The 72,089-nt window shown below is 40.4% G+C and overlaps 1 protein-coding gene across 2 annotated transcripts; it reads right to left on the reverse strand.

Moving 5' to 3' along the window:
* Nucleotides 1-22,920: 22,920 nt before the first annotated feature.
* LOC145985691 (ras-related and estrogen-regulated growth inhibitor-like protein) lies at nucleotides 22,921-50,060 on the reverse strand. 2 transcript variants are annotated; one of them, XM_083119760.1, is made up of 6 exons: nucleotides 49,920-50,060; nucleotides 43,288-43,389; nucleotides 42,616-42,672; nucleotides 30,236-30,312; nucleotides 27,271-27,459; nucleotides 22,921-25,577 (listed from the first exon to the last, which is right to left on the reverse strand). In XM_083119760.1, exons 2-6 carry the CDS (start codon nucleotides 43,364-43,366, stop codon nucleotides 25,275-25,277), a joined length of 705 nt encoding a protein of 234 aa, XP_082975886.1. In that variant the 5' UTR covers nucleotides 43,367-43,389; nucleotides 49,920-50,060; the 3' UTR covers nucleotides 22,921-25,274. The 2 variants fall into 2 exon arrangements, with proteins under 2 accessions (XP_082975886.1, XP_082975884.1); XM_083119758.1 differs by having other exon boundaries at nucleotides 27,271-27,462.
* Nucleotides 50,061-72,089: the final 22,029 nt, after the last annotated feature.

Genomic DNA, 72,089 nt, shown 5'->3' on the forward strand with positions numbered 1-72,089 from the left:
AACACCACATTAAAGGAAAAAGAAGACCCGGTGACTCGCATACGAAGTCTCGTCTCATTTCGAATTTACAGAGGATTGTCTCGATCTCGTCTCCAAAACTCTCTAAAGACTTGGTCTTATTCTCGACTACTTATAAGGACCCTCTGGTAGTCGTCTCGAGACGAAGAGGAAACTGACATTTTTCTTGTCTCGTCACCATCTCTATTTTCAACAGAATTAATTCCCTTCGTAGTTTTCAGAACACGTTTTGACAAAATTATGCAAAATATCGGCGAGATTTCTCACAAAAACGTCGGAAATAAGATGCTGAATACTAAATGTGACATATATCGATGCTAGTATTTCAAACCGTCCGTTATTTGTCCGGAGTTTCCATAAATTTGATCTACTTTTAACGAATTTAGAGTCGCCCTTAGTGACATGTCGTGGTAGAGTGGGGTACACAAGCATGAACAAGCATACTGTTCGTCAGAAAGCTTATTCCCTTTGTTTTGGCCTAAAAGGGATGATGAGAAAGTTACATAATTTAGAACTGCATAATTTCTATATCTCTCCACATGTAATTAGAATAATTAAATCAAGAAGACTTAGATAGGCAGGTCATGTGTCACAAATGGTGAATTTACAGGATTCTCGTTGGGAAACCTGATGGTGAGAGGCCTGTAGGAAGGCCAAGACGAAGATGGAGAGATAACGTTTAAGACGGTCCTGTAGGAAATCGATAGGGATGGAAAAGATTCGATTGATTTTGCCCAGGAGATGGACAGATGGAAGGCTTGTGTTGCTGCAGCCATAAACTAACGGTTAGTTAGTTTTACGCAATGGCAGTTTTAAGAAATAAAACAAAATGCAAAATCCGTTGTTAGTTCTAGGTAACATCTCATCATGAACGCCTACCCGTTTTTATTAACACGGCCCAAAGTCTTAAATACCGTCTACAAAAGATATTGAAACAATAGTACGAGGGTCACTATTTATATTTTGAGCCTAGCAATGAAAAACCAGGATTTTGGCATTGAAAACTGCTTTAATGTTTTTCGAAGTATTCTCCTTTATGGTCAATACACTTTTGCATTCGTTCGAACCATTTGTCAAAGCAGTTTTTCCAATCTTCTTGAGACACCTCCATAATATGGTTTTGGAACGCATCAACGGCGTCTTCCGCCGACAAAAATCATTGTCCACGCAATTTATTCTTGACATTCGGGTACAAGAAGAAGTCATTGGGTGCCAAATCAGGACTGTACGGCGGATGACCCATCATTTCGATTTTTTGACTGTTCATAAAGTCGGTTGTTAGACGAGATGTGTGACAGCTGGCATTGTCTTGATGAAGAATGATCCGACGGCGTTTCTTTGTTTTCCGTATTTGACCGAAGACCTCTGTCAAACAGATTGTTGTGTACCATTCAGAGTTGACCGTTCTACGTTCCTCTAAAGGCACAGTTGCCACATGACCAGTTTTCCTGAAAAAACAGGCGACCATTGTTTCGATGTGCTTCGAGCGCGAACAACTTTTGTTGGATTGGGTTCATCTTGAAACACCCATACAGTCGACTGCTGTTTACGTTCCGGCTCATATGCATATATCCATGATTCGTCACCTGTTACAATCTTATATACATCTTTTGAAGCACCACGATTGTATTTATTGAGCATTTGTTTGCACCAATTGACGTGAGCGTCTTTTTGAGTTTTTGTCAAATTGTGTGGGATCCAACGAGAACATACCTTTCTCACAGCTAAATGATCATGTAATATTTTATATATGCTGGTGGAACTAATGCCTATGGTTGCCTCAATCTCACAGTATGTCACATGACGATCTTGCAGTATTAGGTTTTGCACAGCATCAATGTTTTCTTGAACAACAACTGATTTTGGACGACCTTCGCGAATCTCGTCGGTGAGCGAATGGCGGCCACGATTAAATTTGTTATACCAGTGTTTCACAGTGGCAAAGGATGGGGCTTCATCGCCAAATGTGAAAGTAAGTTGATCGATGCACTCTTGTCTTGATAATCCACGTCGAAAATCGTAAAAAATCATCGCACGACAATGTTCATGAGTTAATTCCATTTTATTGTTGTCGCGCAATCTCCAAGGCAACATAAACAACACAAATGAAGCTATTGACAAAACATTTGAAGTACGTTATGGTCAATAATGCCATACAATTCCGTGCAAACGTCAAATCGCGCCTAACTTCAATCAGTGTTGCCAAGGCTCAAAATATAAATAGTGACCCTCGTAATTATTTCTTGTGTGTGAGAATGTTGAATAGAAGTGGGAATTCAAGTTAAGATGGAACTGTTCGGTGCGGCTGAGGGGAGGGAGATGATTTGAAAGAGGATCTTTATCAGAACTGGCGCTTGCCAAGCAAATACCTCTTGCTTCATAGAAACGCTTTCTTCGTTGTGCTGGGAAGAATCCAAAACAAAGAACACACCCAAGAGTATGTGGCGCACGGGACAAATATTTGGTAATAGGATATTGCGGCTCGTGTGGAGTCTTGCACTTTCTCCGTCTAATCCATTCTGACACCCACTGACTGTGTCCTCTGGAGAACTGAAGACATTGCCCCGAATAGCAGGCATACAAGCTTTAATTGGTTCTTACGTTACGGCACGTTGCGCTCTCGGAATTGTGACAAGGTCCCAGAGTATCAGACGCAGCGTCTGCTCACAGGGAACAGTGGCGGAGCGGGAATGGTGGTGAGTGTAATTGTGGATATGTACGCTACTGTGATTTCCAAGGAACTATTTTCAGATTTGAATAGAAATTGTTATTTATCAGCTTTTGCTGAACTTGGAAGGGGCAGAAATTTGCAAATAAGGCCGCCCGCATGATATATTTTCAGGGAGGGGGTAGCAGTGGTTAAAATGGGAGAAACGTAAAGTGATACTATCCCCCTATCAAAAAATTGTCATAAAACATCCCAAACTAGGACAATTTTCATAGATTTTCTCCATGTTGATCCATGCAAGCATCTCCTACCATTCCCCAAACTGTTTTATCCAGATACCTCAGGGAAGGGGCACATGGCCCCTTGGCCTCCTCTCTGGGTGCTCTTGGTGATATACAGGGTCCGGCAACTTAACCTGACAGTTTTAAATTACAAATAAATAAAAAAACTCTTTCATAGAACTAAGTCAATTTAATGCGTGTTGTACTACATCTCAAAGCAGTTTAGGAAAATAAAATGAGTGGCAGTTTCGTGTCAATCCATAGGATTATTCTTTATTTTATTTTAACTTTCTCCAGAAGCTTCAATTCACCAAAGTTCATTCACTTGTTTACTCTAGCTGTCCACTCCTCTCAGGTATTTGAATTATGCACAGTCGAGTGTTAAGCAGACTTCCACTTCCTGATATATTGAGGCTACAAGGTTTGCAACAGGTAAACAAGCAGTAAGCTGTTTACAATAATAGGAAAGTAAAAACTCACGTATCAGCGTATAGGAAGTCTCCAGAGACAGGGGTTGAGAGGAGCGGACAGACTGGCAGGGGACCCACTTTTGGATTTGATTAGAGACAGGCAAGAGTACTTTGGGAAGGAGAGCAGTCTGCCTGACTTAGGTGAACTACCTACCAAGCCTGGAGAAAGCATAGTTTAATTGTACTCTTCAATATAAACTTCATCATCATTCTTCTAAATCTAGACAGGTATTTATCCTAATCCTTACCATGTATCATTCGGGTTCGAATGTTCTAAAATCCAACGAGTGACTATTTGCTGTGGCGTCTCATCCCTTGGGGCTTCCGGGGCTTAGCTCCTAAAGAAAAACGGACGTATTGACGTAATTATCCATCACCATAACGCATAAGGCGATTTTTACCCAAGTAAATTCGTCGTCTGCTGCAATGGATACGACAGCGCTCCTAGCGACATTGATGTCAATTATCGCTTTCCGGGGCTCGTCGCAAAGGAAGGCGTGGCCTACACCCACCTACGCTACAGTGAAGGTCACATGCTAGCAGAGAGTGGAGGGGAGCGTGCAATGGATTTGAGTGCTGATTCGGGGCTACTTCCGTTGCGTCGCGTTCGATCTCCGTGTTGTTCTGTAGTGTTTTGGTGGCTTTAATTCGCTATGTTTGAGTGAGTTTGGCAGGGTTGATGTTCGAACACAAATTGATGAAGGACATAGGCTGTCAATTACAAGACACAATGAATTTGTCCGGAAAAATAGGCATATATTAAATAGAATTATCGATTGCTTAAAATTCTGTGGTCGACATGAACTTGCTCTACGAGGACATAATGAAAGAGAACAATCTTTAAACAGAGGCATCTTCCCAGATTTATTATCCCTTCATAGAAGAGGGAAAACTAAAGAGGGAACTTCGTGTTCTTTATTGTAGTGAAGAGTTGAAAAACATAAACTCTATCAGTAGATTGCATTCATTTTTTATTTAAAATTATTTAGAGGGTACCTTTTCAAAAACAGTAAAAATGACAAACATAGTTTTAATAACTCCAGTGGCAACAGCTGAATCTGAACGATGTTTCAGCACATTGAAGCGTATTAAAACCTGCTTAAGAAATGCAATGGGACAAGACAGACCAAATGCCTTGGCACTTGCTTACAATAGAGAAAGAATACCTTTCAAACATAGAGGGCTTCAACGAAAAAGTAATAACAAAATTTGCTGAGCAGAAGTACAGGAGTCAACGTTCGTAGAAAGGTATGTTTCACAACAATACCTGTTTCTTTTGTAATCATGTGAATTGTCATTATATTTTAAATTCTTTAAAAAAATAATTCCAGTTTTGTAGTTTAAAAGAAGATAAGTACCCTTTTTTTTGTAATTCATGTAATTTGTCATTACATTTTAAATTCTTTCAAAAAAGTAAGTCCAGTTTTATAGTCTAGAAGAAGAAATACCTATTTTTTGTAATTCATGTGAATTGTCATTATATTTTAAATTCTTTAAAAAATAAGCCCCGGCCAAATTTGAGGCCACGAGACGCCACTGCCTATTTGCCATTTCTAGTTGTTTAAGGTATTTTATTTCAGTTGTTCCTTTTGCTGCCAAGCATTTAACTTGCCGTTATGACAAGTGCTCTCATCATTTATGAGGATGAATGATGATTAGCTACATCAACCATTGGTAGTGGTAAGTTCGTTCCCATCAATCAGTAGAATGATACGGTTTCATGCACTTTCTTGACGAGGATAGTTCATTCTTTGAATGACTCCTCAAAACAGACCCCAACTCGTTCAATGTTCTCGGAATTTCGAACCATACGATGTTAACCGGTGTTCTTTTCATTGCAAATGCCTTCTTTTTGAAGTTCCTTAAGCACAGTAAAATGGTATTCCGAATGTAAACAGGGCCTCCCCGATGGCGCAGTGGTAGCGTCGTTGTCCCGGGTTCGATACCCGGTGGAGGCACATAGTGGTTCGGATCCCGATTAGCCTTACTGTGCACAAAGTGGACTTAAAACACCAAATCAGACCAAACCAAACCAAATGGGAACATGCAGATTACGGTGAATGTTAAAGTGCCGCGTTGCCACCACACATTCATTATGAAAAATGCGTCAACCACAAAAGTACTTTGTGGTGCCGACCACTGCTCCATGCTGACTGACGTGCTTTGAGATAACGAAGAGCTAAATGTCATTACTAGACCTCGGATTTTAGGTTTTTAACCTAATTTTTCCTTTGCAGTTATGTAAGACATAATGAGTTATGTCAGCGTTTCGTTAAAAAACGCAACACCTGATGAAGTTTTACAGTGCCTAAAATAACCTATTTTGCTTGTTAGAACCTACTTTAGGTTTATACACATAAATCAAGCCTTTTCTTAGGTTTTTATATATTTTAAAAGGTTTTACAGGATTTTTATGTCACACAGAGACATCTGCTTTGTTTGGTCACGAAAATATGCAATGACGAAGGTGTTTGGAACGTACTCTCTGCCAATTTCCCTACCTCCAAGTCCTTGGTGACTTTTCAAAGCTCTAAACAGAGCAAAATGTCTGGTGCCACTGTTACCTGTACAGATCAAAATTAAAACTTCTGTGCTCTTGCTAACTTTCTCGTCACTTCGGTACTTCGTGGCATTCACGTCTTGCAAACTAACATTTCAGCATTAAAGTTTGCACCACTGACTGTGTTTTGTTGAAATATTGTTTTCGTCATATAACATGATCCTCACAGACAAAATTGCGGAGTTTGACTGTGGATAACACGAAGAAAGATTGTTGCCTAACTATACGGCGAAGAGTGGATTCTAATACCAAATTTCCAAAGGTAAGTTCTGTCATTGCCGTAGGGTTAGGCAACACACATACCATTATGCAAGATAGTGCATATTTCAGGATATGTGTGTCCCATTATCATTGCCGGTGACTACACCTAATCAGCATTTTTCAGGAATTTTGAACTATTTTAAGTTCTTTCTACTTCAGGATTTTTCGAGCTTAACTTAAGATTTTTAGGACCTATGTTAGTATTTTGAGAACCTATTTTGGGATTTTTGGAACCTAGTTTAGGATTTTTAGAGGCTATTTTAGGAACCTAAAAGCACACTTTTTAGAACCTAAAAATCCAAGGTCTAATCATTACCTCGAGCAACTTACGTTCAGTGCTAATTTAATTCAGTTGGTGTTTGAGTTGAGTTGGTGATTTAAGTCCACTTTATGCACACTAAGGCTAATTGAGACTGGACCTACAGTTTAAAGTGGGATCCGAGCCACTAAGTGAATCCACCCAATATCGAATCCAGAACCCCTTGATTACAAGACGACAACGCTACCACTGCGCCACCGGAGAGGCCATTGGTGTTAACCCGCCAGATTCAGTTGTTGCCCCTCACAAGTGTCCTATTCAAAACATGAACTGTCCTTGTCAAGAAACTGCATGATACTGCCACACTCATGCTGTTTTCCTAAACTGCTTTGAGGTGTAGTAGGGGAGAGCGGGGCAAGTTGATACAATTTGAGAGTTTGATTTTTTTCCTTTTTTATGTTGCTAGCAAGAAAATAAAACATGTTACTACTCGATAGCTTAAATCTTTACCTTTATAAAAAGCACATAAAAATTTCACAGATATAATTTGTAAGCTGACGAGAACCTAATTAGTAACGTCTCAACTTGCCCCGTCGTGAGGCAAGTTGATACTGGTACGGGGCAAGTTGATACTAATTTGAAGTTAGTTGATAACGATGTGACATAGTTTGATTAAGTAAGACAAGAAAGGGGAAAGTAATTTTGAATTAAAGTTTAGTATTCAGGAAAAGCATACAAACGAACAAAATATCGTATCGTCGCGTTCAAGGCAGAAGGGCGTAACATTTTTTTTGGAAAATGACTTTTCTGCAGTTCCTTGTAGGTCTTGATGGCCTGCACCTGGTGGCAAAAGTTGGTACTCGCACAAATCATTTTGGGCGTTAATGTAAAATTAAACGTTTCGTTCAAGGCATAAAAGCCTAAGTGACACTTACGCCTTTCTGCCATGAATATTTTGCATTCCACAAGGTACTGCTTTGTATGATACGCCCTTACACATAGGTCGACGTCTTCTTTTGTTCTTTAAGTGTAAATGCCGTCAAAGGTTGTTCTGTTGAATGAACCTGTTTGTTATTGATTGTTGATATGATATTATAAGTAAAGAAACAAAGACAAGGGTTTGTTATCACCCTCTCCTTTTGCAAGGTTGCCTTTTTGCATTGTTGACTGCACAGTTGCCTACAGTGGAACTACACCATTCTTTAAGCATCAGAGCTTGATGCAAGTCCAGAAATGAGCAGGCGAAGCAAAATTGTCGCGAAAGAAGATATTAGGACGCTAGTTGCTGCATTGGATGATGATAGCTCGGATTACTTCCCTGAACTAGAAGATGATAGCGATAATGACCCTGACTATAATCCAGCAGCAGGTATAGTATTTTCAACCTATTATTTTTTCTACTTTTGTTATTAATTAACCCAGGAAGAGAAAAGATCAAATGAAAAACTTGCATTTCCAAAATGACTTTTCTCTTTTACGATTTTCGTCACATATCTATCAAAATTATGAATTCTGAAGTCGGTGCAAGTCTTAACACGCATCCGCACAGATGCAGTATTTATATTATTGTTAATAATGCCTATACCTATTTTTAATCAAATTTACAAGGTTCCAGTTAGTCTTGAAGATGAAGCACCTCTTTTAAATTGAAATAAATAAGATAAATTCTAACTTTTGCAATTTACTTTGCCCACTTGTGAATTCCTTACGATCCTTATGGTCATTTCCTTTTCTCCCACAGATGCAAATCCTGATCCTCTTATGCAGGAAGCAGTTGCAAGTACTTCAACACAGAAGGCTAGTTGCCATGGTGCTATTGAACATCAAGAGGCTTCTTCTGATAACATAGACAGCTGCAGTGTTTCCAGAAAAATACTTTGTAAAAGGCAGACAGCAAAGAAGAAACGTAAGCTAGGTGAGGAGTACATAACAACAACAGGTAAGGTGCATCCTGCTCGCAAAGTGAAGCCGGTGTCCTGTAAATGTACATATGACTGTTCTACTGTTATAAATGAAGATACGAGAGTGAGCATTAATAAGTCATATTGGAGCATAGGCTACCTTCAGATTTTATTTATAGTCACATAGAACGTACGCACAAATAAAGGGAAACACGGAAGTTACAATCTAGAAGACAGTACACGTTAAAATATTTTTTTTAACTGTAGCGGGAAATAAAGTGCGAGTTTGTAAGCTGTTTCTTCTTCGCACTTTGGATATTAGTGAAAAGGCTTGTGTTGCTCTGACAAAAGGTATTGAGACAGGAAATACAGGTTCAGATATGAGGGGTAAGCATGCTCCCAAAAATTCATTCTCACGAGAAGCAATAGAAGTAGCTAAATCTCATATACAGTCTATTCCGCGCGTTGAATCTTATTATTGTAGAGCGTCAACGTCAAGAATTTATTTCAAAGATACAGGACTTTCTCTTGAAAAACTTTATTCTCTCTACATAAGTTACTGTAAGGAAAAGGAAGTTGATGAAGGACGTGCCATTGGACGAACATCTTATTGGAAGCTGTTGAGGGAATTAAATGTTAAAATTCACAAACCAAAAAAGGACCAGTGCAATGTGTGTGTAAAATTTCAGAAGCTACCCCAAGATAAAAAAAAGAGCAAGAAAAGACAATTTATGACGAACATATTCGTAAGAAGGAGGAAGCCAGGGACGAAAAGCGATTAGACAAGGCCAATGCTCTGACGGATAGTAGTCAGAAAGTTATTTGCCTTGACTTACGACAAGTCCTAACAACTACATCATGTAAAACAGGAGTTCTCTATTATGTGAGAAAGCATAACGTATACAATCTTACTGTTTATGACCTTGCAACCCACGAAGGATACTGCTACATCTGGGACGAAACCAAACCAAAGAGGGAGCCAGACGAGATTGCATCATGTGTTCTCAGATACTTGCGCCAGTTACCATCAAATGTGCAACATGTTACTATGTATTATGACTGTTGAGGAGGGCAAAATTTGAACAAGAAATTTGCTGGAATGTGTCTTTATGCCGTGAACACTACCCACATACAAACCATTGACCACAAATTCTTGGAGCCTGGTCACACAGAAATGGAAGTTGACTCAATGCACAGTGCAATTGAACATTCAAAGCGTAGTGTGGATGTCTACTCTCCATCAGATTGGCTAATTGTGGCTAAACGTGCAAGAAGAAAACCATCAGGGTATTCTGTATACTCAATGGAAACAACTGATTTTTATGATTTCGATGAAGTCAGAAAAATATATCTCCCCCTGACGTCCAAAGATAATGAAGGAAAGGATGTTCCTTGGCAAAAACTTCGATGGTTAAAGTTTGATCAAGGCACTCACGACACTATTATGTTTAAAACAAAAATGAAGGGTGAATTTTCAGCGCTCCAAGTACGTAAAAGCCCACTTCGAAGTATCTTAGTACAACACCTGTCACAACGGTATTCATCATCTCTACCTATTTCAAGGCAAAAGAAAAAGGACTTGGTACATCTATGTAGCATAGGAGTGATCCCCAGAGACTATCATGCATATTTCAGTAATCTCAAAGTTGACGATACTGCTGATGACTTTGTTGATATTGACGTTTAAAAGTACTTAAATCTTTGATGTACTATAATGTACCACACAACAACATTAAGATGTAATAACACACAAAAGAGTGTCATTGTTTAAAATTGTAGTGTAGACTGTGTTGGAATTAAAATTCTTACAACATACGCCTCGAGTTTACATAGAACTCCTATTTGAAAGTTATTCACGACAGAAGGGCGTATGTGTATTTGCCTTCAATTTTCTCACAATTCAAAAATATTAGAAAAGTAAAAATCACATGAAATACAACAATTGACCTTTCCGAAAAAGAGTACAAAGAATTACCAAGCTACTTTTAATTATATAAAAGTTTAGTAACTTCAATCTTTCAAGCGAAACTTCTTTTGATTCTCCTGTAAAATTTATAAAATGTTAGATACGCCCTTCTACCTTGAAAGCGAAGGTATCATGATGGATAGCCTACATGCAGTCAGTCACTATCATTTTCTGTTATGCACATATCTGCATTTTAAGTGAGCCCATCTACTGCAGGAAATGCATTGTATCCATTTTTCACCAGGCTTAGAAGCTGAAAATGATTCGAGGCACATTAGACACAAGCTGTCTTCATCTTCTGACTCTGACTTATTATTCTTCAAATATTTCCTGTCTGGTATTTTCTTCTTTTGACCTTGAGTTTCTCTTTCGCTCGGTTCATTATTTATTTTTCTTACTACTATTATTTGCAGACTCCCTTTTTCCTTTTTTCAAAGAATGGCACACTCTTTTCTTAACTCTTTCTGATCTCAATAATTTATTGATAACTCTTGTTCGAGTTTCATTTCCTAATCTGTTCTTCACTGGTGTGTCTGTAAGAATTAAAGACTAACATTGGTAAACGCTGTAAGTGCCACAAGTATTCAAACACCGTTTTTCACGTTAAACTGTGAAATGTGCCATGCTTTATAATGTGGTAAACGTGAAATGTGGCTGGTAGCCCTCTAAGTAGTTCAAAGGGCGTGTAAAGAGGTCACTAGTGTGCACGTTCTTACGGGCTGATGTGCGGAACGATGCGATTTCCCAACACTTTCGCTTTTGGCATTTACAACGTTTACCACTTTTAGTCCTCAATTGACGATATCATTCGTTGTTTCCCTTTTCGATTTGCTTTTCGTTCTCCAGCCTTACTGTACGGACGTAACTCTTCTGGGTTACTGACACACGATGCAATTCTTGATTGTCACTGCTGGTGGAAGGGGTGGCTTCTAATCCCAAGACGTTGGTTTCAGAGATTCTACTTCCATCAGGTAAACGATCTTGTTTATTTTCTTCGGCCATTGGTCGATCTGTTACGGAACATGGTAAATAATCTTCTTCAGTAAAAATATCTGGATTGAATGGCATGAATCCCGTTGCTTGAAAGCCTGAAATAATATTTTTTGGTGTTAGAGCATTGCTTAGTGAACTACTAACGACTCTTGGTATGTCGTATATAGTAAAGGTCTTCCCTGGATTACTGGTCATCCAACTGTCATTTGCTGCAAAATAAAAATTCTTAAAAGGTCCATAAACCGATCTGTCCAGGGGTTGGAGTTTGTGGGAAGTTTGAGGCGGAAATGACAACATAATGATCCCGTTGACCTTGCAGAAATTCAACACTTCAATCGACAAATGAGAATCATAATTGTCCAGTATCAATAGACATGGGTGATCTTTACTTGCCTTCACGTGGCTCTGAAAATGTTTCATAAACAACAAAAATGAAGACGCTGTCATCCATCCTGTGGGATATAAGTTCCAATACAACCACGGGGTCCGCTCTGAATAAAGTGATCTTTAAAATAGACCCTTGGAAATATGAACATTGCGGGCACGGAGTTTCCAATCACATTTACGGCAGTGGCAAGTGTTACAATTGTGCCCCTTTCTGATGACGTTGCCTTGGCTACTTGACGTACACCCTTTTCTACAACGATTTTCCCAGGGCGCTGAACAGTGTGAATACCTGTTTCATCGGTGTTCCAAATATCTTTGCTCTCAAATTTGTACTTCTTCAGAACAGCTTTTAAGTTATTGAAAAATATGCCTACGTTGTGACGGCTTAGACTCGTGCCTTCAGGCTCTCTAAGAGATAGTCTAGGATGCCTTTTCATGTATGCAGTAAACCATTCTTTCGAGGCAATTTTATTATTTATCCAAGTGTCAGGAATTTTCACCTTGTTAGCTACTGCTAATTCATATGCGAACTCTCTGATGTTTTAGGCGTCAAACCATAGTAGATCCTTGAACAATGAATAATGTATTCCTTTAGTTGCAGTTCAAAATCTTCACTGAAGACCTGACGGTGTTTGGAGTAACCCACTCGTATTTTGGTATCCTCACTTCGGTTTACTTCTTTTTTCTTTTTATACCTCATAAGAGTTATTTTGTCGATCCCATATGTCATTGCGGCTTCTCTCAGTGACAAGGTATCATTCTTGACATCGGCGTAGGCTTTCTTAAATGTTTCAATTGGTATTTCTCCTCGACCGGTCTTTCTGACGTAATGCCGGACCATTTTCTGTAAACAAACAAACCAAAAAAATAATTAGAAGCAGCTGGGGTAAGTTGATACGCAGTATCAACCCGCCCCAATTCAGCCGTATCAACTTGCCCCAACCGGAACGTTTAACGAACTATAACGTACTACAGATAGCAGAAAAACAAACAACTATAACCGAGTTTTCTTACCTTTTAGTGTCACAACACACATCCATCAAGACAAAATAATTCACAGTTCATGTAAGCCCACCAAGAGACATCAAACAACATCCAAAAAAGTTACTTTACACCCTGAAAAATACACTTGGTAGGATAACTTCGCGCACAAAATTATTCGTTAGCCATGCAAACTTTCGGACAATAGGGATTGGTGAACCGCGTATTCTGTTTAACGTACATTACCCAGCGCATGCGCGTTCCCTCTTAAATGGCAATGTATCAACTTGCCCCGATCTACCCTACATGTAATAAATTGACTTCGTTGCATGAAAGAGTTTTGGTTGTATTTGTAATTTAAAACCGTTAGGTCTAGTTGCCGGACCCTGTGCTTGAGTCTGATAATTGCCCGCTAGCATCCTTCCAGCCTCGGCATTTTCGCCTTCACAAATACCATTTTCTGTGCTCGTTGAAACTCCACTTTTCTCCGCTAGAGGCGCTTAACCCGACCTTTACAGAGCGGACTTTGCATGTGCGTCTGTGTGCATTTACGCTGGTAGTGAGTACAGTCTTAGAAAAAAATACCTGGGCCACGGGACGTAGAATTTCGTAACGTCTTAAAGCCTGTTGTTTATGCAACCCAAATAACAAAATATTCGCTTAAGTTTGCCTGGTGATTCTGAGTTCTCGGGAAGGATTGAGCTTTGATAGCATGAGTCACATGACTCGTGCCCCAGCCACAACAAACAGCTGGGTGCTACGATGCCTCCAGAAGAAAATTTCAGGAACTGGTTTCTTGACAAGAGCTACTCGTAAGGAAATACTATTCTTTCAAGTGATATTAGAGTCATTGTCAAGAAGGTTCGCTGAAATGATGGTTCTCATCACAGACCACATGCCACACGTTAATTGTTTAAGTCCAGTTCATGCACTGGACCTACAGATTAAAATGGGATCCGAACCAAATGCCTCTCTATTTGGTATTGAATTCGGAAGCCTTTCATTACATGGCGAAGACGTTACCACTACGACATCAGAGAGGCAATGGAACCCCTTGAGAAAGAGATAAGCGAAAATTGCTACGTGACAAACCATATTTGCCCGTTAATTTTAAAAATAAGACAATATTTTGTACTGACAGTTTCGAACCGTGGGAGAGGCATATATTTTTTTGTACCATCGTCCATTTCACGAGTTTATAATTCTTCTTCACCGACACGAGTAACGCGAGTGGTAGAAGAAAAGCGAAGTAAAATAACTGAAACAGAAATAAAAGGAAAAAAGCGAAATAAATTTTATTCATAATATTCTGCAGTCACTTGAGTTGTATTCACGGGATGCTATCTTTAAAGAAATCCGTGGTCTCTTCCTTGTCTTTTTCGCTTTCTTTGTGCTCTTGCTTCCCCCGTCACGATTGGTCTAAAACTAATTAATGCGACGTTAATTAAACAATCCAAACAACGAAACAATGCACAATCAACTGCACAAAACAACATTCCAAATGTTTTCGAATCGGAAAACAATTGAGATGCTGTAAAATGACTTAAGATGCAGTAATAAAGTGGGAATTCGGTACCGTATAGAATTAAATCGGTAGAGATGTTCGATTTGATTGGATGTTTGTTATTTAGATTTGCTATTCTTTCACTTTTGGCAAATAGCGACGATGAAGATGAGTGATGCTATGATGAAATTGATGAAGGGACACTTACCAAGGACACCCACGCCCAAGTCGAGATTCTAACCAGGGACCCATGGCATCGTAGCGCGCTGTGCTAACCACTCCTCCATGGAGTGGACATTATACCATATTTTGTGTGCTCAATTGGGATCAATCAATGGAATGAATAGGCATATTATATGATTAATAAATTCATATCATAATACCACGTCATATTATTCGGCACGAAGTAACATCAGAGACATTCAATCTTGCATTTTTGCCTTTCAACTAATTCTTTGAATTCAGGTTAATCACAACAATAAGATAAATTATGAAGCAAATGATAGTGACTGTGGGATATTATTACGAATTACCTGACAGAAACAACATTAAGCAGGCTCGGTGGTCAAGCTCATTAAGTGATTGACATTCGATATCGTCGAAAAAGTTCCCGGGTTTGAGTACCGTCCTTGTCGGGGGTGTTTGACTATTTCGTCATCAATTTCATGTAATGGTCACTCGTCCTTATCGTCGCGATCATCGAACAGGGAATAAAAATTATAAAAATAAATACGATGGTTGTTGAGTTGGTGTTTTTTAAGTCCACTTTATGCACAGTAAGGCTAATCGGGACTGGACCTACAGTTTCAAGTGGGATCCGAACCACTTGTGCCTCCACCAGGTATCGAACCCGGGACCCCTTGATTACAAGGCGACGACGCTACCACTGCGCCATCGGGGAGGCCCTAATAAATACGATGGAAGAGTACTTATTTCATCTCTCACGAAATCTCCTACAATACCGGAATATATAAAATACATGCATATTCATTCACATACATTTTCGATTTCTATATTTAACTAATCGAGACCGAGAACGGGAGAGCAATTTTCAATTCGACAAACCGAGAGACGGAGAAACTGTCAAGTCTCGTTTCTTCTTGACACCTACGTAATCGAGTTGTTCTGTTTGTTATTGGCTTTGTATTGGCAATTATTGTCATTATTCTTCCCCTGCAGGTAAACCATAACGATGAATTATGATGAAATGAAGCATATAGAAGAGCAAGAACAAGAAAGTCATGCCTGTTCGGGACTCCTTATGTAACGAGATTTGAAATTCTGGAGAAGGCGTCCGTGTTTCGCTTGGTTTTCTCTTTCCTCTACTTCTCTTATATTATCATACATGTATAATAAAAATGGATCTGATACGATATGTTGCGATTCATAATTGTGCTGGTTAGATGCTACAGATGTGAACTCCAACCTGCAACATTATTCCCTTTTGTTTCGTATCTGCTTGAACACGAAATTTTCTTACACTGTGACAATTTCTTTCTTAGTTTTGGTTTGGTGCACAGATATGCTAATCTGGACTCGACCTTCAGTTTAAAGTGGGATACTAACCACTATGTGCATCCACCGTGTATCAAACCCGGGATCCACTGATTACAAGGCGACGACGTTATCACTACGCCATCGAGGAGGCCCCATGACAAAATGTTATTCACTCGATCTCTACCATAATTTATTTCAGCATTTACATTTTCGTTTTCTTCTTCTTTTTTCCTTTTGTTAACTACTTTTATACAACTTTTTTTTGCGTCTTCGAATTTCTTCTTGTTTCAGGAAAAAATATTACATGCAGGCTGTATAAAAATCCCCCGTTCAAATAGATAAAACGTTCACTCTCGGGGACTAATTTACATGTTTATCACTAACGTAACCATTAGGAAGGAAACTATTGAAATGCTAACTGATATAACTGCAGATGAAACAATACTTACAGCCACTAACGAAATATCTATTCCTGTGTAGCCTCACAGACAACAAGTATATGGTGAGTCATTCACTCTTGCTGACTACGGGCGAAGGTCACTGAACTAAAGGGTGCTGGCAAGCAAGCAGGCTTCTGCTCTACCAAAGACGAGGTCACGTGTTCCAGTTATCAATGGCGTACGAAATAAGGAGGAACACAGCTATCTGACGTATGTTTTTGGTCCCGTCATTGCACGTAGAACACTTTATCGTCGTGGCCTTGAAGTTCCCTCAGGGCACTCCTACGTAAAGGCTTCTCAGCTAGAAGGATATCTTCCCCATTGAGTGGAGGAAAAGTGGGTGCGTATAGAGGTCCTTCAACTTTCGTATTCTTTTTCATTTCAGAACCCGTGCTGTATCGTCGACTTAATTCAATCTATCCGATGTAGGTTTTAGGTTCTGTTTCTGTTCGGTTATTTCACATTGTCTTCCTGCTTATGTTATTCGCGACGAAGGTTCTGGATTCGATAATATGGACAATAACGGGATTGTGTTGGTTGGTTGATTGGTGTCTTAACTCCACTTTATGTCCTGTTAGGCTAATCGTGAATGGACCTATAGTTTAAAGGGGGATCCGAACCACTATGTTCCTCCACCGAGTATCGAACCCGGGATCCCTTAATTACAAGGCGCCCACGATCCCACTGCGCCATCGGGGATTGTGTTCGAAACGAATGAATCAAATTTGAGTGATATGATATGCAACCATTGGAAGACTATTGAAAGAAAAGCTATGGGAACCTGGCAGTTTTTCTACTGCAGACAGGAAACCATAAACATGGAAGAGAAGCTTATATTCTATGAAACCTGACGCTATGTGCTCGAATACTGGCTAAATATAATCCATAGAGGCATAGCAACGTTAAACAACCTCTTATATGATACATATAGGTTTAAAAAGGTCGAAATACAAAGATTGTGTGCGCCTCACTGATGGCGTAGTGGTAAGGCCTTGTAATCAAGGGGTCTGGGGTACGATACCAGGTGATCGCACATAGTGGTTCGGATCCCACTTTAAACTGTATGCACTTCAGATTAGTCTATCTGTGCCGGTGACTCAGTCGGTAACGCGTCTGACTACCATGCTATAGGCCCCGGGTTCGATTCCCGGCCGGTTCAAGCCCGGGAACTTTTCTAACGTTGGAAGCGGCCCCAGCGCCCACCCAGCGTCGAATGACATGGGTACCTGGGGGAAACCCTGGGGGTAAAGGCGGTCAGGGGCGTGATGCTGATCACATCACCCCCACTCACGAACGAATCAAGAAAGTGTGGGGCGGCGTGATGCTGATCACATCACGCCCACTCACGAACGAATCAAGAAAGTGTGGGGCGTTACCCCCACACCCCCTATACGCCTTCATGGCGTAGCGCCAAGCACAGGTGAGAACTTTACCTTTTTTTTTTTTTTGCATAAAGTGGACTTACAACAAAATTTAAACTTGCGATAAATATTATGATAAGGTATTAAAGAATTGGGTCTAACACATTTTTTTATTGTTTACCAATGACATTGTTAACTAATATTCTTAATTTCAGTTTCAAGATGAAATCGGCTACGAAATAAAAGGAGTGGGTTCATATTTCTGTTACGAAATTCCACTTTTGTAGTAGACCTGTGCCACACTAAGTTGTGACAATAAACAAATCTGAGACACTTTCAAAGTATTAAATTTCTATCTACGTATTTGGGAAAAATCTTTCAATATAATACTTTTTTTGGACGCGTCAAATCATAGTATTTAATTCCTGTTTTAGCAGCTTTAAGAAACCTGATTTTTTTAGGGGGGGTTACAAATGCCCTTTCTGCTCCCGTCAAGTTACGCCTATGACAAAGAGGAATTCAAAGTAAAAGACTGTCCCGACTAAATCGGGAGACACGTCTGATAGATTTACAATTGGGAAAATCATAATTAAGCGTGTAGTTGAAAACAACCTATTTTCATATATTGCATGCAGCTCTACTTTTTCTGCAATGTGGATCAAGAACTGGGGACGTGGAGAAGCACAACACTCCACGTAACCAATAGTCACGTGACCCTCTTTGCTTTCCTGTCATGTTGACCTTCGCGTGGAACACATTTCTCGGTGTTAAGACAGGCAAAATCACCCGATCATCGAAGGGTGCAATATGTGTTGCCTACCCTCCTGCATTACTTGCTCCTATTAAAGCCTTATGGGGAAGAACTTTTTTCCATGACTGTACATGCGCAATTGTTATTTTATGTATGTTCGAAATTACGCTTACTATTGCTACAAAGTTATAAAGTCGAACCTCTCTTAATACAAGTTGAAACGAGAACAGTCGTAAATTGTAAGCCATTTGGAAACAGTAGCTTAAATCCCAAACGCTGCAAAGTGCCAGGTATTTTCATAAATGAATAGCTCTGGAATTTGTTCCAAAACAAAATTCGAATAATTATATCCAACTTATATTGGCGTTTTTTTTTTTAACTCTTCCATGACTACACGGATGTAGCTATAATTTCTTACAAAGTAACAGTAACTCTCTACTTTTGAATACAAAGTAACAACAACAATAACAGTAACTTGTTACTTTTAAAATCACTTACCCAACTCTGCATTTTCGTTACATGTCAAGCTGAATGCATGTATCCGACTTACAATTTTAAGTGTTGTTCTGGCTCTCTCAGCTTTCCAAGGTGGTATTTTATGAGGGATGAGGGGGAATTCCCCCTTCTGGTTTATGCATTCCCCATTTGGTTACTATTTTTTTATCTTGGGGGAGTACTATATGAATAATTTATAACTAACTAACTCTCTAGCCTTCTTAAACCCGAAGGTTCATGGCTGCAGCAACACAGGCCTTCCATCTGTCCCTATCTTGACCAAGATCTATATACTCTCTTCCATCCATACCGATTTCCTTTCGGTCTATCTCAACGTTGTCCATCCATCTTCGTCTTGGCCTTCCTACAGGTATCTTACCATCAGGTTTTCCTGTAAACTCCTCTTTCCTCTCCCATTCATGCCACATGGCCTGCCCACCTAAGTCTTCTTGATTTGATTATTCTAATAATATCTGGACATGAATACAAATTATGTAGTTCTAAATTATGTAACCTTCTCCACTCACCTGTCTCCTCATCCCTTTTAGATCCAAATATTTTCCTAAGGATCTTATTTTTAAATACTCTCAATTTATGTTCCTCTTTCAATGTAAGGGACCAAGTTTCACACCCATATAATACAACAGACAAAATTACTGTTTTGTATATTTTATCTTTTAGTTTCTTACATATTAAACGAGAAGACAAAAGTTTATGAAGAGAAGTAAGATGCATTTCCTGAATTAAGCCTACTTTTTATTTCCTCTTTAATATAATTTTCACTTGTTAATATTACTCCTAAGTATTTGAATTTGGAAACTGGTTCAAACGAGTTGTTATCAATAATTAGATTTTGATTATTACCTAACACTTGGTTTCGGCCTGTAAGCATATATTTAGTTTTCTCTTTGTTAACTTCCAAACCTATCTCTTTAGCAGTTTTGAAAAATATTTTAGCATTATTCTTAATTGTATTTATATCATCTCCTTATAAGTCTACATCATCTGCATATGCTAACAACTGATTCACACCGCTTAATTCTACGCCTTCGTTAGTTTCTTTTACCTTCCTAACAGCATATTCTAAGGCAAAATTAAAGAGCAATAGAGACAATGCATCTCCTTGTTTTAACCCATCATGAATTGTAAATTTGTCAGACACATTAATACCCACACGAATTTTACTTTCTGTTTCACTGGTGCATACTTTTATCATACTAACAAGCTTCTTAGGTATTCCAAACTCTACTAATATATTATATAACTTATATCTTTTGACCGAACATATGCTATTTTTAAATCAATGAATAGCTGATGGACATTTTGATTATATTCCCAGTTTTTTCAAGTGTCTGTCTAATTTAAAAAAATTGATCTGTAGTTGATCTGTTACGTTTAAATCCGCATTGATAATCACCTATAATTTCGTTAGCATATGGGGTTAGTCTTGTTAAAAGAATGTTAGATAATGTTTTATATGTTGTTGAGAGTAGAGAAATTCCACGGTAATTATTACAGTTCACTTTATCACCTTTTTTAAACACAGGAAGAATTATGGATTCATTCCACTGTTGAGGGATTTCTTCTTTATTCAATATTAAAAAAAATAATTTATGAATTTGAAATGTTAACGAATTTCCACCATATTTAATTAACACAGCTGGTATTAAATCAATGCCAGGGGCTTTGTTATTCTTTAGCCTTTTAATATCATCTTTAACTTCAGTCAAGTTAGGTTCTGGAACTAAAGGTTCTGCTGTGTGCACTTCATTTACTTCTGATTTATCTCCTCCTACATGAACATTTCAAAGGTCATTAAAGTAGTTCTTCCATCTATTTAGAATATGGGTCAGCTAGAAAATCACCGTCTTTATCTTTTATCAAGTTTACTTTAGGTTGCCACCCCTTTCTAAATTCATTTACACTTTCTTATAAATCTCTGATATTTTTGTTTTTGCTGCTTATTTCAATTTCGTTAATTTTACTTATGAAGTAATATGTTCTTTTACTTCTAAACGTGCGGTTAACATCTCGCTTTATTCTATTATAATTGCTTAGATTTGTATCATCAGAGTTATTTAACCACCTTAGTCTAGTCTGATTTCTTATTTCTATTAGATTATGACATTCCTTATCAAACCATGGCTTACATTTTCTTGGTTTATGGTATCCTATACTTTCTTTAGCTGCTGATTCTATTGCTACGTATGTGCTCCAAATACTTATTTACGTCTGTCTATTTCATTTATATTTTCATCATCATTTGAATCCTGCAAAACATCAAATCTATTTGACAGTTTAATTTGGTAATCTTTATTAATTCTTTCATGAGCAAATTTTCCTGTATTAAATTTTGTAACTTTTAGATTTTGTTGCTTGCTTATGATTTATCACTGCTAGTCTTTCTCTTAATTTAGCAATTACTAAATAATGGTCACTGGCACAGTCAGCACCTCTATGTGTAGGAATGTCAATTATACTAGTATGCCTTCTCTTATCAATTAAGTAATGATAATGGTATAAGATGGATTACTTTTGCAACCTCAAAGAATTTAATTGTGAAAAGTACCACTAATAAACATGAATAATTTATATAGTACTTAATTGCTTCAAGTGTATTTAGTTACTAGAATTTCCTGCCTCTCCCAATGGAAATATTTAATATACTAAATTAGTCTCTTTTAATTACATTTTTTTAGCCTCCCTCCCATAAATGTTAATTGCATTAACACCTCAACAATAAAATTGTCATGCTTCACTGCCGTGAAAATACTGATTGTAAATTAGGAATGTATACATCCCAAAAGTCGTATTTGTTGCCCATGTGCACAACTGAGGCAGGGCCATCATATTTACCACACAGTTTCCAACACTGGAATATAACCTTCTCTATCGTTGGAATGTTCCTCAGAAGATCTCGTGGTGTTGAAGATGCGTGTCAATGCACACCGTTCCTCGCTGCTGTGTATGCTTTTACAAAGAAGAGACAGAGGCAGAATTTTAAAAGCGAAGTACGGGGAGGGGTTCCAAAGGGGGGAGCTCTGCCAAGTGCAACTAAGCGCCGTAAAGCAGTTCTTCCAGTTTTTTGTATATTCAGTTCAATCACGACCACCTTTATTCCGAGGGAGGCCGAATTTGCAATAAAGATGGCCGTGGTTCAATGGTTCAAATGTACTTGTCACAGATGTCTAGTGTCAGAATGGAAAGGATTGATTCATACTTTAAGCTAAAAGACTTTTCTTATTTCATTTATCTAATAAAAATCCAAAGATGACAATAATGTATATTCCAATTTAAGTTTGCAACATTCAATTAAATATTATATTCATTCGAATAATACCTTTTTGATATGCCGATTTCGTAACCTTATATATGAAACAAGTTAAGATTTTGACTGGAGAAAGAGATTGAATTGAATTAAGTCTTTGTGAGGTATGGCTGCCATTTATAAATTATAACTATAATTTCTATTGCATGTCTTTCCACATGTAGAATTTGTTTAGGTTATACTCTGCCTCTATTTTGAATTGATTACTTGATAATTATGGTGGATATAAAAAAAATGTATCCAGCAGAAGTGGTTTTAAATTAAGATACATTTGGAACGATGTCTCACTCACACCCTTTTACATAATTTTTTTTCTTCTTTTTAATTCTTCTGCTGTAGTGAGTTTGATTTTTTATTTTTTCGTTTTAATTTCTGTTTCGAAAATATTAGCCTCTGATGAAAGTTGTTATTAATAGAATATTATATATACTTTTGTGAAATAATGAATGCAACTTTGGTGCTATTAATAAACATTTTATCTTAGAGAATACGTAATCTCTTAAATAGAAATAATATGATTAAGAAATATACTGCTATTCAATTACCAGGATAGAGTAAGCGTGTGGGAAATATAGCTATTTTCTGCTTGACTTGTACATAGTAAGGTAGAGATTAACAAATTATTTTTCGTGTTCATCTGTCTCGTAAACACCCTCAACAAATTAGTATTTATGAATGTATCACAATATTCCATTGCGTTCAGTATTAATACTTTTATCTGGATCATTTAATTTGGAGATAAGAAATGAAAGAAAAAACTTGTATTACAATTTATTTTTAAAAAATGATGGTGTGTGTATACAAATCATACAAAATACAGAAAGAGATCACAGCCTCTGCAATAAGTTAAAATATAAAACAATTCTTTACGATGACATAGTATACGATGAATAACAGTAAAAATACCATGCACACAACATCATATTTGACATTTTCAACAAGGAGTATTTTTCCCTTTATAATTATATATAAAAAGTTCAAATATACATTCTTTGTGAAATCATTCACAAAAAGGGATATTATTGTTAAGGAGTTTTACACTTTTAGTATAAAACTGGCACAAGTTATTTATAATTGTAAAAACAACACTTAAACCAGATTGCAGCGCCATGCTGTAAACGTGGTGAGAGAGTTGGCTAGATATACACTTGTCCTGTTTTGGATGAACAGCAAACAAAGCACGGAAACAAATAGAACAATGGTGCCAACTCTCTCTCCTGTCACCCCTTGCATGGCACTATGGATTCTACCACACAGGAGCACATCTCCGACGTACGTTATTTTGGTAGCAAGCAAGCCCGACCATCACATTTTAAAACTTCACCTGCGAGTGATTTTTTTCTTCGTATTGTATGGACACATTGTAGGTCCAGCAAAAGGAAGAATTGTAATTCGAAATTCTGTAAACTGGATTTCCACAACTTCGGAAGAAATAGTTGGTTATACCACAATTAGAAAAATTATATGTATTCAGATTTTCTGCAGATATCAAAATAGTTGCGTGTAGAAACAAATAAAAAAAAATGCCACACAAGAATTTTATATAGCATTTGTAAAGCTTGAAAACTGACACAAATATAGATAAATATGGTAAACCAGACACAAAAGGAAAGGTTTGTGGCAGTTTCAATTTGGTTTTAACACTATGTTTCCAGTGTCAATGGAAGAATATGAATAATTTATTATTTTTAAAATAATAGCAGGCAAAATGACTTTTCATGAGTTGAATTCCATTCCCTCAATAAGAAAAATCCTGGGGGTGCTTGTGTGTAGAAGGAGATGAACATATAAAATGTTCTAACAAAGTTGCAAAGACTATACTTTTCCTTCGGACCAGATAAATGGAAATCCAGTTACACATTAAAAGTAACAAGAACACGTAGCATTCCAAATTATATTGTTCTTTGGAACAAGAGAAAACAAAACAGACGTAATACTAAAATATTTCAAGTTAGGAATAATCCTTGTCATGTAATTAAAAATATCGTAAAACAAAGAAAATTGCTACAAAGCTTAAAATGTGTGTCTCGATGCAATATACGAATATAAATATAATATAAATCAAATCAAGCAAACTCCTATTATTTGAATGCAACGCACAAACGTTCTTCACAAAAATAAAGAAAATGATATTTACAACATGCTGCATAAACAGAAGCTTCAAATGCCTGTTTCATATAAAAATATAACTAAACAAAACAATCAAACATGACTATCAAACAGGACATTATTCAGAAGGAATGTGAAGCTGTGTTTGGTAACAATTTCAGGTAGTTATTTCAAAACACAAAATACACTTTGCAAAATTTAAAACTTTCGCTTACATTGCGCATAAAAAGTAAATGAAACTCTACTGCAGTATCCGTACATATTTCAACTCCTTCCTGAAACAGCAATGTGCTGGTAACTTTGCAAAAACTAAAACAACAATAAAATCAGAATGCTTTCACAAATGCGTGATTTTGGGCTGCCTGGGTTTTCATTTTGCAGTAAATAAACCTTGTGCAAACTGTATGTGAACGTCAGTGAAATTCACTACTTGAAACGAAAGAACATAATCAGATAGTAAAGAAATTCAACAAAGAAAAACTGACAAACGACTTTTGCGATGACAGCGCCAGTCCGGTTTGAAAGTCTTTGATCACAAATGCATGGGCGTTGCTTCTGTTTGAGTAAAGATGGTTCCCTCTGGCGTAAATGACTTATATTCTCTTTGCTCCACCTCAACACTACTAGAAGTGTCTTGGACGGATTCTTCACCACAGAATAAATATCTTCCCTAATCCCTGAAACTGTGGCTTGCTGCTAGAGATGTTTGATGTTTGCAGACCGTGGAATTTACCCAGCCGCCCCAGGTAGAATTACAGGAAAGACGTACAAATAAGGGGCCTCCTGACATTGCACAGGAGCTGGTGAGTGGAAGATGCATCGCTTCTTGCCCCCGAAGCCGCTACATTACCCGCTGACTAGCAAGTGACGTGGTCTACCCGCTCTCAACCGTGACAACTGCACCACCACTGTTACGGTGCAGAAGGGAGAGTTGGGGATTGTGACCATCGATCGCCCCTCTCATCCGAAAGGGGGTCACAAAAAAATGGACAAATTTCAGTGCACCCGTTGCACTCATTGCTGAGAAGTACCAACGCTGGCTGGTCACAACGAGGCAGTTGCGGTGAAGTTCTGTCGTCTTTTCAGCACGCGGCTGCGGTGGAGGTCGGATTTCTGGCAGACGACGACCGTTCCTCCCTGGGTGATGCTTGGAGAGCTCTTGCCGATCAGCGTTCCTATCATCTTGGAGACAGAGAACTTGCGGGTCTTGTGACCTCCGGACATTCGGCACTCGTTGATCAAAAACTCAAAGGCGAGGTAGAGATCTGTGCTGTTCTCAGCCACGGATACTTCATAGAACTGGCAGCCATTTTGTAGAGCAGCAGTTCTGCCATCTACCTCCTCTACCTGAAAGTACATAATGAAATACACCATAAAGTATATTCACCTAAAGTTTACAACGCAGTAATGTTATTTTCGTTAAATACTAAACACAAGAACTGAACTGGTAAAATAACACTCTATTTTGACAAATGTGTTCTAAACTGCATTATGTATACTTCAACTATATATATCCATGTAAATTATGTCACGTATTTGTAGTTTGAAAGAAGAAAGTCGATATACTAAGTGCTATGTACTCGCGTGGTGAATAATAGTAGGTCTACAATAATAATGTACAGTTATGTTTCCCAACTTTCGTTCAACTACTGAAAAGTATAGTAGAAAATCATAGATTGTGTAAAAGCAGTGAAACGTACCCCCCAAGCTTCTTTGACAGCTTTTAAAATTTTACAGTAAGGTTTATTTGATATATGTTTAATCCCTGAAGGGAACCATACACTCTTCAAATAATTAAATTTCTGGATGCAGAAATGCTATATAAGCAGTTTTGGGATCAACTGTGCACTAGGAGTTCATAGATGTTGCTCCAAATATTCCTGCGACAGATTATATATGTTAATCTTCTATAGAGTTGCTTAACGTAGTTATTATGTTGAGTAGAGAAGTACACTCCTCTCCAAAACATTGAATGTAAAGGAATATGAACGATAAATCCATCACCCCTTTCAAAAATTCGCAGCGAGGGTGGGGCAAGCTGCGGCTTCAAGGTCACCACAAGGGGGCAGGGTTAACGCCCCTGCAGCGAGTGTCTGTGAAAAGCGAGACGGGTGGAATGAGGAAGAGAGGTTGTTGTGACAGGCCAGCAGCATCGCTGACAGTGTGGCGGCTCACCTCCTGCTCATTTCTCCTTCCCTCTTTTCTCGTTTCTTTCTCTTTTTATTTTCTCGTCGGATTTTCAGTCTTTGATTTCGTTATAAGACGGGCAAGCATCCAAAATGAGAGAAAAATCCTTTACGAAAGGGAGAAAGGGTTAAACGATTTCCACCCGTCATCTTTTTCATCCTTTCCCGTGTACTGGGAAGTACCTTGGAGATTTTTATAGCTGGGTTGTCAGCTTGACTATTAAAACGTGCATCGTAAAGTATAACAAATGAAAACCGTAAGCCCTGGTGAACTTTTCTCGTTGTGATAATCCTAATATTTTCCCTCAGTCCTTCCCAGTATAAGCACAAACTTAACAATCTAGGTAGAGTAAGATTACTTTCATGGCAGCTCTGGTTGTTCTGCATTTGCAACTTGGGAGTGAGTCAGAACTCGAGTAGTAGCAATCAACAGGCGAGAAAGTATACTAATTAAAGGTAAAATAAACTGCACATGCGTTCCTACTGAAAAAGGCGCACAAACAGTGGTGTACGGAGTACATAGGCGCCGACTTTAGAGGAGCAAGGCACTCCCCCCCTCCCCCAAATAAATCCTTAAAAAGTACATACATTATACATAAAAAATGTTATTCTCCATCTCGCCCCCTCCCTCTATCATGTATATGAAGTTGGCGCCTCTGCGTGAATAGCTACTTGGTTGAAACGACAATATTCCATGAAGCAATTAGAACACCATCATATCAAAGAGCACAATGTATGCGGGTGGAGGCTGGGCATATTCGGGGGTTCCCCCCTTTTCAATTACTATATGATTGCATAATGTTTCAAATAATCACTCATTTAACAACAGAACTAGAAAACATAACAATGCTCACCTCTCTTAGATGCTCCAAATCAGCTTTGTTGCCCAACAATGTAACAGGAATGGTATTCATGGGGCGAAGCTTCTGGAGGTTCTCCAGAGATTCCACGGCGTACTGGAAGGAGCTTTTGTCCGTGATGGAGTAGACAACGACGCAGCCGTCGGCCCACTGGACCTGCTCCAGAGGAAAAGTGCAATCCCTCTGCAATAAGAAGAGAGAAAAACACTCATTGTAGCAAACTATTGGAAACTGCGCTTTTAAGTTCATTTGGAAATGTTTATTTATGTATACTAAAGCTGAAAGCTTAAACTTGATAGATTTATTTACTGACATTGAAATTTTGGAAAAAAAAAAAAACAAAAAAAAACGTGTACCTGGCATATATATTTATTTAGATATAGGACAACGCAAGTACTGTACTACACTTATACTAAGGCTTTTCCTTAGTAAAAGGGTGTCCAGAGTATTCTATGCAGGACCAATTAACTGTTTGACCAATTAGTCACGAGCCATATTGCACTCTATTTACACTAGGTATAACGCATCAAAATAATGTTTGAGCTTTTACAAGTAATTATGCGGTGCCCATAAGAAAGGAATGGAGGACCGTAATTTGGACGGTCGTGCTTCCAACATTGAAACACTGTTATCGGGTTCGATTCCCGGAATTCGCAGGTTTCGTATTTCAGATGACAAGAAAAAACCACATAACCACTCGTGACGATTAACCTTCATTCAAAACGTGAATTTGTAGAACAATCGAGTGTTCTGAACAATGGTTACCGTATTGGCTTAGGGAACAAATAATCTTGTTGTCCTTTCAAGGAAAACAATGCTTCAAGTATTGATTTATAAAGCGCTTTCGTCCTCTCAACCAAACAATGACCAGAACAGTTTAGAATGAAGCAAGTAACAACTTTAGTACAATTTATTTCGAGAATCGAAACACCAGGTATGAGATTAGAACGAGTCTCTTCTCAACCGATACCAGACTTTAAATTATTTGCATGCTATACTGACTTGTTGACATATGGTTTAGACTTATTTGCTTGGCTTTCTCTGTTTAAACAACGAGACAAGACAAGGGGTGGGGGTTTAAGTGCAGAAGGACATGCTTCATTTAGAATGACACATGGAAGCTGACGTTTTGCCAACCAATTAAAATAGCACACATGATTTGTCGTCAGCAAAAGAGGGGAGAAAAAATGACCAGCAGCGGGGGGAGAGGGGAATGGATGTCTGTGACACAGAAACACATTTAGGATCGAGACCATGAGCGGATTAAGGGGGCTGAAGGAGGCTGAATGGAGATGAACTTTCGTCTGTTGGTGGAAAGCCGAAGGAAGGAATTGGCTACTGCCAGGAGTCGCCGCCAGGTGCTCTGAAGATGACGCACTCTATTCAGACATAACATGAATGGGGCAAGCAGTGGACACCCAAGGTGCAAATTCTTGCGCGTGTGCTGCCTCTGGCAACGAGCTTGCTAGCCATGTCCCCCACGGAGCGGTAGGGGTCCATGGCGCTCGAGCTGAAACAAGTGCGAGAACTAGCATTCACGTGCAGAAAAAATATAGAATATTTCGGAATGAAGAGGAACGCTGATTCAAATTATCGGCAACAAGAAAGATATTTCTTACTGCTTCGGAAGAAACGTCAAAGATTTTATAATATTTCAACGAGCCTCCCCGTAGTGATCTAAGGGTCCCTGGTTCGATTCTCTTGCACAGCAGCTCGGGTTCCCCTTCAAACTGAACGACTCGCCCCTGTCGCTCCATATGAAAATAGAGCGGACTTCGAAACTATTTTGCTAAACATTCAAAAGGAAATTTATGATCTTAGGAATGACATTCTGTACTACATTTCGTCACTGAAGATGTAGGAAATATAGCAAGAGCTAATTAAGAATCACCGGACACATGGACTCTACGTTGTCGAAACTTAAGAAAATTATACTGTAAGCATAATACAACGACAATTTTACCATATGTCCATGCTAAACTGCTTAAAGTCGTGCTAAATTCTATTTATTTTATCCGAATTAATCATAAAATGGTATAATGCGTTTCAAGCAAAATTGCTGTGAATAAAATGGTAGCAAAATATTAAATGAACTAAATTTGCTGACCAAGGCAGTTTATTAAAAAATGATAAACACTTTACACGTTTTTTAAAAAACTGGCTAGGTCAGCAAATTTAGTTAATTTAATATGGAAACAAGGGTTAATGTGTTAGCAAAATATTGAATTGGGTGGGATGGGAGGAATTACAAGATGCACCAACTCCCAAAAGAACATGAAAAGAGAAAATTGAAAATTATACCTCTACTAGAAATGAAAGAACGGTAAATGTGAACAGGAGGCAACAAAAACAAAATGTATTGCAGCGAAATATACATACATGTCGAAATTCAATGGAAAGATTAATGAAGAGGATAGGGAATGTGGAAAAAGGAGAAACTTGGGAAATATCAAAGGAAAAGGTCTCTAGCGTAGTAGTAAAATCAGGGGGGGGGAGGGGCACAATTTCCTGATACCCACATAACTGAGTTTCCTTCATTGAATTACATGGACATCTGTTCGTAAAGCTGGCAATAGCACAAAAACATTACTTTCCTCTGTGTTGATTTGCTTTCTGATTAATCCTGTCATTGTATGCAGCTCTAGGAAGAAAATTGGGGAATATCAACGCTCGAATTCCGTAGAAAACTATCGAAATTTGCCTCTGAGAAAAAGTCACACATTTCAGCAGGTTCTAGAATCATACAACCAAACGAATATAATTTAATATGCGATGAAACCTTGTGTAAGCAAACTACAGGACAACAATGGCCAAGAGAGAAGGGGAAATGTTATGACGACGAAAAATATTGGCACGCGCAGGTGACAGCCCCACCTCCCGTTAGAAAAGCCAGGTACACGCTCTTTTATTGGAACCAGAGAATCTCGTGGCTCGAGGCCAGACCGCAGGGGATACTCACCGACTCGCCAGACACGTCCACTATTTCCACTTCGAGAGAAGCGTTGTTGATGTTCACCGTCTGACGGTACAGGAGATCTGGAACAAGGACAGACAAGATTAAGTTACAAATCCCGCTTCAAACAATCACAAATCAGTAAATACAAAATATACATATCACAAAACATTTACGCATACAACTTATGCTTTCTGGACAAAATTAATTGTAGAACTGCATGGAACATTATATTTTCAGAAAGGGGGTATGATAATGGATACTGTTTTAGAATGCGTTGCACGTGGGGCTTACATTTACGGTAAGCTTAACCGTTAACTTCAAATATTTGAAATATCGTCGCACCAATGCGAAAACCAGAAATGTGCTAAATCTTGCTTTATTTTGATTGGATTTTGCTACTTAGCGCCGATTTTCTACAAAGTTCAGCTAAACGCGACGACGAGAATGAGTGATGGTACACAAGGAACACACATGCCCAAGCCGGGATTGGAACCCTTGGCGAAATCTTACTTCGAGATAAAAGCATTATAATATTCAATTTTGTGAAAGAAAAGCAGGTTTTATATTTGGATAAATATTGCCATCGTTAATTTTTTGCTTAGTTATGACTTTATTAGGTTATATGAGATAGCATAGCAATCTATTAACATCAAGTAGTCAGAAACTGCACTATGCCAAAAGTCGAAATTTGAAATTTGTGATATTGGCATAGGTGCGACAATATGTCGTTTCCAATATGATATGACATGACTGCAGTAATGATACGAAAAACGATGAAAGATAGTGATGTAAGCAGAATTTTTACTTAGAAAAATAATTACATTCCATTTCAATGGCCAAAGAATATTTGTGACTTTTATTACAGGCGGCACTGGATAAATATATTATTTTTTCACTATTTTTGGTAAATCAGATATGATGTATTCATGAGAAGAAAAACTATAAAATTACATAATCATATATTGTTGTGTAATGTGAATGTATCTTGCTAATTGTAAATTGTGCAAGAAGGGATTGTTGAACTGGCTTTATATCTTTAAAGATATAAAGATATCATTGCATCTTTAACTTGAATAGTCAAGGTGTTAATGCGCAATGTAGCCACCGTACGAGAAAAGTGTCTAAGGTATCGAATGAAAATTAACCCTTATTAGAAGCCAACAAGAAATGAAGCAGTGGATGGAGGAAGAAGCAGATGCAGCTCGAGGAAGCATCGGAGATGGAAAAAAATCAAAGGACGAAATTGAGAAAAAGCAGACGTCGTTTCAAGCGAGTTGAAAACAGTGCACTGTTGGCAAAGTATCAAGGAAAAAAATAGATGTTGAAAAATAAAGAAGAAAAAAAAAGGAACGAGGAAAAGGTAAGGAATTTCATGAGCAAAAGAAAAGTGTGAGAAAACAACCTTAACCATTTTAGCAGTAAAACGAAAGCAAAGGCTGGAGCTTTAGGGCATTTATCGAAAACCAAGGCTTTCGACCAAAATGCTACCGTGTAAAGTGAGAAATGTTAATGGCATATTTCATGGCATTTCTCAACGATACAATAGGCTCTATTTCCGTAGCATTTCTCGTAGCATAACCAATCAGAAGCGACCTCTAGGTCACGAATGCAGATGTAATGGCGGCCGAGTGAGATGTAAACAACGTACCGCCTCACATTTTTAAAAGCCGATAACTATTCAACCGAGATGAATAACGGTTCCTATAAAACTGTATTAGGTACAAATCAATGGCACTGCTTAAATTCATACTTTATAATGTATACTGTACACTTATGGAAGAATATTTCATTTGTTTCAATTGTAAACATCGTGCACTCCCCATACATGGTGTAACTCGATGTGTCTTTCGTGCTGTATATATTATACATTACAATCGCAAAAGCTTACCGAAATGTCACATGAAATGTTAAATGAAGCATTTACGTAGCATTTATGCTAGCAAAAATTTTAAATAAATGCTTCCGTCTAAAGCTGGCCTTAGAAGATTGGCAATAAGTGAAATCAATGTTTTTAATGGAAATGGAGTGAAATGTGAATACGCAAAGCATCTCCAGCTTTGAAATATCACGGTTGAAACACCACGCGCGTTGATTTGAGAAAGAGCCGTCCTTGTTGTCTAGGAAGCGGTGGCTATCGCGAAAGCATCGCTGTAGCGAGGAAGGCTACGCAAACACAGGAGCTTGCCAACAGGAAGGATTTATGCGCCCACCAACCAGGACGACCTCTCGTGGGGGAAATGTGCAACCTCTTGCGATATCAAGCCATATATCTTTCTTGGGCGACGACTGTAAAAACTCTAAACTTAAAACCAATGTCCTTCTCATACCATGCATAATCCGCGTCTCTCCAAAACAAATTTGTTACATACTTTTTAAAGCCAATGCCTGTCCTCGAACAAAAAGAACGATTGCGGTGTCTAAACAATAATGAACAACTGCTTAACTGACCAATGATCATGTCCCTTACTTGGGAACCTCTGCTCGGTTGTGGAAAGTGTTCCCATGAGGGTGTCTAAGGTCTCGGGAATATGTGGAGCAAGGTCGCGCGTAACGGTAGAGGACGGGAGAAGCCGAGTGGGCTGAGCAGAGCAGTGCTCACTGCCGCAAACAGTTGGTAGCTGCAGCCGAATTTTCCCCTCAATGCGTAATGCGTTCATTGGTCTAGAACTCTGGAATCGTAACTTGAGAAGGAGACTTGCTTTCGTTCGCTTGCTACAGAGAGACCCGAGTGAGACAGAGTTTAGTCACTATGTTAGATAGGTGTCCGCTGATGTTTTTGAAAAGGATTTGTTAAAAACGTAAAAGGACACAGTAAACACTTTATTCTGTGCATGTTAAGTAATGATTATTAATAATTGCATACGCGTAACTTGGCGGGGTCACTTGTCTCCACTTGTAGGACAGTAGTTATTCATCAAAATAGTGCTGGGCGAAATTTTTAAACGACGAGCAACTTTTCGATTCTGCCGCCCCCTTCTAAATGTAAGCCCCAATTTAGATCATGTCCTACCAAAGTTAGGCCCCAAGTTTAAACATGAGAAATTAGTTTTTCCAATTTGCGGTTGCGAGGTGTTGAGTGCTGAACTCATGATTTCGTCGCAGACGGTCCCCGGTTCGAATCGTGGTGGGGGTCATGCGTTAGGATTCGCGCATTGAGGCAGAAAAGCGATTTGTTTCGGCCGATTTCCCGTGGAGTCAGCACCGGGCACATTCAATTGCTAAGCCTCGCCGCCAGTTGCCCTAAATTTAGCGATTCCGGTGACGGCGCGGCAGGATTTCTGGCGCCAGCCGGCGAGATCCAGCCCTTGGCACCAGCCGGAAGCTGCGGAGGTGAGATCTTCTCGTTGCCTTGGAGAGAGGAGAGAGAGAGGAAGCATCCATTCTTCCTCTCGCACAGGTGGTGTCGGTTCTCGGTCAGTGTTGGCGCAACACAATTTCCAATTCCACTGTTTACGTGAGCAGTGATCTGTGTCACTATTTAACACGAGATTAATCCACCTCATCAATTCATAACGTTTCGGGTTCGATTCTGATTTCCGTTATCAAGCATTACACACAGACACACACACTCTAGTTCTTGTCTACCCGATGGTAATGTAAAAGGTAAAGTTCCCCGTGCTTATAGCAACGTGCCATGAAGGCAAATTCCAGGGCTCACCCCTTCTCGATCTAGGCCATTTTGGAGTTGATGTGATCAGCACCACGCTCCGACCGCCTTTACCCCACTCCCAGGGACCCATTGATGTAAGGCTGGGTGAGCTCCAGAGCCTCTTTAGCCCAATGGTAGGGTGGCTTACTCGGTTGTCTTGTAATCATGGGGTACCGGGTGCTATTTTCGGTGGGGATACGTGGTTTGGATCATCCTTTAAAGTGTAAGTCTAGTCCTGATTAGCCTATTAGAGCGTGGAGTGGCGTTGATCCACACTTCGTCAAACAAATCGAACATATCATGCAAAAGCTTCAATAAAACAACGCAAGAACACTCCAATCCAAACCGAACACCCCGTTGTTTATATTACATATCTAACTTTCAATTGATTGAATTGTTGTTATAAGTTCACTTTATGCACAGATAGGCCAATCGGGACTGGACCTACAGTTTAAAGTTGGATCCGAATCACTAAGTTCCTCCACCGGGTATCGAACCCGGGACCCCTTGATTACAAGGTGACGACGTTACTACACCATCGAGGAGACCCTCTAATATTCGTACTAAATAACAAACTCAGGGATCGCCCACGTCCAAGGTGAGATTCAAACCATGTAGCGAGATTATAACTAACCTCTTCATGTTTTCATCCACACTCCAGGGATGCTGGAAGATATATATATACATAAGGCCACTGACTGCACTTGGTATAGCTATATTCTACCACTCAGCATCGTCGTAGCTATTGGGTAACCTAGTGAAACTTTATATCACCTGGCAACCTTGTTCAAACACACTTATGAGTCACACTGGTAGGAGACACCTAACTTGCCTCCGAAGGACCGGTGCATGCCCCCTGCCGTGACCGTGCGTCACATGTGATGAATGCGTATGTACACAAGGTACGGATGCGGTCTTCGTGCATATGTAAGGACGTTGCACTGAATCATAATTTCTACGTTTTTCACCTGTACCATTTCTCACACGTGACATTTCATGAACTACACGAGCGCCTTCTATCCTTTGCGGTGTCCTTTGGGGGAAAGCGGGGCTGTATATTCCGTTCATGCGTTATTATGAATACGCGCCGTTTGAAGTTGCCGTTACCTGTCAAGGTCAGCAAGCCCATCGTTTAATATGGTCTTCCAAACTACATTTCACTGCACGGAAAACTCTGAGCCACCCCCTGCTCATGGAAATAAGGGCTTTATTAGTACAGGTCACGATATGGTCCAATTATGAAACTGGCTCATTTACGACTTGAGCCATTACGCAGACGTCAATGTATGTAACTTATGCACAATGTCTGTAATCCTGTGTAAATCCCGTAGACAGTACAATTTATTCACGATGATAAATTGTTTCAAAGTTAAGTCCTTAAGTTTAAACCCTTGATTAGAAGTCGACAGCGTAATAAGAATTGATGCTTCGTTCAAAACTAGAAGAATTGAACTTTCCCAAGTACTTCGCTGAGTCGCTGACCTACATCATTTTGTCGAAACAGAACTGCATGTATCTATCAAATGTCAACATTTGTAACATGTCCTCTGTAAATTATTTGATTCCAGACATTTAGATTTAACGTCTGAAAAATTCACTGCATTAAGTAAGTAGAGAAAATGCGCATATTTCAGTAGGCCTGATTCCTGAACGCTGAATTCAAATCTCAGTTTTAATAACTTCTTAATGCCGCTGTGTTGTGGCCTCCCCGATGACGTAGTGGTAACGTCGCCTTATAATCAAGGGGTCCCGGTTTCGGTACCTGGTGGAGGCACACTGCACAGTGGTTCGGTTAATAGATTGAATGATTGATTGATTTTACTTCGCCTCTTGTGCTGCTTTTGGCTAATTTGCGAAGATAGGGATGAGTGACGATATGATGAAATTGATGAATGGGCACTCACTCACAAACATCCATGCCCAGGACAGTATTGGAACCTAGGAATCCTGGGGTAGCGCTAATCATTCCGCCACTGTGGCCGGTGCACAGTGATTCGGATCCCACTTTAAACTGTAAGTCCTGTCCCGATTGGCCTATCTGTGCATAAAGTGGACTTAAAACATCAATTGAATTCAAGGCCGCTGTGTTAAAATCACTGCAAATCAGCATTATGGTATGGGTCTAAATAGGATTTCAGATAGAGGTGGTATGATTATCACCAAACTTCGTGTGTTCCACGAAAAGGTATTGTGAGATAAAATTCTCCTAGTGCTACAGGGAACTCCTAACCACCGCAAATACAGAAAATAGAAAAAAATGGAGAAGACGTCCGCATCCTTCAGGGACGGCGACAGGGGTGGGCACGGGTGGGCAAGCGCCCACCCAAAAATTCCTGTGCCCACCCGATTGCCCACCCAATCAAATTCACTAAGTACATATACTTGGGGATATGTGAATGTTTCAATAAATAAGTGTATTCTGGTGTTCATTACATATATATTTTACTAATGAATATTATCTATACTAGAAAATGTTCACATATCATCATCCCATAAAAAGCTGACTTAACTTAGTCATTAGAAAGCAATAAGGAATTACTGGAGATCTTGAAACAAGATAACTGTGACCAATTGAATACTTCTATGATTAGAAGCAGCTAGTGGGCTTAGGAGGCGCAAAATTATGCAGGGTTTAGGGTGAGCTTGAGGGCTGCAGCTCCGGGCCTTCACTGGGGAACAGACTCCTTTGAAAAGTAGCATATAAAGAAAAAATTAGGTACTTCGGATGTGATAAAATAAAACGTAGGACTACGTATAACGAACTAACCTCGTATAGCTTTGCGAAAAGTTATAACTGAAACTGTGGAGGGGATTGAGGTGGGGTCTTGGTGTTGTAAGCTCCGGGTCTTCACATATATCAATCCCGGCCTACGTATGATGGAAATAATCTCTAAATAAACAAATAAAAACCTCAGCGTTGCTTCCTCCAGCAACACAGAAAATTATTTCGACTCTTTAATTAGGTCTACATGAAATTCCAGAAGTATATCTTTCTTCATTTAATTACAATGTTTATATTTCTATTTTACATACCTGTCATTTTCAAATAACTACGTACATGGTATACAAAATAAGAACTTTGTATTCGTTGTACTAATAAATACTAATAAGCATCAATCTCAATAGGCACTACAATACCGAGGTAATATTAATTTCGATGTAATAGTTATGTGGGTTTTTGAAAAAACAACGGAATTATTGAATTGATAGTAGGTGGCTAATTCTATTTTGAAATCTTAGTTCCACACTTAAATTTTGCCTATTAGTTACGTAATCATGCGATTTTCTTGTGATTAACTTACGTAGAATTAAAAGAAGAAGGGGTTGGAAGGAAAGCTTTGTTTTGAGGGCATCAGAGACCTAATAAATCATGATGAGAATGGTTTAAACTTTAGAAGCATCAGAGGTTTGGCCGAAAAGGTTAACAGAATCTGCAGATGCAGATGAATTAAAGAAAAAAAAGGTATGTCACGAAGTATCCATAAGAAAGTTTTGTTTATTTGTTTTTAAGTCGAATTTTATGCTCAGATAGGCTAATCAGAACTAAACCTACAGTTTAAAGTGGAGTCCAAACCAGTGTGCATTGTGCTTCCACCAGGGGAGGGTCAATAGAAACCAGAACCTGTTCATTATAAGACGACAATGTTATGCCATTGATGAAAAAAATAGACAGAAAGAACTCACAGGGAACGTGTTATGGTATTTTCACCATAAATGATGCGTTCATTTAAGAGAGTGTATTGCCAGAGACAAATATTTGAGATGCACTTGCAAATTTTCAAACCCGATCCATTGACCAACACAGCCTTCACCGCCACCAGCTTTATCAGATTTCGTTCATTTTGAAGGCAGATTCCTGATATTGCAGGGTCTGGAACTCGCAATGCTCACTTTTTCCACTAACATTCTAGCTTCACAAATAAATCTAACTCATTATAAAAAAAGCACACTGTTTTTTAAGAAATGATTTCGTAAAGGGCTATTGCGTAAAAAAATTCCACGTAAGCTATCTTCGTGTACTATTGTTCCACTCATACAAATAGAGACGTTCTGAGGTGACAAGTTGGAGTCACGTGACAATCAAATTGTGACTTTCACATGTATTTTCCTGCCAAATTCCGTGGACAAAGAAAAGAAAAGAGGGGAGGTGATCTTCAACCCTGGCCACTTGTTTGACAGTTCCAGGAATAGAGCAGCGCTAGAGGCCACATCTGTGTTCGCCAAATGGAGCTTCCAGTTGTCTGACAGAAAATGTTGCAATTGAATGGCAAAGTAACTAAATTGCCAATAATTTCTTGTTCCCCCCCCCCCCAAACACCATTCCCCTCAGGGATAAAATTTATCAAGCAGAGAGGGGGACACAAGTATCCAGAGGGGGGAATGCCCCCTCATCCCCCCTACAAATACCACACTGCATGAAAGTGACGAAGTTGGGGATCAAATACACGGAGACATTGAAAATACAACCCCCGCCCCCCACAAATTATTATTTTGACTGTGGTTCCAGGCGCCAGAGACTCGTTCGCCTGCAAGATTAAAGTTTCCAGGGTATACTGCGCAGGATAGAGGTTGACATTTGAGCGCTTTCGAAAAGATCAAGCAATACAATCCAAGTCGTCTGTGAAAAAGAGATGAATTACCGGGTATAGTGATAAATTTCGATGAATTCCTTGTGTGCAAAATCACATTCTACAAAATGTAAACTATTTGCATGTGTTCATCTAATCATACGTGTGTTACTTCTCCCGCATGTGTAACGAAGAATTACTTCAGAAAACGATTAACAACTTAGCTAACAGATTTTTCAATGTTACTTGATTATTTTTTGGGCGATATTTTGTCAAAATAGCCTTTCATAAGCCTGGAGATACTTTATGCAGAATGAACAAAGAATTGGTTTTTCCGTGTGTGTGTGTTTACATTCGCAATAAGATATTAATTTTAATCCAACTATCCAGTGCCATTTGTTGCATCCCCACTGTGCCCTCTTAATGCTAAGACTTTTCTACCAAAAAAGTAAACTCTCCTTGCCCCCAATTTTTGCACCCGATAGCCATTACTGGAAACATTCAGATAAATTTGTCAGTTCTAATAACCTTGTAAGCCAATAAAAGTGATCATTAACCCCAAAGTTTCAGTGAAAAACTCATATGATAATAATATGATCAGGAACATGCATTTAAATTATGAAAAAAGTAATTTAATCCTTCACCATTGTCTACCATCACAATTTCTATCACTGTCGCCTGTGGAGTATGTATGTGCCTTGTATTTTTGCACTTGAAGGACAAAATGTGATGCAACCAATTCACATTTATTTCACTACATTGACATGAAGGAAAGAATGTGATTAGAATGTATGGCTGCGCACACACAAACACTTACCTTGAAATAATTGTGTCCATCGGAGACAAAGAACAAGCTGCGAGAATAGATTAGAAAATGAAGAGGAAAGACACCAAAAACACACATACGTACATGTGATGTGTGTGTGCATGGCAGTTAAGAGAAACATTTGAAGAATGGAACGAGAGAAAGCAAAAGGGAGAAAGAGGTGACAAGCTGATAAAGAAAGATATAAGAGGCATTAGGGAGTAAAGAAGAGAATATGAAAAAGAAAGGTAAAACAAGTGAAGGGAACTCGGGAGTGTAAGAGAGAAGGGGATACATATGTATGTATGTCGTACATATATCTGTCCTACATCCATCTATATATTGTGGACAGAGAGGGAGATCTTGAAGTAGGAATGCAGGTGCGACTTCTGATCGGGCAATGTCATTGCTGAGTAATGGAAACTGGGAGAGACTGGCCGGGAGGAAGCCGTGACTGTTCGGGAGAGTAGCGTTTGGGGAAGCGTGAGGACAAGGTGGTGTTGACGGGGAGTGGCGTGCTGGAAGTGAGGAGGTACCAGGACCTGAGAGAGAAAGTATTAGGTAAGTGAGAAGGGTCTACTTCTAGTCCACATTCGAGTCCGCATGGTCAAGGTGTTTTAATAAATATTTAAAAAGGAACAAAAGCGAGAGTCTCTACAGTTACGTCCCCGGGCTGCCAATAGGCAGTTCAACAATATATATATATATATAATCGCCTTACCTGCCCACCCTAATCTATCAATATACAGCTTCTGCCCACCCGTAGAAAATTTCTGGCGCCGCCCCTGGCATCCTTACACAAGATGTATGCAAACTGGGAAGAAATAGTGTCGAAAAGAAGAGCAGGGTGAGATAAAAGTGAGGGAATTCAGGTCACTTGAATCCCCAGGAGCGTTGCACAGACTGAGCTATGCCTGGCATTTCTGTGGCGTTCTTGAGATTCAAGGACCCTGATAAGAGGATTCAGTTGGGTATATGACGTGCCGAGTCAAACAAGTTGGGAGAGAGAAAAAAAATCTGAAGCCGTGTCCGAAACCGTAAGCGTGTTTTGTCGCTTTCTTGTGTCATCAAAAAAATCTGGAGTAGTACAGTTGCCACTTTTCCCCGCTAGGTGTCATTTCAAATGCTACCCACTGAGTTCTGAATGTCTCACTTAGGACCGTTTTAAACGAAAGCATTTTCTTCGGCATTTTTCTTAACATTTATGCCATGACCGGAATGTTACCGTGTAATTTTCGAGTGAATGTAAAGGACGTGACGCACTGCAACAGGCATGCAGCAGGAACTGTTTACAAGCCTTGGGTCTGCTTCGTGTAACGCCACGATTCTTCCCAGCCGATCGTTTTGCGTCACACGGCCTGCCACCAACGTAAGCACATTTTGTAACATGTGGATGAATTCTCCTCCCGCGATCGCTCGGAACAAGGCCAATGGAGTTGACCCCCTCCGCACGCGCTCGATAACAGTGCAAGGCCGACACCTCGCCGCAATGTTAGTATTAATTAGTGCTTAAAGGTTGACGGTAGGGGCAGAGGGCAGCACCTTTGCCTATATAATGTGATTCCCTCGAAATTAACTTGTTTTAATCACGCGTCTCGTGCGTTTGCGTGTGTTCATACATGTTGGTTTGGTTATTTTACGTCATATTGCATCAGTGGCAGCGATTACGGGGGCGGGGGGCAGATGCCTCCCACTTTTCGCCACTTTCGCCCCCGCGCTATGCTAAACTTTATCTACCAATCCTTGCCCACCAAGTTTTGGCACCTTGTCCCCGTAGTTTTGGAACCCAATCGCGGCCACTGTATTGCTTTTCACCAGAAAGATAAAATGAGAAGAATAAAGGAAGGAAGTGCAGAAAAGACACGAGCGAAAACTTTGAAATAGGAAACCGAGCAAAAGAAAAGGTCACAAAATTAAGCTTTAAGACAATTAGTTTATATGATCTTCCTTAATCTATGAGTAACCGTATTGTTAATGGAGACGAAAACAAAAGAAAGTCACAAACCGCATAGTTTTCAGATGAGGACACAGGTGGCAGCACTGATGCTACTTTTTCTCAATGGTCGTGTCGAGTGCATCCCATCTGACGTCAGCGTTTCTCGCTAAAAACTTGAACGCTCAAATGCTCGTGCCAAAACATCTATAAATTACGCACAGTATACCGAAAATAACCGTTGCAGATGGGTATTTCGCTATATTTAGCCCAGAGGGATCCCCATATGACGAGAACAGCCTCAGAATAGACGAAATTTATAAATGAATTGACTCACTTATTTCATCCTGTGTTTATTAAGAGGTGTGATCGAGTATAGATTTCAGGGGGGTGAATTCTACTTTTTGTCTCTTGAAATTCTTTGTAGTTTCTTTCCGATCACAATGCTCAACGGAATAGTACGGGATGCCTCGCACTTCAATATGGCTAAGACAATAACATTCATTTTGAGTATTGTCTCTTGACCACTAGTACATATTTGTATGACTGAGCTTAAGATTAAGTGATGATCCGAGAGTTATTTAATATATGGAATCGTGGGGGAAGGGGGGTAGAGGGTCTCTAATTATGGCACTGGTGAATTATATGCCGTTGAAAGTTACCGTAAAAGTTACAATGATTTACCGTTAAAATAATGACCTGATGGTTAATTTACAAAAACTAAATGCAACCTTTTTTTACTTAAATTAGAATATTTTAACGTGCATAAAGTTGAGTGCACCATAAATAATATTTAACAACTTTCTAATTAAAATGGCATTAAATAGTTAATGGCCGTTATTTTTTTTAAAAAAAAAAAGAACGGTCGTGGTAATTTTTACGGTACCTAAGTGGCAACGGAAACTCACGGTCCATTTCTCCAGTCAACCTTTCACAGTGTACGACCACTTCAATAATTCAACGATAATAACACATACATGCGTCAACACATAGGCTACTTACCTTCTTTGAATTTATATATTATGATTTAACAATACACAAGGCTGAAACATATGTCTATTATGAAACTAATAGTTCACCAACAGATGAAATAATGGAATTTAGAGTAAATTGCTTTGATAATAACATTTGTGTATTGAGATAACTTTAGAAAATTAAAAGTATTAATTTCTGAAATCTATCACATTCATTGGCGGCGATTTGGTTCCAAAACTCAGGGGACAAAGGGTCAAATTTGAAGGGGGGGGGGCGCAAAGACAGTGTACTTCCCCTTTGTAGGTTTAGTATCGTGCGGAGGCAAAAGTAACAAAAAGTGAGGGCAATTGCCCCCACCCACGCCCTTTTAAATCGCCGGCACTGACCATATTTACATATTTTCTTTACAAAATGTACAGTTAAAAGTAATGAATGAATTAGAAATCGTCTTACCTGTGTTAGATCTGTATTCGCCGATGAACCTCCTCGTTAGATAGCGAACGGTAAGAGCTGAAAGAACAAATGAATACACATATTAAAACTAATTAGAACATTTATACATTTAGAACATTTATGTTTAGAATATTTATACCATGAATACAACTTCCAGCTGTCCCGGGTTCGAATCCCGGGGATGTTTGCGAGTTCATTCATCAATTTCAACATGTCATCACTCATCTCCATCTTCGCAAATTAGCCAAAAGTGGCAGAAAAAGCGAAGTAAAATAAAGCAAATCAACCGATCAATCTAGTAGCTATAAACAAAGTGACAAAAAATTGTATTAAACTATAAAAACGATAAAAATAATAGCAAATGGAAATGAATAAATAGTTATCAATAATTAATTAAGGCAGCAAGATGCAAAAAGACAGGGGAAATGTGAATGTAGAGTGAGATTATTTTCGTAACAACCCTGGCTATTGTCGCTTGGAAGTGAGTCATAACTCCGGAGGGACCAATCACAACAGAGCCGCTGACGTCATCGCAATCCAGCACCTATCGCTAACCCTCTTGCTCTACGCTGTTGGCAGGCTGGGTAGACAGACTCGTGCGATCAGCTGGAGATGTTCCGAAAATAATCGGACTCTACAATTGAATTTAGTTAATTACTAAAGTGCCCTTACCTGATTTCCCAACGTTGAACTTGCCGAGAACGGCGATTCGCACGCGGGGCATGTTGGTGTTCTTATCCTCGGTCTTCATGGTTCTAGGTTCAAGCCTGGTTTCTGAAATGTACCAAAAAGAAAGCGAACGGGTTAGATTGTCAATTGAGTTCAGGCTTCAAATAACAATGGACACTATTTTACAAACATAAAATGATACTAATATGCAAACTAACAATTTTTCATGCGTTTCACAGGTGGCAGGTGTTTGGAAGTCTACAAAGATAATTTTGCAGTAGTTTATATTAATAGTGAGCTCCGAAAATAAATAATTCTGTTTCTGCCCATGCCTTTATATCTTATGCGGTTTTGGCTCTGGGCTGAGAAAGCGCGTGAACAACTTTGAACAACTCCTATAACACAGGTTAGTACTCGTCATGCAATGTAAATATAATAGGCTACATGCTAAAGATATGTGCGTAAATAAGCAAAACATAGCAGGAAGAAAATACCGGCTTCTGCGACATGTCACGCACTATCTCGGCCCGGAGTCAAAACGAACGGAACGCGCTGTACCTTCAACGATTCAGTCCACATAGAAAACTGTTGCTTTCGTTACTGAAATGGAATAACCACAACCAAATGGAATATTCACAGCACGATTGCAAACTATGAGAGACGGAAGAGGGGGAGGGGGGATCCGAACCACATGTGCTTATATCAGGTATCGAACTCCAGGCCGGGACAAAAGTACAAGAGCACAGTTTTCCCATTACACGATAGGGGAAGCCCATAAAAGAGAGAGAGAAGACCTCCGTGGCGGAGTGGTTATCATAGCGCGCTACGACTCCAGGGATCCCGGGTTCGAATTCTGGCCTGGGAATGGGTGTTCATTTGTCATCAATTTCATGATATCATCACTCATCTTCATCTTCGCGATTATGCAAAATTGGCAGAAAAGCGAAGTAAAATAAATCAAATCGATCAATCCTTACAAAGAAATCACGGTACTTGTAGTTTCCTTGTTAATTCGTCCCACGTTCCCGGATGCCGTATATGGCCGGGTGAATGGTTAACGTAGCAGACTGGAATCCGGAAGCATATTCGCTTCGCATGCCGCGGTTATGTTACCTAATAAACAAATGCGCATCTGATCTTGGGAAGCAAAACAATTGCAAGTGTTATGATCGGAAAACGTGGCTTGGTTCAACATTGATGAATCACGTTCTGCCTGCTGCTCCCCAACCAAAGCAGCCCCTCCGTTCCTCTCCATGGCCTTCGGCCTGAAATAGATCGTGCTTGGAACGTGCGGCTTCAGGAGGAATCGAAAAACTCGGGTCGTTAACCAGGAGCGCTACAGTCGGAACGGAGGATTCATTGTTGAGAGCTTCTCTTTCCTTCGCTCACTTTATTCACCGTGCATTTCCCTTATACCCCACTTGCTGGTTGGACATCGTTCGCCCAGGACTTAGAAGAGCAGTGTCAGGAATATCGGATGTGTTCGTTACTGGGGTTTTTCAGCATATAGGTTAAGTGTGGGGTGCGCTCCCCAACAATTGTATTTTCTTATGAAATCCCTAAACGTCTGACTACCAAGCGAGAGACCCGGGTTCGATCCCAGCGGGGGAAAATCCAACCCACCGAGCGTCGTATAAAGTGGGTACCTGAAGGAAACTCTGGGAGGGGGGGGTAAAGGTGGCCAGGGCCGTGGTGCTGATCACATCACCCCCACCTTCGGCTGTGATCAAGAAAGTGTGGAGCTAGTATACTCACGCCTTCATGGCGTGGTGCTAAGCACAGGGGAGCACTTTACTTGATTTTTTACCCTTAAACACACACACACACGCATTTTAAATATGTACCCAAATAACCTCCCTTGCACGCAGTACACCATGGACTACATTTTGTAGACTAGCGACGTGTGGCGTCTGAACTCAAAGCCAGTAAAATCCTCCGTGGCGTTCGTGCTGTCCTTGTGTGTTTATGATTGTCCTCGCGTCCATTTCATATTATCAACATTCATCCCATTAGCTAAAAGTTATGGAAATCGAAGTAAAATAAAACAAATCAACCAATATTGATTCGCTTCTCTGCCACTCTTGGCTAATCGCGAAGATGAGAATGAATTATGAAATTGATAAAGAAACACGCACAAAGAACACACACCCGTGCAGGGATTCGAACCCGGGTCTTAGCGTTCTACGATGTGCGTGTATACTGCCCCATAAAGCATCCGCTTTTTGGGACTTTCGCTGAAATGGTGTTGACATTTTTTTTACGTCAGCTGGAACAAACACAAAATCTGGCACGAAGTAAACCTTGAGCGGGTGACGTTGCATCTGGTTCTCTTTCAAGCGACTGAGCTTGCACTGACGTCCGCGCCTGTTTGCACCAAAGGTTCGCTGCTGAACCACGGAGAAAGTACCATAAAGGTTTTGTAGCATTGAAGACACATGGAAGTGCGGCATTGAAAGGCGAGATGGTGTGGGAGACGGAAAGTGGGTGCGTGGCTGGCGCCAGCGTGCTCACATGAGAGCGATGTGTGACTGTGTGTGGAGCCAGGCAGGCAGGGCTTTCATATCAGCGTTGCCACCTATCGCTAAATTATCTTCAAGGTTGGGAAATTGAGAATTATTCCCGGAGAAATTTTATTTGAAACATGAGAACAATTTGTATAGTCTGCGAGCAGTCAAGGTCCATGAGTCCATGACTCCTGTCTAATATAGAAAAATGTATTCGTATATTTCCATCTTGCTCTCTTTGTCTTTCTCAATCCTTTAGCATTCCTTCCAAAACATCATTTTGTTTACTTTATCGCACTCTCTCTTTCTCTCTCTCGAGATGATTATTTCTTTTAATGCTTTCTCTATTTTAGTTTTTTTCTCCTTTATCTCTTTTCCCCTCTGTCCTTTGAATTCCTCCCCTTTTTTGTTTCTTCTCATTTCCCTCTATCCCTTCCACTCTAGTTTATGTCCCTCTTTCTCGAGCATATTTTATCTCCCCCTCTAGACTTTATGTTATTTATCCCTCTCTCCAGTTTATCTTTGCTTTCTCTCTTCTTGGGGAATACAGGCGTCCGAAGCGTGGTGTTGATCACATCACCTCTACCAATTCTTGCACGGATAGGCTAATCGGTGGAATCTGAACCACTGTGCTATATTCTCCAGCGTAGATCGAACCTGCGATCTCTTTATTGCGAGGCAACAGAGCTACTACATACAGACTAATAGGGCAAAGAGGGGGACTACAGCTGCAAGAGCTCCTGCTTCAAATAAACGATTTGTTTATTCAGGGAAATTTTGCCTACCCAGGTTGGAAACACTGCGTCGAACGCTCGCGCGAACATATTTAGCTGCAGGATAAGGACGGTTGATCAAAACACGTATCCATAATTTGTCAGGCCGGCGTCGCGGAGTCCCTGTTGTTGTAGAGAAATCGCAGGGCCAAGTGGGTGCAGGAGCCAATAATGTTGAAATACTGAGCTCGCTCGGCCTAGCGGAAAGCACGAGTCGGCAACGTCTGCGATTGGGAGAGGAAGGGGAGGGGAGGGGGATGATGAAAAGTGTTCGGTGTATCTGGCGCCTTGTCCACTGGCCGACAAAAAAGGATTAAAGACGGGTCATATGAATCGGAGATATTCCAGAGGAGCTTCTAGGAAATGAAGCTTTATTTTTTCATATCTCTCTCGACGTGTCTCCTTTAGGCTTTGGATTCTTTAATCGCCGTTTCCTGTTCTAGGTCACAACCATGAAACACGTGAAAAGGTAATTAGTTATTCTCTATTCTATCTTTCTTTCAAGTTCTTCCTCTTTCCATATTCCTTCTATATTATTCTCGTATATTCTCATCCAGAGCACCTCTCTATTTTTCTATCTACCTAGTATGTATAGTACTAGGTATGTGTAGACACTGTAGGTCCATTTTCGATTATCATTTCAGTGAATAAAGTGGACTTAAACAATATATCCTTTCCTCTCGGGCTCTAATTCACCAGTCTCTGTGTTTTCCTCATCTCTCATTCTTGTTAGCTTCTCCTTCCGTATCGGCCCTCTGTCGGTTTCTCTCTCGGAACCTACTGCTCACAGATGGAATCGGGTACTGGACCCACCGTTTAAAGTGCGACTCGAACCACCATGTGCCCCAACCGGGTATCGAACCCGGGACCTCTTGATTACAAAGCGACGACGCTAACACTAACTCGTAGGCTCTGTTGGAAATCGTGCAGGGTGGAATATTTATAGCGGACGTCCTCCGTTGAGGCGCAAGCACGCTGTTCTGGTTGTAACGAGGATGGAAGAGTGTAACCGCACTTGTAGGTCAGGATTTCGCGATTTCACCAGAGCGAGGAGAGGCACTCGAACGTCCGAAGTGGAGCCGAGCTCTTTGCAGCGACAGCGGAACAAGGACCCTTTGGTGTTTGTCTTTTCCGCCCACCCGTTTATGCAACAAGTGCCGCATTTATCTGGCAACGCTGGGTACAAAGTTTTTCCACCGTGACTTCGACGAACTCTCGCCCCCGTTCATTTGCAACCCTTGCACTTCCAGGTTGAGGATAAATAGCCCGTACAATTATGGATTAGACGTTAAAGTAGACCGCTCAGTCGCTTCAGTAGCGCTTACTGCTCCACTCAAATCTCTCCCTTGGCGGTTCCGCGTTCGATTCCTGGCCTAGGTATTCCTTAATGAATTGCTTCTAATCATCATTCATCCATATTATCGCGATTTGCCAGATGGTAGAATAGTGATGTAACAAAACAAACAGGTATAGAAAAAAAAACATAAACAAGATCACGTGACTCCCCAGTGGCGTAGCGGTAACACCGTCTCCCTGTAATCAAGGGGTCCCGGCTTCGGTGTACGGTGTCAAGAATTTTCATTTTTCCATCTTTTCCTGCCTATAACGTAGTTTCCTTTTTTCCTCAGGAATACTTAGTCAAAGGGAGGTTATGAACTCCACCAGCCGTCCCTTGGGCACGCCACTGCCTGGTGAAGACACATAAACGTTCGGATCTCCAGTTTAAAATTTAGACCCAGTCCCGATTAGCCTTATTCTGCATAAATGGGTCTTAAACCAAAAACTGAAAATATTTGGTGAGAACTTTCCTCCAGTAGGCCAATTCCAGAATTCATAATTCCAGAGCAAATATTATCCCTTTGTTGCATGGATATCTCCCCAAATACATGCAAATTAAAGATAAAGAATACTACATGTGCATTTTAAAGTAAGCAGAAATTATAAATAATATTACATACATAATATATGTTGTTCCAAGTAAATATCAAAAACGCCTGTTGGTTTTCCCCTCAACATGCAACAACAAACCTGTCTCTTAATATCTTTACGTTGGCTCTGTTGACAGAAACACACTTTTAACCTGTTACACATCTCGTTTCTAACTCTCTACGTAAAAGCGTTGGCAAAAACAGATAGTAGTAAAGCGAACACATTCCAAGAAACATTAACGCATAGCCACTAGATCCTGAAGCTAAGGACGATATGGGGCAAATAGCCATGGTGTTAATGCCCCATCAACACAAAAAGCCATCCGTTGCTCGGGAGTCCTACATTCAGGTTATTGATTAATGGGACGCGGTCTCATTCATCTTGAGCAGCCGCTTCATTTCCCATTGTCGAGGTTATTCTCGCGATAGATAGAGGCCATAACCACGATACGTTTCAAATTGTGGATATGGAATTCTTGAAATGAAAATGGGCCATTTCCGCTGATTTTCTTGCTCAATCAGCACTAACTGTATCGTCGGGGTTAGCGTAAAGTTAGTAACGCTAGATGATTTTCACGACTGACTGCAAGTTGCACAAAACACTTTGAAATAGCTGACACTTTTCTCATCTGAACTATATATGTACAACGAAAAACATAGTCGCTGACTGTTCGCGATACATTAAATACACCTTCCCCCAATCTAATATTGTTTACTTGGTTTCGTTCATTTTACTTCGCTTTTCTGCCACTTTTGGCGAATCGCGAAGATGAGGATGACTGATGATATGATGGAATTTGTGAACGAAGAGCACCATGCGTAGCTAACCACTCCGCCACGGAGTCCGGCTTTGATCTAAAATATCCGTTCATGCAAATAGAGACGGATATTTACAAAGAGATATGCACGGAATATGGTAAGTTATAAGACGGGAACATTAGGAGATCAAGTTAGAAAAATTCGCAGAAAAGGTGTAAAAAGGATGAAGGAAATACATCACCTCATATAAGAATATAATGACATAGCATGGATCAAATGTGTAAAATTGATGCAAGATTTGAACAATAAAGAGGGAAGGAAACAGTGTTTGAAGGGGCGCGTTCGATAAGACAATACGATCGGAACAGGTAACAAGCAAATAAGCAATGTGCGAAAACAGACAATCGAAAGAGAAACTGAGGTAGTAAAACTTACTACATCCTTCCGAACAGCAACTTCTCAGTTAAGTATCAAATTCTGGCATAGTAATGCTTTACGGTGTCAGGTTTCCATAGAAACGGGAAAAGTTGATACGTGGAGTTTGTCTACGATACCCACACGCGTAGTTTGCATGTGGGTGCTAAATATCAAAGTGTTCTAGCCTCGCGGTTTCACAAAAAGCAAACACAACCACCCACTACAGAAAGAGGAAGTGTATTTTGAGTACTCACGTAATCACAAGTGTATTCCAGGAGGATGCGACAGAAAAATCCAAAGATGCCGAGCACAGGAACAGCAGAATGCACACTACAACAAAGTCCTTTAGCAGCGGCGAGAGAGTCTCCTGAAAGACACTAACTCACTGAAGCGCTCTCTTGCGACTAACGCTGGCATCTGCCGGCTGCTTCGTTTTATTCGTCGGTCGACGAGAGCAGAGCAGGCGCCAGGCGCAGACGGTTGCCATGGATACGGAGGTGGCCGCGCCTGCCCCGTCTTCACGTAACGGCAGTTGGGCCGGCGACGAGGAAAGGGTTACGGAAGCAGAAGGAGAAGACGCAACCAGCGGCAGCCGGTTCTTCCTTTTCTCTCCGCGCGTGACTTGTTCTTTGTGAAACGTTCGAAGGAGCTTCGTGAATACGAAACATTTCTCATCCATCCTCAATAATGTTAGGATTAATTTGGTTCGTTTCACTTCGCTTTTCTGCCACTTTTCCGAAGATGAGGATGAGTGATGATATGATGAAATTGATGAAGGGACAGTCACAAAGAGCATCTATGGCCAGGCAGGGATTCGAACCAGAACGTGGCGTCGCAACGTACTGTGCTAACGGAGGTCGATAGTAATCATGTTTTGAGACAAGATTTTTATCTATTATTTTATTTTGTTCAGCTACAATAATCGCGTGCAATGTCAGTGGTGTTCCCAGAAAGTTCCGTATGAGTAGAGGCTTGTCCAGAATTTTCGATGTGGAAGAGGGGTATAAGTTCCTATTTAGGAGGCGTAAGGGTATATATTGACCCTTGGTGAAAAATTCTTGAAGAGTGTTGAGGAAATTTGAGGGGCGGGGGTTGGATGGTGTTGTCCTCCTTCAAATTACGTAAATCGTAATTGTGCCACGCAATCTTTTCCTGCATAGTAGCTTGCAACGTCCAGCCCCACACGCAACACATTAGTCACTCCAATTAGGAGGGCGGCGAAAATACTAACAAAGTCTACGCGTAGTTGCAACCTCCGCGCTGAGAATTATCATGTTTTTATACTGAGAAATCACTAGTGCAAAAATCACTAGTGCAAAAATCACTAGATGCAACTGTTAACATAAACGAAAACTGTGCCCATTAAGACAATACAATTAAACGAGTCGCGCAGGACTCTGCATTACTTGACAATAGATTTAACAATGTAGTGACAATTATTTACGTTTAAAGAAAAAGTTAAATTAAAAACTCAAAACGTAGGCCTTGCGGGGACATTCCGCTCAATGATTGATTGATTAGGTGTTTTAAGTCCACTTTATGCACAGTAAGGGTAATTGGGACTGGACCTACAGTTTAAAGAGGGATCCGAACCACTATGTGCCTCCACCGGGTATCGAACCCGGGACCCCTTGATTACAAGGCAACGACGCTAACCACTGCGCCATCGGGGAGCCCGACATTCCGCTCAACTCTTTTAAGGGACATGTTAATTCAAAAGGAATATAGCAAACACGCAGGGTCCTTACAGGCTCTTCTTGAAGAGATTTACAGCTCACATAGACCACCTCATCCATCATAAGATCTGCTCTTCTTTAGCCGAAGGATTAACCTTCTCTTTGATAGGAGCGGTCTCGTGTTCGAACCACGATGGGAACGAAAAAGTATTATTTCTTTGTTTCTTAATTTACATCGTTCTTCTACCCATTTAAATGAATCGCAACAATAAAGTTGGATGTGGGTTCCGTGCCTGGCTTACAGGGGCGCCGCCAAATATTTGAACACTTTGACCGAAATTACACTTGTTTGTAAGGAAGAATTCACACTGAAGAGACACGCGACAAACGACACTTGTTTCTTTGCTCAGTTCGCATGATGATCCCGATGTAATTGCATTAGTTTATTAGCCACACGAAAAAGCCGGCCCCCGTGGCGGAGTGGTTAGCACATCGCGCTACGACGCCAGGGGTCCCGAGTTCGAATCCCGGTTTGGGTATCGATGTTTATGAGTATCCACTCATCAATTTCGTCATGTCATCACTCATCCCCATCTTCGCAAATTTGCCGAAAGTGGCACAAAAAGCGAAGTAAAATAAAGAAAATCAATAACCACCAGAAAAAAACGTGACAGGAGACATTGTTCTGTGTAAATCAAGAACTCGGGAGAGGCACGTTGTCCATGAGAAAACGGAGAATTATGCACTGGTCTCAAACTGTATGCCATAACTTTCCAGTCTCGATAAAGCGAAGACCTAAACACTAGAGAAATGGTTCTGAACCTTCGTGAAACCATGTCCCGGTGTGTGTGTGTATATATATATTGAGTCATTGCCCGGATCACAAGAATTCTCCTCGTAAATACCTTTCCGGTATTTAAGATTTTATACATGAATTAACATGTACCCATGAGATTAAATACTAGTAAATAAATTCTGGCATAATCAAAAAGAGTAATAACACGTAGTCAGATTACGTGTATGATTGTTGACAAATATTTAAAAATTGATGATGAAGCGGTAACGCTGTCTCCTTCTAATTAAGTGATTCAAGGTTCGATACCTGGTTGAGACACATAGTGCGCGGATCTCACTTTAAACTGTAGGTCCAGCCCTAATTAGTCTCTTTGTGCATAAAATGACCTTAAAACGAAAGAAAATAAAGAACTCAAATATGAAATTGGGATTATGTTAGTTGTTCAACCACTGTCAGCAGAACCTTTTGCAGCTCATTATAGTTGATACGAGGGCTCGGCGGTTGAGAAACACTGCATTAGATTGTTTTACCACGTTGACTGATCTATTTTAGACGAACGTGCCTCCATGTGCTGGCTTTTTCAAATAAAAGCAGCCGCTTCCTAAATGTCATGGTCCCTCTGCTCGATGTTGAAGGCAAATTAAAGCCGATGACTGCATTAAGAAACTTGATAAAGCGAAAAGAACGTTGTTAAATCTTAAAACATTGAACATATCGATACTTTATAATACCAACAAATTAGAGCTCATTGGAGTGACGTATTCACTGCGCATCCGCGAACGACAAACTGAGACGAACACGATACACGGTATTGAGAAAACAGCACAGTCCCAGCGACACGGAAGCGACATCAGACTATTTATTGACCTTTAGAATGTATACACACATACATATTCATACACATATACATATCTAAAGGGGGAAACCTCCCGAAGTAGCCCGCCTCCACCCGCGTACTTTTGAGGGTATGCTCTTAATGTCCTGGTACCTTTAAATAAACCAGGACGTCAGTTTCCTGGATTTAAACGGTTCCCCCGCCTTTTTATCCTACTTCTTCTCATCTTTATTTTCATACATAAAATACAATTACAAAAAAAATAAAATAAAATACATGGAGATTCTATACATAGCTACATTTAATAATTTTTAGTTTGTATTATTTTAATAGACCGTTCTGGTGACCGGAACAAGTCTTAAAGATTTCTTGTAAATTTACTGTGCATTTGTATGATTGGTAATTAATTAAACTTGTTAATAGTAGTTATGGATTAGTTTATGTTAGTTTATTGGTTAGTTTTAGTTATCGTATAGATAGTACTATAGGAAATGCTATGTACAGGAGGGACAACCATTCTGGTATCCAGAACTGTTTTAAGCTTGAGGGGAGAGTATGATGGGGTGAGAGTTTAGATTGGGGTGAATGATTGCTTGGATTAGTCTGCACGGACGCAAGTTCCCTGTCTGGTTTCCAGATCAGGCTTTATTGTAGTGTGTGGGGAGAATTTGCTATTTGGAAGTTAAATGCACTGAAATACTGGGCTAGTTCATTAATTTAGTGAATGTCGATTCCTAATATACACTTACTATAAGAGGTTTTGTAGTTCCTTATTTATCTCGCCGTTGTTGCATTTATGTGTTGAGGACACACGCCCGATAAGATACCTCCTCAGACTCGTGCAGCTTGTCGTGTCGCTTTGGTTCGAATACAAAGTGTTCTCTTGCAAGCGACACGTGTCTCTTGCAGCGTGTCGCATGTCGCGTGTCGCTTGTCTCTTCGGTGTGCATTTTCCCTTAATCTACACATGGTATTACAGTAGAATCGAACCATCGCATCAATCCAAATATGTACTTATTTAATAATTTTTACACATAAAATGTTTCTGAATTTGAAATATGTGTTTATTGTTTAACTTAAGACAAGCAACCTCACCACACTAACTGAGCGTTGCTAGTTAGATAGGCCTACATTCTCACTTGGGCGCTGCGGAAAAATCTTGAAAACTAAGGGCGCCGTGAAACAGGCACGTATCTAGTAATATGTTTCGGGAGGGTTATATATGAGATTATATAGATATAACATCATATATTTATTACCTAGCTTGCGTGTACTTAATATCGCCAAGTTTTGTGTAAAAAACAAGGTACATTAAAGTCAAATGGATAAAGGATTGAATATTTATCGAATAATCGAAAAAACACAACGTTAGATTCAGTTGACGAATAGTAAAGTTCCTGATTAATATTTTATGTAGCAGTGTGCATATCTCTTCTTTGGTACTGTCCTTCAAAGCAGTGTGATCCAAATAATAATAATAAATATATAAATATAATAATTAACTTGCCTTCCAAGTTTATACGAAATAAATAACCATCGATCATATTACAATCGAGTACATTTATGCTGAAAAGTGTAATTTCATTATTTTATTTTATTATTTATCAAGTCTGTGGGGGTGGTCCGGACCCCCTGGATACCCCCTTAATTACGTCCTTGCCGTGAAACTAAAAAGTTTGGGAACTGTTTCCTATGGATGTCCCCTAGACTCACATATGGAGGAGGTCCAGGCGATATCCAATGAATGTTTACTCGATATTCCTTGGATATCCAGAATACATCCATTACTCTACTCTAAACAATCCCAAAACTTTCGTTGGTGGGTTATTTGCGTAAGCCTTTGGTCACCCCCTGTTCAAGGTGTATATAATTACGGATGCATAAAATATATTTGTGTGTGTTTGTGTAATAGTTATCCCAGAAAGTTATCATACAGCATTTGTCTAAAATTAGCTGTCTAATTGCTTGGAGCAAATCGTGCTAAAATGTTTGTTGAAAGTTGACTTAATAATTTCCATCTCCTTGGGGTTAAGCGGTCAAAAGGAAGGAAGGAAAATTCCACTCCAGCCCTAATGGCGAGGTCACCAAGAAGGGGCGAAAGTTTATTGCAAGCATCGAATGCTCTTTCCTTCTGCATTGGTTATTCAGCGGTTTATTCGCAATCGTAAAGGAGAGAGGAAAAAATCTTCCTGTTTTTAAAAGTGCTCGAATATTTGCACACACTTTTCAACTGACGGCGACTCTGTGGCGCCACCTTGACAACAACTCGAACGCCTTTTTTTCCTCTACATCACAGTGTTGCCAACCTTGGAAATAAATCATACGTTTACACATTTTTGATTAGGGTATGCACATGGACAACATTTCCGTTTCAATGACGTTCCATTCCATAGAATACGTACACTTCGCAGCAGCCTTGCAAATTTTAACAAAATCGATTTGTATGCAGAACTAATAATCAAAACACAAAATAAGAATGTCCTACCGACCTAGAATTTCCACAAATATGCCCTAATACATAAAATGGTACTCTTAGTACATTATACACTTGTAATTAATAAATTGTGCCACGTAGGTTTTTCCTGGAGTGAACCATTCCATGTAAGAATTAAAACGAAAACAGATGAGAAAGTAAAGCCCGATCGCTCAAAGAACCAATTCTAAATTCTATTTTTGTCTTTTCTGTTGAAAGGCAGGGAGGGTCACATGAACCCTTGAACCAATCAGTTTGGTTAAGCCGGCACGGCGAGGAAAATTTCTTGGGGTATTCAGCTTTGCCAAACTTAAGCCTGCTTTAGACGGAAGCATTTCATGTATCTTTTCGGTTAGCTTTTGCAATTACAATGTATAAGATATACAGCATGAAAGGCACGTCGAGTTACACCATCTATGCTGAGTGCACGGTGTTTACAATTGAAACAACTAAAATATTCATCCATACGTGTACAGTAAACGTTGAAAAGTATGTATTTAAGCAGCGCCATTGTTTTGTACCTAATACCGTTTTATTGGAAACGTTATTCCTCTCGGTTGAATAGTTATGGGCTTTTAAACATTTGAAGTGATGCATTGTTTACATCTCACGCGGCCGCCATTACATCTGCACCTAGAAATCGCTTCTGATTGGTTATTACGAAAAATGCTACGGAAATAGGACCGATCCTATCGTTGAGAAATGCCATGAAATACCCCATGGCATCTGAAATACCGTAAGATTTTTTCACTTTACACTGTAGCATTTTGGTCATGGCATAAATATTAAGAAAAATTCTGAGGAAAATGCTTTCGTCTAAGCGGGCCTAACGCATGAAAGCAAACCAGGTGGCAAAGGTATCCCCGACAAGACGAGAAAATAACGGTCGCTGCAGGGTAGCAAACGAATGAGTCTCCGATTCTCTGCCTCTCCCTGAACCGCGAGCGAAGGCGCACGTTGAGAGCAGAAGGTGTAATTTACGACTGAGCAAAAGTCAGTCGTTTGGCAACACTGATTTTTGTACTTTGAAACTGTGACATCTGGAAACGAAAAGTTTGGGTTTGATCTTTGGTCGTACGGGCTTTAGTACAAAAAAATAAATTGAGAAGCATGCACTACTCTTCATTTTATATTTTCAAAATATCAGTACTTAAACTGGGAGTCGCGGTGCTCCAGTCGGTAAGGCGTCTGACTGCCACCTGGAACACCCTGGTTGGATTCTCGGTGTGGGTGATTTTGGGTGGGCATTTTTGAAGCGACACCCCCGTATGTAGACGCTCTGTAGTTCACCACGCCTCAACCCTTGAAGGAAAATATATCCGGTGCTTGGTGCTGATTACATAACCTCCACAACTGCCTGAGATGGTTAATGTGTTGAAGCTTTACCAATACCATATTCTGGGATATTAGGGTACCAGCAACTTTCCCACCCCACACCCGTTCTTACTTCCCTACTTTCATCCGGTGGAGGCATATTGCACACGGATGCAGCTTTAAACTGTAGGTCCAGTCCTTATTTGCCTATCTTTGCATAAAGTGGACTTAAAACAAAAATTCTAAACTACTCCCTTCCTCAGCAGACAAGCCGTAGAGCTGAAAAAAACATGCTTCTATGAAATTTAACAACTTGTGATCATGGAAGAATGAATGAAATCCACTTCCAAAATAGCTAAGTGTTAAGGCAGTTCTCTATACATTTACACTCACCGATGTAAACAGAACTTTCCAAATTTGATTAAGAAAGTTAGTTTATCGTAACACAAATGTCTTTATATTTTTGGAACACATCTCCATTACCAATATACTGTAGCTACTACATTTAGGAACGAAAATGTTAGCTTTACATATGACTAAACGCCTTCTCTGAACATACAAACACAATAATTCTGTATTTGTATTTAAGAAACAGTTTAGTCGCTTTTATGCTTCCTTGGGCTAATCGGGACGATATAGAAAAATGACGATTAAATGGCAGTGACCCTCGCAATGGAATGAATACTCATGTCCAGGCTGCGATTCAAACCTGGAACCTTTGGTGACTAAATAACGACTGATCTGCTGTGGTTATTCCAATCTCTTTCGTAAATTCAGCGATTGGATTTTGAACCATGCAGCTTGCCAGGTAGAGAGAGAAGCACTGAAGAAGACGACGTTGTCAGGATTCCAGGGTCGAGAATTGCGTCGCAGTAACATGTTCCATCATATTGTGGCGAGCTGTATGCCTTAAAAGAGTTGCTCTAGTGTATGGAAGTAAATTATTTCAAGTAAATCTATACACCTGGGTACATATGATCAATTTTCAAACATATCGCTAAGCCCAGGATACCTCTGAAAAAAATATTTGTCGATCTTTTGTCGAATGTATCGCTCTGCTCATATGAATCTGCCTGCTTTAGCAACTTAGAGCTTGGAGTAGCATCACTGATTTAACTATTTATTCGTCGCAGTTTTCTTTCGTATCAATGGTCTTACTCTTTTCTCGTTAGACTTGTTTATGTGTAAATGTGTAGCTTACTACAAACCACAGGGTGGCCCAAACTAGTATTTCCGTCACCGCTCGTTCGGGTGTGTTTTTAGTCTTTCGTACCTAGGTATATTTATATCATCGGCCTGTAATCAAAATATCTCAGATTCGATTTTCACTGGCGGCACGTTTCAGTTTCAAATAGCTACATCCAGTACCGATTGTACTATTGGCGCTAATTCTTTTCTTTGTATTCTTTCACAGTCTGGATAAGAATATTATTGAAGGGTTCTATTTTATGTTGCGTGAACATTTGTTCTTCGTTCGGATATAACGATCTCGGCAATTTTCATTATAGTAACCCTATAGCGCTACAGCCCAATATTGGGCCAAGGCTTACCTACCGACGCCTCCCTCCCACACGGGCCACCAAGGGGGCGTGGAGATCTGCAGCCAGACTAGGGGGACGGGTGGTCAGCCAGACCGACCCCCAGCCGTTGTAGGACTTCGCGACCGGATTACGCTCACTCATTCGGAGCTCCCCAATTTCCTCACGATGGTGGGTTGCCACCGGCCTTATACACAGGCCGAAAATTCCCGGAGACTGATCCCGCACCGCCGCCCAAAGCATGGTGCCTTACACCGCACGGTCACGGAGGAGGACAATTTTCATTATAGTCGTGGCTTTATGGGGAGCACGTATCCCTGTGCCCCCTTCGTTAAATCCGCCAAGGCTGATTTGGCTAGGGACTTTCGGCCAATTGATATCTTAGGGAAATTCTTAGCTTAGTGGCTGACAACACTAGCTTTGAGTGCCAATTTGGGACACGGCTCGTTGCATGGTTGGCAACACTGCACTTAACAGCCGAACGTAGAAATGTGGCCATCGTGACGCGTCTGCATTCTACGTAATTGCCATGTGTCTGAGAAAAACTCTCCTGCTGGACCGTAATAGGTAAATAGGAGTGCACACACGGAAAGGGGATTACTGCCGCCTCGCGGTGCCAATTGCACTTTCACTTGTTTACGAAACACTCGAGGGGCGGAGTGGGAGCGTTTCCTCTGCCTTGCGCTTTTCTGTCACTGCAGCGTTTTGTTCTCGGGATGGGCACTAACCCCGCCGGAAAATATTGCTGGTCATACTTTGTCTTTGCATCTGGTTTCCAGCCAACCACCCACCTGAAAGAACCTGTCAGCCTCCGTGGCGGAGTGGTGAGTACAACGTGGTCAGGGGTCGCGGGTTCGAATCCCAGCCTCGGCACAGATGGTGTTTGTAGGTGTCCTTTCATCATTTTCATCATATCACCATCCATCATCGTCTCGATTAGCCAATATCCTAATCCAATCATTCAATCAAAACCTAAAAACCCACCCCTAAATGTCAATAAATAAATTACAAATGAATAGTTACACACACGTACACGTTAAAAACTGTTACACTCACACCACATGCTTGTCGTCAATTGTAAACAAAAATCCATATTAGGTTACGCACTACAAGGTGGCTCAATAAGTCACTTAACACCCCCAGTACAAGGCCACTGCGGCATCGAACGTGAAAATGGCGATGACCAATCTTTGCCTGGCCAAGGGGGAACAACACTGACGTCACCCGCGCGGTCGGCAGCCATCTTGATGTCCGCCATCTTGAATTCAACTTCAGAATTTTAAATGGGAAGTGGGTGATATGATGTATCAAATCAAGCTAGAATTTCACGAGAAATGCAATGGTGAAGGTTTGTTCGACGTATCTTTAACCAGTAAAAAGTTATGACTGAATTCTTGTACCAATTTGCTCCTTTTCGAGGTATTAGAAAAATGCCTTAAAATTTGTTTAGCGCATCGGTAATGCATCGAGATCAAAGTGATGTCTAGGGAGAGAAGTTCGCATGCCATTGCACACGATTTTAATCGGATACATCCATGAAGAGCTGCGCATTATGAATGGTTGTCACGAACAATTACGGTGTGACGCTTCCATTAAATGAAAAGTCCTTCACAGTGACAAGGCTAATGTTTTTGTTCACAAGATTCTCGAAGCTTTCAAGAAGCCTATGAATTCCTGCCTTTTCTTCCGGGTTCATAATGATGCAGGGAAATCCAATAAAGATCAATTGTTAAATCTATAACACGAGAAACCTTGCTCGGTCAAAAACGCCGCAGATAAATTGAACTGTGCCTTTGTAAATGGTAGAAGGCCACTTAAATTTGTTGGCTGGCCAGCTCATCTCCCGCATGCCCAGCTAGGTGTGGGAACGAGCCAAACCACCACGCATGCGCAAAAAGGCGAGCAAAGAAAGACATTTGCGGTGAAATCCCCGCCACGTACATTCTCCCGGTTTAAACTGCATTTCTTCCTCTACAAATTTATTACTTACTAGCTGATTACCTGACGTTGCCCAGGTGTCTTAAGAATTCTAACTATAGCGTAAAATGTAACTAATTTTATTTACAACTATTTCAAAGTATAAGTACAGTATGAAAATTATAAAGTAATATCTTTTACAAATTACTATAATATAAATTTAACAACAATTTATGAACAACATTTTTAGTTCCACCTCCAAGAACAAGAATTAACAAATTGAACGGCATTGGGAGTGTCACTATTCATCTTAGCGACTCCGAAAACTACGTATTCCACACTAATATCGGTTGTTTTACATGGCACCCCTTGTCAACCCTAATTCTAGGGGTGCCAGAGGTGTCTTGTAGTTGAACAGTATTGGGAGTTTCACTATTCATCTTAGCGACCCCGAGAACTATGGATTCCACACTAATATCGGTCTTTTTCGATTATTTTTACATGTCACCCCCTTCCCACCTCCACCCCTAGGGGTGCCAGGAGTGTCTTGGAGTTGAACGGTATAGGGAGTGTCACTATTCATCTTAGCGACCCCGAAAACTATGGATTCCACACTAATATTCGGTCGTTTTCCATTATTTTTACATGTCACCCCCTTCCCACCCCCACCCCTAGGGGTGCCAGGGGTGTCTTGAAGTTTAACGGGATTGGGAGTGTCTCTATTCATCTTATCCACCGCGACAAATATGGATTTCACACTAATATTGATTGTTTTCTATTAATTGTACATTTTACCCCCTTCCCACCGCCAACCGTAGGGGTGACAGTGGTGTCTTGGAGTTCAATCGCATTGAGAGAGTCACTATTCATCTTAGCGACCCTGAAAACTGTGGATTAAACACTAATATCGGTCGTTTTTTATTATTTTTACATATCACCCCCACCCCTAGGGGTGACAGGGATGTCTTACCCCCACAGTATTTATTTCCAGTTTGGAAGTGATATGTGTACCAAGTTTGGTTGAAATCTCTCCAGGCGTTCGAGAGTTATGCCGGAACAAACATACACACATTTTTATAAATAGATTAAATTAAAACCGCTTAACTCGTACGTCTGTATCGAACGTTTCTGCATGCTGGGATCAATCGAAAATGGTAACTGGAATGTTACATGCAGTGTTCGAAGTGAGGAGGTATGCGAAAGGATGCTATCCCCAGCTAGCAAAATTTTCACAAAGCAACAACACCCCTTCCCTCCAGCTGCCTCATTGTCACCATGTTAATCCATTGGAGCATTTCCCCAGCTAACCCCAAGACTCGATCAAATTTCCCCTCCGGCTAACGTTTTCTACATCTTCAAGCGCTGGTTACATGAAATGTTTCCGTGGAAAGTATTATGTGCTATAAATGCTATAAGATATTTGGAAGCATTTAAGTAGCATTTAAGCAAGCAAAAATGTTAGCTATTAAATGCTTCCGTCTGAAGCAAGCCTAAAATATGCTCCGGGGTTCGACGTCCTGAATGTTCTGTTTAAAACGGGAAAAGCCCCTAAGCGGAAGCTTCCCCCCATCACACTTCATTCACTCATATCATTTCACTCAAATCTCAATTTCAGGACAGACAATCACAAACATCCACGTCCGAGGCGGGATTCGAACCGGACCCCTGGACTCGTAGCGCGATGTGCTAAGCACTCTGCCACGGGGGCCGACGACACACTCGGCCATCGAGCCGGCCGCAAGTGAAGAGAAAATGAGTTAAAAGGAAACTTGGTTGGAACATTCTAGAAAGAGAGAGAGGGTGCACGGAACAAAGAGAAACGGACAGAGAAGGGGAGAATTAGCAAGCAACACACAGATGAACAGTGGAAGAAAAAAGAGAGATAAATTAGCAAAAGCAAATACCAGAGAATTCCCTCCAAGAATAACACCACACACAAAGTCATGAAACGTCCACATGGCGCGGCATTGAAACCAGAGTTCGAAACGATACACTTTCTCTTGTTTTCACAGCTTGTGCCGCCTTGCGTTTGGCCGTACGTACCCATCTGCTTTCTTCAATTATTTCGCTTGGGCCGAAGGTCATTGGGTCTGTTATGTAGCTTACTGGCATCACAAGTCAATGGCCTTGCTCCACCGTTATGTCGTCGGGTGCATGTTGACCTTTCTCCCAGCGGATGAAAGAGAAAGGACCTGGCCTGCGGTCCAGGCTGCTGCACAGCACACGCCAGTGTTGCCAGATGAAGGGAATTTTCCCTCGGGGCAGGGAAAATCAGTTAAAACTTCATGGAAAAGGGAATTGCGAAAATAGAAAAATGCAGGAAAATTTGAAGATAATGGCTTCACACAGGAAATTTAACTGTTTGAAGCGTGAAATGCACTATTTTTTCTTCTATACATAAATTATCCCACCTCAAAAAAATCAAAATTATAAAAGGACAACTTCCATAACCTTATTATTTACTGTATCGTGGAAAAAATATGTTTTCGCAAAATATGAAATCAATATAAGCTTTCAGCTACCTCAGTGGCAAAATTGCTGACTTTCGATCTCCTCTTTGAAGGACCTGGGTTCGAGTCCGACCTGGACATGTGTGATATTCGTGTGTCCCTGCATCAGTTTCATCTAATTATCATCGTTGCGACATATATATATCGTATGTACTCCCTTGGGGTAGTTACTAGAATCCCCTCCAACACACACACACACACTGAGAATATTTCAAATAGCACACAGTTTCTCTAGAGCGGAGTGGTTAGCGCAGCACACTGCGACGTCAGGAGTCCCTGGTTCGAATCCCGGTCTAGGTGTTCTCTGCCAGTGTCCGTCATCAATTTCATCATGTCATCAATCATCCTCTTCTTCGCGATTAGCCAAAAGTTGGGGAAATGAGAAGTGAAATAAATAAAATAAAACAGTGTTTTTAATATTCTGTACATTGTGTTTGATCATGAATTTTGAGATCGCTATTGTAATTATTTTTACAATGAAGAAGAAAATTCGTACAGAGGGGTGAGAATTCGTGCACTCTCTTTGCGGCAACACTGACCACAAAACGCCGGTTGTTTTTTCAGCGGAGACCGACTGATGTAAGAATCGGCGGTGGCGATGGGTGGTTGGCAGCATGCGCGACTGTCATCATTGTGATCCAAGGTTGCTCCAGTTTTTTTTTGCCAGCTCTTTTATGTTTGCATGATAAATAAGATCTTGAGAGGCCATTTCGGCCCTCTTCATTATTTTCGCAGGTTTTGAGCCGCGGAGGAATGCGAGGGATTGTGTTAACGTCCGCGCCGAAAGGAAGATTGGAAACAAGGGCCCGAATAGGGGAGGGCAAGGGTGGCGCCACGATACGAAAACTAGTGGTGCGAATGGGTTGCATAAACATCTGTGTGTATTTTATAGGAAAACAAAACACAATGTTGGCCTCCTAAGAGCGTAGAGGTAACATTTTCGTCATGTAATCAAGGGGTCCCGGGTTTGATATCCGGTAAAGACATGTTGCGCAGTTGTTCCGATCAGTTTGAACTGTAGGTCAAGTCCTCGTTAGCCTATATGTAGACTTAAAACAAAAACTAAAAAGATAAACAAAAAGAAACTGTTACAAACAGTATTTGTTTTTTGTTTCTTTTTTGTGATTGTGTATGAATTTGTATGCTTGGGTTTCTTCCATGGTTCTGTGTAGCTTATAAGAGCCAATAAGGTTTGAACTTTCAGCCCTCCCCCATGCGACGCGGGAGGAAGTATAAATATGGCCTCTGACAGAGGACAGGGGGAGTGTGTTTTTGAACTGGATAGCAGAAGGGAGAGCGATCTTCGGGCTCCAGTGGCCTCCCTTGAGAAAAAGCATCCCGAGGCAGTTCTGCCGATGCTCAGCTTTCCACTTGGCAGTTCTGTCGTGGGGCTCACGTTAGAGGAATGTAAATAATGTAACTTAGAGAATTATTGGAAGAATCCGAGCCTTGTTTTGTTAAATTGTAAATAAATGTATAAAGCCCATTTCTGCGAGTTTTCAGCAATCACCCTGCAACATTAATTTCAGTAAGTTCTTGCCTGTGATTGATTCTTTGGTTCTGAGCGCTCTGGTGAGGAACGGGATGGGAACCCAGGACTAACGAGCCTATTTAGTTGTTTATTTGGGTTTTTCCTGCCAGAAGCGGCCCGGTAAGGGTGGAGTGTTGCGGAACAGAGAAATATTGGGGTCTCGTCCTTGGATTTTTGTGTGAAAGGACACAGGCAAAGAAAGGGAAACGGTTGCTGTAAAAGGGTCGAAATGCTGACAAGGGCTCAGTCTACGTTGTCGTCCGTTAATGGGGAAACGAGTTCGACGCCAACAATGGGTACAGAAAATAATGCAAGAGTAACAAACAGGCCGAGGATTCTTCCAGACGACATTAGAGTACAGTTACCGACTTTTAATGGGGAAACAAAAGGGATGGAAGTTTATAGCTTTTTGGATGAACTGGATGCATACAGGGATCTTTTGGGCATAAATGAAGAGGAATTATTGCTTTATCATCTTCCGTTAGCGTTGAAAGGAGAGGCGAAGGAATTCTTTCATTTTGCAAGCCCGTTTGAAGGATATGTGCAATTCAGGGATTTGTTGCTCAAGAATTTTCATGGGTTGGATCACGAACGGGAATTAGAGCGATTCTTGGATTCTCGCTTTCAGCTAAAGAGCGAGTCATTGGCAGTCTATATTCGCAAGATAGATAGATGGTTCGAGAGGGCAAAATCCACCGCTACGGTCGAAGAGAAGGTTAATTTTATTCGGCGTAAATGTAACCCTGTGTATCGTGAGAGATTAAGATGTGAGAATTTCAATAGCATGAAAGAGCTTCACGCGTACGCTTTGAATCTGCAGGGAGAGATGTTGGAAAACGCTACGTTTCGTCACTATGAGACAGAACAGGAAATCATTAACTTTGCCTTGAGAGGCGCCACACCTCCTCAGTCCGAGGGACTAGTGTCCGTTAGAGGGGCGAGTAGCGCCGCGGGGGAGGATATATTACATGTTCTGGATCCTGCCAAATATTCTAGGTTAGGGAAGGAACCCCCTGCTGTTTCGAGGGAGACAAAAGCGACTACTGACCACCCAAGAATGTCTGGCAAAGAACGCAAGTGTTACGTTTGTCAATCAACTGCACATCTGGCAAGTTTTCACAAAGCTGCAAGGAAAGATTATGTTTCAGAGTCAAGAGAACGTAATGGACAGGGCGTGACTGCGAGACGCGCCTGTAATTCGACAATAAAGATGTCAAATAGTAAAATTCAGGAACCTTTCGTTTTTGGAGAAATAAATGGAATTCAGATCCCTATGTATATGGATACCGGGGCTAATATATCCTGCATGAGTTTGTCTTTATTTCGGAAATTGGAAGGAAAGGGGGCGAAATTACGTCATAGCAAGCTGAATGTACAGTTAGCTGAGGGAAAAACAACCTCTGTGGGACACGTCTTTTTCAATGTTACTTTCTATGGTGAACGGGTCCGAGAGAAATTCTTTGTTTTGGAGAATCCCCAGAATGACCTGATCGCCGGTAGAAGTTTTATGGCCAGGGCGAAGATTTTAATTGCACCCGCGTTGAACGGTTGGGCTTTTCTGAATGAAAGGGACGATATTATTCCTTTTGACACAATTGGGAAGAAAGAGAAGAAAACTAGTAACCTCCTGTCTTCCACCGTCATTCACGTAGAAGAGAACCGCGACAAAGAAGTGTTGCAAACCCCCAGAACCGAAAAAGTCAGGAAAAATAAAAGGTTATCGGCGAGGAAAGAAAAAGAGGATCATATTCCGATTAGCGACCTGAAGGATGTGAATGAGAAATTCAGCAAGTTCCAGGAAAAGAGGAAGAGAAAGAAGCCTACTTGTCTGGGAAGAGAGGACTCTGGTTCGAGTCCCGGAACTTCGGCTGCGCGGGAAACGGATCAAGAGAAAGTAACCTTAGTGGACATTAAGGAAGATGTAATGGCACTAGCTACTTCGGATGATGATGGACGGAACAGCGAAGATGAAGAATTGTATTGCTCTGTTTTCTTCAAGCGTCTTTTGAGAGACAACCCTGACACCGCTTCTGTTGAACTCCTTGGTGATGTAACACCTGAGCCTCGTGGCGAAATCAACAGTTGCACTCAATCAGCAACAGAACCTAATGCAAAGAAGTTGGAAGTAAATGAAATAACAACCAGCAATATTAACTTGGAAGATAAGCGATTATGGGCAAGAGAGCAACGGAAGGACCCATATTTGTCTTTGTTAATTGCGTGCCTTAAGGGAGAGGAAGTTCAATTGGATGAGAAATTGAACAGGAGAGTTTTCGATTTTCATCTGAGCACTTCTTATCTGGATGAAGATGGGATTCTCTACAGAAACATAGAAGAAGGGAAGGGGATGTTTCCCGTGTTTGGTCAGCAGCAAAAGATTTGGACACCGGATTCGTTGAAACCGGAAGTGCTGCGAATATCCCATGACGAAGTTCACGCCGCACATCCAGGGGCAGCTAAGACTCTGTTCAAGATTTTGGAACAGTTTACGTGGAAAAATGTCTACTCTGATGTTAGAGATTACTGCAGATCATGCCTCACCTGTTTGAGATACAATCCAGATTCTTGTAAAAAGATGGGATTCATGAGAAGTCGCAATCAGCCACGACCAGGAGTGAAATTGTACGGAGATTTGTTTGGACCATTTCCGACCAGTTCTAAGGGGCGTTATCGCTACGTATTTCTCATTGAAGATTCTTTTACGAGACACATATTCTTGGAACCATTGACAACAGTGACAGCTAGGACAATTTCCAATGCATTATTGAAATATTGTCATCTTTACGGTTTTCCATCGATGTTTACCAGTGACAATCAAAGTGTGTTTCGTAGCCGCCTGTTTCGTCAAGTACTGAAAACCATCAACTGCAAACCCGTTTACATTACTCCATACCGCCCACAAGCAGATGAGAGAGCGATAGCCAAGTTTTGCACGGAGCACAGCAAGTGGTCAGAAAACTTGGATTCGATCGCATTAGCAGTGAATAACCAGGTGAAAAGATGCCCGAAGCGTGACGTACGGTTTCTGGTGGAAACGAAAGGCGCCGGGAAGAACGGTCAGCTGACCCAGAGACACCCCATGGAGCTTCGGGGGAAACAGCTGGGTAGACCATAACAAACCAGTCTTTTCTCCTTTGCCGCATCCCTTACAAAATAGTTTCTTTAAAGGGACAGTTCTAAATGAAATCTCCATTAGTTAAAAGTTTCTTTTTATTCGGAGGCACATATTTACTCGCGAGTGTTTGCACTTTCTGTAGTAATTAAGCTAAGAAGTGCCGCGAATTCACATGCTGGACAGTACTCCTACCCTAGGAGTGGATGGGAAGAGGTTCGATCCCAGAACCTCACGAGAAGGAAGCAGCCTGGAAGAGGACGTCCTTGCCATGGATGTCAAACAGACCACACCTGGAAATGGACTTCACGACGATGAATTAGGATGTCACCGGTTCCAGAGATCACAGGATGCAGTGAGGAACATTCGGAGAGACTTATTCCGGAAAGTGTAAAGTCAGTGAAGTGAAGTGGAGTGTTAGAGTTTTTTTTTTTTTTCAGGCAAACCTCACCAGGACATTGGACACACAGACTTACCTGGGTAAGCTCTTTTTTTTTCGGTGAGGGGAGTATAATACTGTTACAAACAGTATTTGTTTTTTGTTTCTTTTTTGTGATTGTGTATGAATTTGTATGCTTGGGTTTCTTCCATGGTTCTGTGTAGCTTATAAGAGCCAATAAGGTTTGAACTTTCAGCCCTCCCCCATGCGACGCGGGAGGAAGTATAAATATGGCCTCTGACAGAGGACAGGGGGAGTGTGTTTTTGAACTGGATAGCAGAAGGGAGAGCGATCTTCGGGCTCCAGTGGCCTCCCTTGAGAAAAATCATCCCGAGGCAGTTCTGCCGATGCTCAGCTTTCCACTTGGCAGTTCTGCCGTGGGGCTCACGTTAGAGGAATGTAAATAATGTAACTTAGAGAATTATTGGAAGAATCCGAGCCTTGTTTTGTTAAATTGTAAATAAATGTATAAAGCCCATTTCTGCGAGTTTTCAGCAATCACCCTGCAACATTAATTTCAGTAAGTTCTTGCCTGTGATTGATTCTTTGGTTCTGAGCGCTCTGGTGAGGAACGGGATGGGAACCCAGGACTAACGAGCCTATTTAGTTGTTTATTTGGGTTTTTCCTGCCAGAAGCGGCCCGGTAAGGGTGGAGTGTTGCGGAACAAAACATAGTAGCTTGAAGTCATATTATTATCTAATTGTTATATGTTGTTATATACAGTGTGATACTTGGAGGATTTTCAATGCAGTGAAACTCGAGTAACTACCCTTAAAGCAGCGGGGTATATCTACATATTTATTTAAATTCATATCATAGGATGGTTCCTTACTCAAAGAGTCAAGGGGTGTAAGGGATGCATTCCACGTAGGGGCCCAAAAGTCAACCTCACTTCCACGTAGTACACCCTGGACTGTCGACTAACGAGGCTCTGGCGACTGGCACTATGGCCAGTATAATTTTGTGTGTGTTGTCCTGTTTTTTGTCCTTGTGTGTACTGAGTGCCCGTTTAGAGCCTCAGCTTTTAACAGAAGTCAGAAGATTTTAAGATTATGCAACGTTAGAGTTGTCATTTGTAATGATAAGGGGCTGGCTCCTGTATAATGTAACGGGTGCAAAATGGCCTAAGTGCTGACGCACCCAAAATTTTAATTTCAAATCAAATCAAATCAATCAAAGAGTCAAAAATTGGCACGTGAAGGCTATACCGACTAGAGAGAGAATTCCCCTCACCCCCTTTCCAATACCACCCTGATATATATATATATATATAATTAAATTCATTTAATTGGTCAACTTTCGATCTTGCATTCGGGAAGCCAATCCCCGTGGCGGAGTGGTTAGCACATTGCACTACGACGCCAGGGGACCCTGGTTCGAATCCTAGCTTGGGGATGGATGTTGTGAGTGTACATTCATCAATTTCATCATATAATCACTCATCCCCATCTTCGGAAATTAGCCAAAAGTGGCACAAAAAGCGAAGTAGAATAAAGCAAATCAATCAATCAATAAATCGCATTCGGGATGGCAATAGGTGAAGAGAGAATAACAAAAGGGAAGACTTGTTTAAAGAAGAATGCCAGACACCAATTAACCAAAATACGGCAAGAATGAGGATGTTACAAAAAGAAACAAGAAGCAAGTACAAGAAATGCAAAGAATTATGCAACAACAGGGAAAAGAATGAATAGAAAGAAATATTCAAGAAACAGAACAACTTAACTAACAGTCGGAGAGTAGGATATATTATGCAGCAATAAATAAAAATGTCAACCTAATGAGATAGGATGTTGAAAGAAAATTGTAAAGTAGCAGGAAATAGAAAATAAGTTCTAAAAAGAACATTTAGAAATCAATGCAAGCGCGAAGTGACATCAACCAATTATTTACTATAACGCAAATAATGAAAAAGGATTTTGAACGTACTACAAAACTTTACATGTTACTTTCAAACTTCCGAGGTTTCCTTGTAGACTTTCTCCCTGATTTAACTTGATTTAAACACACTCCAGTACATACCAGCTTGGTTAACATTTGATCTCGCCAACTAAGTTTCCTGGTTCGAGTCTCATCCTGGGCAAGATTATAAGGAATTGACGAAGAAACTCACCAAAGAACACCATGCCGAGACATGAACCCGGGACCGTTCGTGGCGAGATTGCGAGTCCAGCCCTCAATGTGATGTAACCCCAAGATGTAACAAAACGAGCTTAATGATACAAAAGTAACAAATAAACAAATAGTCAAATCTGCAAACGGTGTCACTTCATAGGACGTTGTACTCCAACGTAGCAAATGGTTCTCTTCTTCGAAATCTTCCGAGCTGCATTCATCGGAAGCAGGCAGAGAGAGAGGGAGAAAGAGAGAGAGCGAGAGAGAGAGAGAGAGAGAGAGAGAGAGAGAGAGAGAGAGAGAGAGCATTTAAAAGCTATCTCGGACTGCTGCGGTGGGCTGCTGGGTTCGCAAGAATAACACAGAAGAGCATTTTGCCACTTCGCAGGAACTTCGTTGTGCTCGCCAAGCCTTAAACTCAGATCCCCAGAGTGACCTTCAAGTGTGAAGATTTCCACGTTAGATTCCAAACGCCAAGGAATTTTATAATTAAAAGATCAAATCGCAAATCCCATTAATTCCATTTTTGTTCTAGGAAAAGTTATTGTGACTAAAACCGGTTTCATTTTCGGTACATGTCCAAATTAGAAACTCTGTACTTTTCTTCTAACATTGCCGTGATTTAAAAGAGAAACGGCAAACACTCTAGCCCAAGCGAGTCTCTGTGGTTCTGGTGGGAAAAAATCTAGAAATGCATGGAACCAAGGCTGATTTACTTTTAGTGCGTCAACTGACACAGTCAGCGTCCTAGTTAGATATTTTGTCGCCCAAGGCAGAATTGTGGTTTGGTACCCCGCACCACGAAGCACCAAAATTGTATGTGTGTCCTTCGATATTTTCGTCTTATGCCATGGTTTGTGATATCGCATGACACTCATATATTTTATTAAAGCAGAAAGACAATTTATCTCGATTCTTGGCTATCAGAATCCCAGTCAGGAAAGATACACTGGAATGCAAGGAATGCTGAGTAACGTAGTTACATCAATCTTAATGGTTACTTGGTAAAATGAACAAATACAAGGAAGTTAACAGGTGCATCGACCCGCAATTGATTGCAGCTATCCTTGGAGGATAAAGAGTGGGGATTCTGATAGTCCGGAGTCATTCGTCATTCATGCAGTTATTGCAGCAGTTAGAGGTCGCTAGATCGCTATAAGGGAAATGTAGGACATGCTGTCCCAAAATGTAGGACATTAAGTCAAAATGTAGGACACAAAACATTCTCAATAAATAATACCATCGGCACTTCCTTTACTGCAGAGTTAGCATAACTATCTCCGTAGGCCTATCCTCAGTTTAAATGATATTCCGTTCATTATAATTGCGTTTCCTTACGCCTTCACTCCTCCTTTTGGGCATCAATTATTCAATACGGAAATATCCACATATTCAAAACTTTTTCTAAAAGGGGACTTGGGACAGCAACAGGGGCTGGCATAACCAGATGCTACAGTATTATATCCAGTTTAGCCACCATAAGTGGACTAAACTTGAGGAGACGTTCCTCTTTCGTCGATCAATGGGGAAACACTGTTTTTTTGCTAAAGCCCACTGGCCTTTTTTATAGCCGGGGTAAACGTCCGTGGACGTGGACCCCGTAGCGTTGGAAAATTCCACTGCCAACGATTCCCCTGTTTTTTACCTCCCCAGTTGGGGGAGCTAGCTGTCTTACAAAAGACCGTTCGGTCTTTTGTAAGACAGCTAGCTCCCCCAACTGAAGAGGTAAAAAACAGGGGAATCTAACTTCCAGCAAAGCACAATCCAATAAGTATATACACTTACATGCAATAATAACATAAAAGTACACTCATGGAAACATATTACTTAACCCTACACCTTGTAGCTGGCCAGCAATTAATAAACATATTACCAAAACCAGTAATGGTCAATCCGACCGTTACAACTACAAGAATAATTTATTGCCTTTTTATTGACTTCTTGAGCAACTTCTTGATTTCTTTGCTTTTTCTTGACTTCCATGACTTGCAAACACTCTGAATAACTTTGTTCTCTATATCCCTGCTTTACAATCAAAATATTGAATCAGTATAAAACCCTAAGGCAAAGAATTCCACTCATGCATTGAACAGTGATATCAGCAATAAGTGGTCCCAAAACTTTGTTCATTAATTGCTTCCCTTTTCCAGTTTGTTTTCTAACGGGG

Source organism: Lepisma saccharinum, chromosome 3 (assembly GCF_977018435.1).
Source record: "Lepisma saccharinum chromosome 3, izLepSacc3.1, whole genome shotgun sequence".
Lineage (NCBI taxonomy): Eukaryota > Metazoa > Arthropoda > Insecta > Zygentoma > Lepismatidae > Lepisma > Lepisma saccharinum.

Coding starts and splice junctions, on each gene's coding strand:
- LOC145985691 (XM_083119758.1), bottom strand. CDS start 43,366: ATGAAGACCGAGGATAAGAACACCAACATGCCCCGCGTGCGAATCGCC. Junction 42,673..43,287: donor GTTCAACGTTGGGAAATCAG/GTAAGGGCACTT, acceptor TTGTTCTTTCAG/CTCTTACCGTTCGCTATCTA. Junction 25,578..27,270: donor ATTTGGAGCATCTAAGAGAG/GTGAGCATTGTT, acceptor ATGTACTTTCAG/GTAGAGGAGGTAGATGGCAG.